The sequence below is a fragment of the Saimiri boliviensis genome, chromosome 2 (assembly GCF_048565385.1).
Source record: "Saimiri boliviensis isolate mSaiBol1 chromosome 2, mSaiBol1.pri, whole genome shotgun sequence".
Taxonomy (NCBI): domain Eukaryota; kingdom Metazoa; phylum Chordata; class Mammalia; order Primates; family Cebidae; genus Saimiri; species Saimiri boliviensis.
In genome coordinates this window covers 21220574-21292662 of record NC_133450.1, presented here as the reverse complement: position 1 = coordinate 21292662, position 72089 = coordinate 21220574, and the positions used below count along the sequence as shown (strand labels likewise).

Genomic DNA, 72089 nt, shown 5'->3' with positions numbered 1-72089 from the left:
TGCTTCATGCTCAGCACTCCCCACTGACATCTGGGGGAATCGAGTTGGCAGCACACATGCTAAATGTAGGCCAGAAGCCCACAGGGTGCGTAACTATCCTGCTGATGCTGTTTCCTCGACTCAGAATGGTTTTCATGCATTTTCATGTACTAGGTGTGTTGGAGAACATGCACCTTGTTCCCTTGTTTGATGGAAGTTTTAAAAGAATGTGCTATTGGATTGGTGGCTTCTCTACTATAATTCCTTAGGGAATTTTACATAGCTACAGTGACATTTTAATCCTACCCTTACAGTTCTATCTTAAGTGACATCTGGCATCTTTTTATTTCTCATTCTGTTTGCAATAATAATTCCAATGTTTAACAGCAGGTCTATTAATATAATTTCCAGGCTAGTAACTGATCTGTGCTTCTCTTTATTCCATGATCTTCTAGTACGGATTATTTTGGAGTTCATGGAAACAGATTATGTCCCAATGTCAGCACTTTTTCAAGATGTGACTTTGGGGAAATAATTAAATCCTGCTGTCTGTGAAATGGGTGTCAAGATTTCTTTCCAATACGCCTCTTGAGGAAATTGTGCAAATAAGTGAGACCATGTGAGATGTTTTATACTTCCTGAATAATATAATGCATACATGAAAATACAGAAATGCCATTTTGAAATTTATGCAAAGTTCTTTTTTCCTCTCAGTTTCTCCTTTACTTGTATATTCTAATGCATCTTGCTGTCTCTCTTGACCACTCCTATGATAAGTCATTTGCTGCTCTTATGCAAGGTGAGATCCCTGTTCTGCCACTTAGTGTTGCTTCCAATGTAGATCTTTTCAAATCTATTGACTTTGCTGTAATTGTACTGAAATTATCATAACTGGATGGGGCAGTGGCTCATGCCTGTAATCTCAACACTTTGGGAGGCCAAGGCAGGCAGATCACCTGAGGTCAGGAGTTCAAGACCAGCCTGGCCAACATGGTAAAACCCCCTCTCTACTAATAATACAAAAATAAGCTGGGCATGGTGGTACATGCCTGTAATCCCAGCTACTTAGTTGGCTGAGGCAGGAGGATTCCTTGAACCCAGGAGGCAGTGGTTGCAGTTACCTGAGATTAGACCATTGCACTCCAGCCTGGGAAACAAGAGAGAAACTCCATCTCAAAAAAAAGAAAGAAAGAAATTATCATAACTAAGTCTTGAAATGGTCTCCTCGGAATGAGACATGGGGTTTCTAACAACTCTCTGTCACCCTGCTCTAACCACCAACCCAATGAGATCTTTTGCAAGTCTCAAACAAACTAAGCTGTGTGTGATCTTTATTTCCCTCCTGCATTGGCTTCTGATACCATCTGCTTCACTGCTTCAGCAACTGAAACCTGGAATGGACTCTCTGACTTCTTGCCAGTGACATTCAAGAGGAAGAAAAAAATAACAAAAGAGATTGTAGAGCAAAATGGAACGAGCAGCACCTGGGGATAATGTTGATGTGCTTGCACAACCTTTCTTGTTTGTTGACAAGTTTAAATGGGAATTTCAAGCTGCTCTTCTGAATAAATGTTTGTGTTGTTGTTTTCCAGTCTTAACATCACCTGTTTGGTTTCTTTTGACTCTCACTACTTTGTGTATGACTTCTCTACCCCTTATTTTCTCAGCTTTTACTAAACATAGAAAAACAACCAGGGAGTGCAGTAGTTTGTTCCAATTTCAGCTTTATTTGGTTATAAAGATTCAATCCACTGGCCTTCTAACCCCACAACCTCAGTCTTCTTTCTAATTTTCAGTTGGATGTTCAAGCCATGAAGTGACTGCTTTCTTTTGGCCTCCTTGTATAAGAATTTTACTTCTCACATCTGCATAATTTATTAGGATGACCGCATTAGTCTGTTCTCGTGTTGCTACGAAGAGATACTTGAGACTGGGTGATTTGTAAAGAAAAGAAGTTTCATTCACTCACATCTTCATGGCTGGGAGGGTCTTAGGAAACTTACAATCATGGGGAAGGCACCTCTTCACAGGGCAGTAGGAGAGAGAATGAGTGCCAGTAGGGGAAATGCCAGGTGTTTAGAAAACCATCAGATCTCCTGAGACTCACTCACTATCACAAGAACAGCCTTGTGATGGAGAAATCTGCCTCCATGATTCAATTACATCACACCAACTCCTTCCCACAAAGCATGGGGATTATGGAGATTACAATTCAAGATGAGATTTGGGTGGGGACGTGACCCAACCATATCAGTGACCAATCATCCAGATCACTCAGGGACTTTCTTGGATTTGTTACTAGAAGCTTAACATTCTGGAAAAACCCCAGTCCTGGACAAGCCTAGAAGGTTGATCACCCTACTTCAGACTTGTCAACTGAGGAATATGAAATGAATATTATGTCATACTTTGCTTTATTCATTCTTCCAATTGAACTTAAGCTTGTGTTTCCTACCAGATGGATAAACAATAGCCCATCAATTATATTTAGCCTCAGACCTGTTTTAGTATGACCTATGGCCTAAGCAGTTTTTTTCAACATTAAGAGTTGACTTTAAATAAAATGAATATAAGACAGAGACCATGTGGCCTGCGAGGTGAAAAACATTCACTCTCTGGTCCATTACAGAAAAACTTTGCTAATCCATGGATTAAACTTCTTCCTATGTAATGCAGCAAGGTTTGGGATACTTAACCAAAGTCCTTTTACTAACGAGATGCAGGGAGAAAATAGTTATCTTTAAGATTATTGAAAGCAGGTTTTAGGGATGACTGTCACACCATTCCTTTAATTGTTAATATGTTGTTTATTATTTTGAAGAAAAAGGCAAGCAGTGTATTTGGAGCAGAAATGTCACAGAATTTTGTAAAGTTGCTTTCAATTAAAGTTAATAATAAGCAAAGCATAGCCTCTGCACATATGTGGTTAACAGTTTTCCAATACACATGGTGAATGATCTCCCAATATCTGTATGCTATATATGATTAGTTTGAACCAACAAACTTTTTATAGTGAAGAGAAAACATGTGTTCTAAATTCGCCCAATCAAACTGAAAGAAAGGCTTGCCATTCTGTGGGTATTAACAAAGATGTATGTGCACCTGGAGCATGCACCTGGAGATTGCACCTGTGCTTAAGTTTAAAAATTTGATAAATCAAGGGAGTTTCTATCTCTGTCTCTACGTTGTCTGTGAAATAGACTTTTCTTTTTTTTTCTTTTCTCTCTCTCTCTCTCTCTCTTTTTTCTTTTAGCTCAGACTATACAAATGAAATCTTAGAAACTGAAACCTGTTGAGAGAGTTGACTTTCTGTTGCAACTGTGGCCACATGAGAAGTTTGCTTAACATCAGAATAATTCTTATTGAATCAGAGCTTTTTATTATCTCTTTCTTTATGTTGTTTAAGTCTTTCATGCTTATAACAGAAAATTTCCCTGTGTAACTTTTACCTTGTTAGCCTAATAAAGGTATTTATAAGCTGTTAAAATAATTAGAAGTTATTCAGCTATGATAACTGTTTTATTTTTATTTTTTTAATATACAAATCCCTAAAGTTCCCAAATGCTTTATTCTGAGACTATGGAAATTCTTTCAATTCTAATGAGAGAGGTTTTAAGGAGTAGAATTGTGATGGTTGTTTTGTTATTGCTCTTTGAAATTTGAAGTAGAGATAGCCTATCTCCATTCTTTTTACAGTATCCTTTGCTGATGCTTGCATGTGGTTTTGTGTCTAACAATGACCTATAGCCAGGATACCCACAGGTAAGAAGGCTCTGTCTTACTACTTCTTTATATTCTCTAGCTAAAACTTTTTTTCAAAATTGCTGATGCCATAAGAACCTAGTCTAATACTGAGGTTGTTAACTAGTGGGTGTCCAGTTGATTCCTAGTGAGTTCCTAAACAGGCTTTAAGAAATATCTTGAAAATATATGCAATGAATATGTGCATTCTGGGGGTGGATTGTCCAGGCTTCAATAACATGCTCAGAGGGACCCTCAATGAATAAGGGTACAAAATGGTTTTAAAGAATTCATTCTACAGATGGATAAACGGGGGCATCAGTGACTCTGGGACTGATAATTATCACCTAACTATACTAATAAGAAGACCAAAATGAAAGATATCTGACTCCTAGTCAGAACGGGTTTAGGGGTTCTTGTTCTTATCACTAGAACACGTATGTGGGGAGGGGGGTGTGGGGAGTGAGTGAAATATTTCTTAGATATATATACTTCTGTCAATTCAATGTGAGTCTCAGTGGAGGGTAGGTTTTCCAGAAATGTAAATAATTTTTACATGTGGCTTGAGAAACTAGTCTTGTTCTTCCATATGTCCAAGCCTGGTGTATTATAGAATTGTGCTCATTGTTACAGTGAATACATTAACAGATGATGTCACAGCTTTAAATATTTAAACTGAAACCTACAAAATTTAAAATGTAGCTTAAAAATTAACTATTATTTAAGATGCCATCTGTAGATAGAGTTGAAACCAGTGCCAGTCTAATTAGCAATCAGGAATATGGTAATTGCTTTTGGCATATGAATGTGGAGAACTTCTCCAGAGTAAAATAATGCCAAGTTGTGCATTTCTGAGTCTTTCTCTTTCAAATTGACAGTGTTAATATTCTAATAATATATTATTTGGCATTCTGTTTGAGGCTTTAAAGAGAGTTTTTGTTTCCACTATTTAACAGAAGAATGTTATCTATCCATCAATTTATTATTATCTATCTCTCTTAATTGTAGAGCAAAGTTTATTAATTTGGGCTCTCTCAGCATTCTTGGAAAAAAAAATTCTTTGTTGTGGGGCTGTCCTATACAATGAAAAAGTATCCCTGACCAATACCTGCTAGATGCTAGAACCCTCCCATCCATAACTAAAACCTAAATTGTCTGTAGACATTGCTTTCAGATGAGAAAATAGGTGTAGTTGCATTTATTCTATAAATGGTAGCTTATTGAACATAATAAAGCATGTGATTAATGCTTCCAGGAAAATGGCTTCCCAAAGTTAACAGAAAAAAAAAAAAACCATGATAATATATTGTTCTGGGAAATAACATTATTCTTTTTTGGTATATATGTACAACATGTTTTCTGTTTGCAGGAACAATGATTATTGTTTATTAATTTACTAGCTTGTTTTACTATAAATGTTCAACTTTTGCATGGTTCATATTTTCCCTTTATGCATTTTCACAATTAAAATTTCTTTCACATAATATGATATGTGTGTGTGTGTGTATGTATGTATGTGTCTGTATACACAAACACACACACACACACATATATATATACTTTAGCAGAATAATGGTGATTATGAGCTATTTTATATTGCACAGGGTAAGTCTTCATTGAAGTAGCAGCTGTTTGTGGTTGGATGGATGCTCTCAACTGTCAGAATGACCGTATCTTTGGGATCATGTAGATGTTGACCTGGGTGTGGCCCCTGGCCTTTGCAAAGATCCTTCTCTCTATGCTAGGAACTACTAGAAAACAAAAAGGTAAAAAGGGCCATTAAGAGGAGTAAATAAGTATTTTGTACACTGCTAGGAAATCTTACAAAAAAGCCTCCATTTCTATCATCTATTTTCTTATAAAATTACATTTCTATTTAGCCTTTCAGATACTCTACTGTCAGATACGTTTTCAGGAACATACTTTGTAATAGAGAGCTGCTTTTATTTTCGTTATATTTATGATAAAAATTACTTGGCAGATGCAGATAGTTTTATTGATACATATTTGTTTATTTTTCCCATTATCCCTTTTTGTTCTGGCCAGGCCGTGGAGATGTCCCAAATTCTCTTCTAGATTCAGCCTTGATATTATGATCCTTAATCTGATAGTGACCTCTCAAGTAGTAAATCTCAGCTATTTGCTTATGAAAAAGCCCCCTCTTTGGAAACTAGTATCATCTTTCTTTGTGTCACCTTGTTGGAGGAGCAATGGAATCTAATTATCCTTTACAATGATTTGTGAAGTAGCAAATGGGTTTGACATCTGTTCAGCAATTCTGAAGACAGCCCATTTTTATTTTTCCCCCTATGGAGCTAAAGTCATCATAGATTGTGTCCTTTGGCCTTCCTTTGGTTCTTTGTTACAGCCTTGCGATAGTCTAAACAAAGTTGATTTTAAAAACTAAAAGGAGAACTAGGGATAAGATAGGGATTACTTTACATTATAATGAAAGAAGAGCAGTGTGTGGCCCTAAGCATTTCAATGAGAGATCAGAATAATTAAGCAACCAGTGTTGTCATAATAATATTTGTTATTAATTAAACTATATTTCTGAGCCCCTATTATGTGTCTGATATTTTCCTAGATGTGGAAGATGAGGTTATGAATCATACACACAGTTTCCTTGCTTGCACAGCTGGCTAAACAGTACATAATGACACCAAAATATAAGGTTGGTGCAAAAGTAATTGTGGTTTTTACCTTTGAAAGCAACAGCAAGCACCCCAATTACTTTTGCACCAACCTGATACAACTAAGACAGTTACCAATAGTGAAAATTCCTGTAAAAAGTGTGAGGGAGTCTACTATGGTGAAGAGGGGGACATGGGATGCTCCTTCAGAAGATCAAAAGACAACATTTACAATGAGTTTTGAATAGCGGGGAGTCAGACCTGAAAATGCTGGGATAGTTGAAGGGGATCAGAATATGCCATGCTAAAATATGCTGCTTTGGCATAAGGATTATTTTGTGTGAAGAGCAATTGAGAAAGAGCAGACACAAAATGCTTGGCCCTCTCACTTTTTGTCTAAAAAGGCACACATTTACCTGTATAAAGGTGAAAAATTTCCATTTGCAAACATATTCCCCTCTTCAGTGCTGTGAGAAGAATATTTTTAATCACTACAGAGGACTCTTATCACAGGATAAGACACCAAAATGAGTCTGCATAACAAACTTTATTAACCTTTTTCTATCATATATTTTATGATCATCTGACCACAATTTACCATCCCTGGAAACCCAGTCCATCATTCTTTGTCTAGTCGTTTGTCCACAATTTATACCCCTTTGTTAGAATGGTATATAAGCTCCCAGTCCAACTGCTTCCTTGGGTTTTACCTTCCGTTCTGTGTAACACTCATGTGTGTAAAATAAAAGCCGTTAGATGTGTATGACTTTTCTCTTGTTAATGTGTCTTCTGTTGATTTAATCCCCAGACTACAATTTCAAAACCTAAGATAGTAGAGAAATTTTTTTTTCTTTTCCCAAAGCAGGAAAACATTCCCCAAAAGAAATAAGTACATAGCTCCTGAGTGAGGAGCAAGCTTAGCATATATAAATAGAAAGAAGTAAAATAAGTGAGGTTTGAAAAGTAGATAAGGACTAGATCATGGATGGCTTTATAACTTATGGAATAATGATTGGATTTTTGAAAAACATGCTTATTTACTTATGTTGGTCTCAATGTGAGAAGAAAGTTGAAAAAGCTATGCAAGAAAATAACATAAACCTTATTTGATTTATTTGTTAAGACATCACACTGGCTGTTCTGAGAATAATGAAGGACAGGAGACAAACAATAAAAGGAAGGCAAAGATTCTGGGAGGATGATGTTGGGACTCAGAAAACAACATTGCACAATAAAAGCCTCAGAAGCAAAAGTTTTTCTCTGATCTTTTCCTGCACTCCTGTCTGTCAGATCAATTCTCCTCCAAGGCTAGCCACAGAAACTGAGTTCCTTTTCCCTGAAGCCAGTCACAAAACCTAAAAATATTACTCTAATTTTTCTCTCACCTTTCTGTGTAAACAACTGGCCATAAAGAAGTTATCTGACCTACCTTGTTTGATTGTTGGTCATAGTACCCCAATTCTAGAGAGGATTCTATCCCACACCCAAAAAGAAGAAATCTAGGCTCAGAGATGCTTAAAAAGCATCTACACAAATGGGCCTTTCTGGGTATCTCCAGTCAGTCTATTGACCTTAGATCAAACCCTTTTTGTTCAATTGTATTGCTACATGGCTGTCTATAGTTTGTTGAACCTAAATGTAAAAGTGGACAATTTCCCTTGTATATTTGGGTATTTATTCTGAAGAATCCCATGTCACATAAAACTATAAGCACACATTTGTGTACACTTTTTCTCCTGTTAATCTGCCTCTGTCAGTGATTTTCAGCGAACCTTCAGTGGGCAAATGAAAGTTGTCCCTTATCCTTGACAATGACAGCAGTCACAGAACTGGTTTTTCAGTCACTTAGAATTGCCTCACAAGAACCAACAGAGCAACTACAGATGTCAAAACAAAACAGAAAAAAAGCATGGACAATATTTAGAACAAAATATGGTGGTGAGTTACTTATGAGAAAAAAAAAATTTCAATGATATTTGCTAATGCATGGTAAGGCAGACTTAATTCAGAACCTCTGTAATAGTTCTAGGGACCACCACAAGTGATTTTTTGTTGTAGTGAAGACAGATTGGGTTCAGTTCCAAATACAGCACAGGCAAGTGAGAATTTATACTCAATTGATAAGTGGGAAACAGCAGATTAACAAAATTACTAAGACGAAACATCATGAGGAAGGAGGATTTTAGCTAAGCCTACCTAAGAGAATTTTTGCTGTTACAAGATAGGCCTGAGTGATCAGAATCATCTGGGGTTCGTGGAAACTGAGGAACCTGATGGGGTATCCAGGGTGGAGAGTTCTCACTAGGGGGATTCTGGCTAAATACACCTAACGGGATTCTTTAAAGCTAGATTCCACAAGGGAGTTCACAGATGCACCAAGGAACCTGATTCAAGTTTGGTAAAGCAAAGAATTTTTCTTAGCATCCCTGAGAATTCACACATATAAGAAAGTGGAATTGGGTCAGGTGCCCCATTTTCCTTTCCTCCCCACTTCCCTATAGTCATGGCTGCTCAGGAGACTGAGGGAGAAGGATGGCTTGAACCTTAGAGATCATCTGGGCTGTAGTGCACCCTGCAGATCAGGTGTCTCCACTAGGATTGCCATCAAACTGGTGACTTGCTGGAAGTGAGTATACCCCAGGTTTCCTGAAGAATGGGAAATTGGCCTATGTAGAAAACAGAGCAGGTCAGAACAACCATGCTGATCAGTGCAGGAACTACACCTGTGAATAATCAGTGCACTCCATCCTGGGCAACGTGGTGAGGTAGTGACTCTTAAAAATATAAGTAAATAGGAATTATAAAGGAAGAAAGTAGAGATAATTCACATGCATGCTAGTGGCATGTTTGGGCTAAGGGAGTAGAGGGAAGTAATGAGATGGAATTTTAGGACAGCAGCTCTAAAAAAAAGGGTTTGTCTTCTCCACTGCTGGGTGAGTGCAAGGGCATGCAGTAAGGACTGAAGAGGCTAGAATATTCTGTCTTTTTATTGCCTTTTCAGATATCCTTTCTAGGCCAGAGTCTCATACAGAGGATAAACTGCTCTAGGGGTGAAATAAAAATCAAACAGTATAGTTTCAATGAAAGACTAAGGAAGCTGAAGGTTTAGATCACAATAAGGGTGGGGAACAGATTCAGGACATCTCAGAAAGAAAAGCCACCCTATTTTTAAAAGCTATACACACACCACAGAAAAGGCTGAAGCTTGAGAAGGTTTCCTGAATCCTGTCTCTTTCTTAAAGTTCAGAAACAATAATTTCTGAAAAAAATCTAGAGTGATAGAGCCTCACTGTTAATGGGTAAGTGAATGTGAAAAAAATAGAGCAGCAGATGACACAGGTGAGTTAAAAAGTACAGTGGTTAAAGGAGTCTGTAGATCATCTTCCTGGGACTCGAAACATGATACTCCAAAGCATGGCACTTTGGCATTCTGAGTACTTTGAACTGAAGGAGATAGAAAGTCTCAGGAGCAAGGTCTCTCTGATCTCCCATTCTCCTGTCTTCCATCCCTCTTTTTCCTCTGAAACAATTCATAGAAATCAGAATTCCTCTTTCCCTAGTTGGGTCATAGAAACTAGAACCCCTCCCTCAAAGCAAGCCATAAAACCTAGAAAGATCTCTCTCTACCTTCTCCCTTGAAGACCCTCATTCTTGGACTCCTCATAGCAGAGTCTTGGCCCATACCCAGGAGGAAGGTATGCTACAGTTTAAGAAGAATCTTAACACACAGGCTTTGACTTACTGAGTTTCCCTCCTCTGTCTATTACTAACAGATTATACACCCCTTTATCTAATCACATTTTTTACCGCTGTCCATTTTTTACCAAATACAAGCATAAAAATGGACTCTTCCCTAAGTCTTTGGGTCTTTATCCCTGAAATATCCCATGTCATGTAAAACAAATAAATTTGTTATACTTTTCTCTCATTAACCAACATGCCTTTTGTTATAGTGAGAAAAAAAGAGTTCCCTGGCCCCCCTCACAGTGTGTGTGATGGGGGTATGGTTCCCTGTTAGATCTCTGTGAGCTCAAATGCCTTTCAGGAGAAAGAGCACACAGACAGGCAGGTGCAGGAGCCAGGGCAAGTGCTTTGCACTCCAGCCCCACAGTGTTTTCTAGGGGTGGATGCCTGTGACCTGCACATTACAATGCTCTCTTAGCCCTGCTTAAATATTGACCAGGTTAGTTTCCCCTCTGCCTTTCTGCAAGGACAGAGGGCCAGTGTGATAGATTTCTGTATCCTGAGCTCTTGTCCAGCGTTCCAGAAGAATTGAGTCATTCACAAACTTGAAGGATGAATGTGGGAGTTTTATTGAATAGTGGAGGTGGATCTCAGTGGGATGGAGTGGAAAGGTGATTTTCCCTGGGAGTTTGGCCATGCAGTGGCTAAACTCCTGTTTAGCCACCCCCAGCTGAACTCCTCGTGGCTTTCAGTTGCTCCTTCTCTTCTCCCTTTCTCTGCTGCATTACTCTGCAATTCATCTGCTCATCTGCTTCTGGATCCTGGGGTTTGGGGTTTATAGGGTACAGGATAGGGGGTGTGACAGGCCAAAAGAGAACTTTTGGGACAGAAAACAGGAAATCCTGTCCCCATTTAGGATCATGGGTCTCCAGACTTGAGGGTGGGACCTTTGCCAGGGAACCACCTCCTTCACCCAGTATTTCCTTGTCTCCTGTCCATGTCAATAGGAGTGTAGGCTGTCATCCTCATGATGGGTGAAGAAAGATATCATACCTTTATGCTTCTATATCCTATTTAGATGAACCAACTGCATTGAGAAAAATAATTGATTAATTGATTTATCCACAGTGATCACTATTAAATTGTGTTTAGGAGTAGCTGCCTAGGTGTTGCCTTTAAAACTAGAGCAGCTGTTTTATTTAGCTACCAATTCTGTTTTCAAAGAAAAGTTTGTGTGAAGGTTTCATAGCATTTGCATTTATCTTTCATTCAATTGTAGCAATTGCTTAGCCAACCAAGTCTGTATCCCAGGAATCCCTGGCAGTGCAAGCTGAGAGCCATGTTAGGCTATTTAATGTTCATTGTGTTGGGCTTTTGGGTTTTCATCAAAGCTGAAATGTTAAAGTTGGGTTATTTATCCCCAGTCTAAATGATCATTATTTGCATTTCTTTTCAGGTTATTTTTGTCCCTTTAAGTAGACCCAGCATAAACTGGCTAGTTGTGGTTTTCTTTTACATGCAGATTAACTCTTTAACAAAAGTTTACTGTTACAAAGCCTGTAACATGAATTTTCCACCAAAATATTCTACTACTAATTAAGTATTTTTCTAAGAAAAAAAAGTGGAATAGGCAACTTTAAGAGAGAAAAATAATTAGGAATATATTTTTAAAATGCTAGACATTCTCTTAATAGCACCTGATCTGTGAGCTTTCAATGAGCAAGCAACTGCTGCCATTTTCAGTGGCTTACACGGAAGGACCCAGCTGTCCTTCAGTGGAGTCTTTGGCATTACTACCAAGAGCCATAGAGAGCTACTGAAGTGATGTTGCTTGCCCAAGGAAGCCAGTGACTTTGGGCTTGGGTGCCAATATTTACTACATTGCTTTCCCTGCCAGGGGCCACAACCATCATTTCTGTCCTAGATACCAACCATTACCAAATTCTCCTTAGACTTGTTAGGAACCTCTGCCTCACTAACCAATCCTTCTATTTCATAACACATAGCCCCTACTGCTCCAGATCTCACTGATACAGTGCTATTACTTTTCTTCATATAGTGCATCACTTCATAACTCCTCTAAAGCTCCATTGTAAACAGAAACCATAGAATTTAAAATATTCTATTTATCATGCCATGGGGAATACCATGTATCCTGAGTGTTTTATTCAGGAACTCTGTTGACACCATTTCTAGAATCCTGTCAATATGGATGAAGAGAAAAACATATTCATATTCTATACTGGAAAGGTTGTAGCTTTTCTTGTTAGTGCTAAAAACAAGAGACAAGGATTTATGAGAGTTGTTCCTGACATCTCCTGTTGGAACCTGGGCTGTATTTTGCTACAGAAATCATAATTAAATTGTTTTTGGTTACATAGGATTATAGAGGCTCATATACACTCTAAAGAGTAAGCTAATGTCCCTTATACAATAATTTCTATGAGTAAATGTTTCAAATTTCAAGTAATAACTTATCTAATACCTTTTGCAATTTAGCCTAATAATTGACTGTAGACTGCTTACATTAATTTTATATATATATATATATATATATATATATATATATATATACCTGTGTCATGTATGTACACTAAAGTTAAACAGTTTGGAAGTTGAAAGGACATATTCTTGATTAAATATAACCAAATATAGTTTTGTAACCATAACAGAGATATATATGTGAACAAGAATTTGAGCTCTTCCCTCAGAGAGTTCCTTTGGCAGGGAAGAAATGCACATCAATACACAATAATAAAAGAATAGAAGGAAACTACCTCAATGAAGATGAATAAGTTTGTTATGCGAGGGATTATACTGAAAGAGGGATCAGTTCTTCCAGGTGGTGTTGAAGAAAGCTCAGTAGAGGAGGAGTCAGTTGTCAGGTATTCAAATATTAGTGGGAGTCTACCAGCAGGAAGACAGGGAAAGGATATCTGGGCACAAGCAAAGACTACAGATGGATCCTCTGTTTAAAATTCTTAGTACAATTCTGTTTCTAGTATTCATTGCCCATATTTTAACTTTTTATTTAGTCTAAGCTCTGCTTTTCTCTTTAATCACTTGTTAGACTGTTCTGGATCCTCTGCATGTTCCAAATAGCCAAAGACATCATCACATCACTTTCTCAAATGTTTGCTGTCCCTGACTTACCATGTTCTGGAGATAACATGAACATGAAAGAAGCTGGGATTTTGATCTGCTTCTCCTCACTGTTCTGTTCCTAGTCTTTCCAGGAATGTACTGAGATAGGGGCAGGAAAGGCTATTCTCACTGAATCTTTTTGTTCTACACACTACAAATTGTTCTCACACATGGGCATGCACCATGCTTTCTCTTCGCCAAGATTTTTCATACCCGGTGCCTTCTGCCTTGAGTATTTTCCATTACTACTTAGCCTAACATTTCGTCTTACTATTGAGGATAGACTTTTGATGTTATCTTCTTTGGGTAGCTTTTCCTGAATTTCCAGACCTTCCAGACTATTAAATATTAGGTGTCTCTGCTTTCTGCATTTATAAAACTTCATATTTCTCCTATCAAATAACTCTGTATTAAAATTGCTTATTTAACTGTCTCTACCCACCACTGGGCTGCAAATTTCTTGCAAGTAGATATCATGTCCATCTTATTTATTATTAAATACCTGGTCTCTTCCTTATACCCCTGTAAAATATCTATATAAAATACATGCTCATTAAACATAGGTTGAATAAATAAAGGAACATTTGGTAAAATAATATAAATAGTATTATCATCAATTTATTTACCATTTATTATGCTCATGTACTTTAAATATACCATCTCATTTTAATTTGATTTTAATGTAATCATTTGTAAGAGTTGTTATTATATATATTTTTAGGTATAGAAAATAGGACTTGGGCCAGGCGCGGTGGCTCAAGCTTGTAATCCCAGCACTTTGGGAGGCCGAGGCGGGTGGATCACGAGGTCAAGAGATCGAGACAATCCTGGTCAACATGGTGAAACCCCGTCTCTACTAAAAATACAAAAAATTAGCTGGGCATGGTGGCGCGTGCCTATAATCCCAGCTACTCAGGAGGCTGAGGCAGGAGAATTGCCTGAACCCAGGAGGCGGAGGTTGCGGTGAGCCGAGATCGTGCCATTGCACTCCAGCCTGGGTAACAAGAGCGAAACTCTGTCTCAAAAAAAAAAAAAAAAAAAAAAAAAAAAAAAGAAAATAGGACTTGGAGAGAAAGCTTGCCAGAAATTTCATTGTTTATCATGGGGCCACTTGGAAGTTCTCTAAAGGTTTTATTTATTTTCCCCAATATAATTCTCTTTATAAATCATTTAGCCTAAAAATCATTGCATAGCTGTGCTCTCTGTAAGAACTCTTTGTAAAATTCATCTTTTTTTAAGAAATAGGAAAGCACATTTGCCAAGAGTCAATAAACAGACATCTCAAGTGGTTCAAACTTGAAAGATATACATCAGAAGCTTTGAGAAACATTTAACCTTGACATTCTCCAATCTTAATTGACAAGTTTGGTGTTGGTTACTTGCTGAGATAAGAGATATTTCTAGTGTATAATATGCAGGTCATTGGCTTTAAGTTGGGTCCATTATAATTTATTGCAGTCCTGACAGTTCTAGGTGATATAAAAAAGAAAGATTGGCTTTATTAGCTGATTTCCCCTTCCTTTGTAGGGCTACTTTAATAGATAATAATGGTTAACAACTTGATGACATTTCCCTGATTTTATTTTAGCATTTGGAGGGTGATGAATTCTAGGACTCACTAATATTGGAATGAGCTCATAGACTAGAATAGTGAGTCTGGGAGCTGCAAAAAGTCAATTTTTTTCTAAACTTAAGCTCTGTGGCTTTAGCTCTGTGCCTTTCCAAGTACAACCTGACATTTGTGTCTGATTGGTTGAAAGCTCCTAGCAGCAATTAAGAATACACGTGGATACTTATCCAAATGTTCCAACTTAATATATTTCACCAGAAACAGAAAGTCCAAGTAGTTTGTCAAGTTTAGAAAGAAGATTTTTGATACTAGCTCATATTTAGAGCCAGCATTATATCTAAGCAGACTGGTGACGTTTAGGAGCACTTGAAAACATCCTGTCCTCCCAAAACTCCTCTGGTTTATTCCCAAATTTCAGAAATTCAACATGGAAATATTCTTCATGATTAGTGATTAGGTTGTAAATAACCCCAGACAAGTAGTGCCTTACCTTACATTTATGTTTGGACATATGTAATTGTAATATGTCTGTCCCTATAAACTGTGATACGGTCAGAGTGAAAGAACATTAGGACCCTGACTGTCTGATAGAAGAAAAGGGGAAAGCTGGTACACTAAAGACAAAACTGCTAGCATACACTTTTTTCTAAGAGCTACCCCATTCTCTCATCTGTCTCTCACTGTTCTTCTTCCCTTTGTTCTTTGATCATTGCATCATCTCTCCTCAAACTCTCTTTTACAGTGAGTAGAGTTTTGGAGTAGGACTTCAAAGTTGGGCTTGTTATTCACTCAAAAGAGATGGTGTGATGGGCAGAATTCTAAGAATGACCCCCCAGTGATGCTTCTATTTGAGTGTAGGTGAATCCTGCAAATAGGTTGACATACCATCCCCATGATTACATTACCTTATATGATAGAGGGGTAATTAACTGGGTGAGCCGAATCTAATCACAGGAGCCCTTTAGAAGCAGAGAGTTTTACCCAGCTTGTGGTAAAAAGTGAAGTAAGAGATTCAAAGTACAAGAGGAATCTAACATACCCTTGCTGATTTTGAAGATGGAGAGGGTCACATGATAAAAAAAATGCTGGCGTCCTTTTGAAACAGACAGTGGCTTAGAAATGCTACCAGCAAGGAAATGGGGTCCTCATTCCCATAACTACAAGAAACTGGATTCTGCCAACAACTTGAACTTGTAAAAAGATTCTTCCCCAAATTCTACAGATACAATTCCAGTCTAGTTAACCCTTTGGTTTTAGGCTGTAAGATCCTAAGCAGGGAATCCAGTTGAGCCTACCTGGACTCATGACCTACAGAACTGTGAGACAACAAATGGAATTTGGTTTTATGCTGCCAAATTTGTGATAATTTGTTATACTAATATACATAGCAATCTAATTCCCCCCTTACACATAGAAATGTTTACCAATTCATACTGCAATTCACAAAACCAGGTCCTTCGCTATTGAAAGATATTGCATCTTCTATAATTTTCTTGTTAATGTTTTGGAATTTGAGTGTGCTCTGTTTAGTTTTGATTACAAGTAACTTTTCTTTTTCAACTTATCCAGAAAACTTTTTTTTTAAAATAAAACAATTATTTTCTGCAAAGAGCAGGTCTGTAGATACGATGGACATTGAAAAGTGTGCTGGTGTTGAAATTATTATTAAATATCAGTGATATGGTTGGCTGTTTTCCCAACTGAAATCTCATCTTGAATTGTAGTTCCCAAAAGCCCCACATATTATGGGTGGGAGGGACCCAGTAGGAGAAAATTGAATCATGGTGGTAGTTACCCCCATGCTGTCATTCTCATGATAGTGAATGAGTTCTCATAAGATCTGATGGTTTTATAAACATGCTTCTTCCCCTTTTGCTTGTCATTTCTCTTTGATGCTGCCATGTGAAGAAGGACTTGTTTGTTTCCCTTTCTGCCATGACTGTAAGTTTCCTGAGACCACCCCAGCTATGCTGAACTGTGAGTCAATTAAATGTCTTTCCTTTACAAATTACCCAGTCTCAGGTATGTCTTTATTAGCAGTGTGATAGCAGGCTAATACAATCAACATACTCATCATTACTTTTGTTACTAGGTTTCCTCAGCCAAGCAATAGTTATATGATCCTAGAGATGAAGGGATATTAAAGACACAGGATTCAGGGTTTCTTAGCCTGGATGACTAGGAGAACAATCCTTAGAATGGAACATCTATACCTTGGGAAGAATTAATCGAGAGGAAATATTTGCATTTTAAATAACATTTTATAATTTATGTCCTCATTGGATAAACACTAAATAGTCAAAGCTCTTTGTTTTCCAGACATGAAAACAAATCCAGGAAGGCTAAGTAACCTGCACAGTGTTACACTGTAACAACAGGGGTAGAACAAATTTTAAGGGTGAGAGTTTCTTTCAAATTATGCTTTCATATCACTGGTCTTTCCCAAGCATCTCAGATGCTCTAGAGTCAGTGTGTCACATTTTGAATTCTGGAGCAATGGAGATTCCCTAGAATTGAATACATCTAAGACTTGCTTATAAAAGCCATTAGTGTCTGTGTCACTCCTTTTATCTTCCCAAAGTCAAGCAGTTTGAGATTATTTAGAATAGATACTTCTATGCCTTTAGAAACAGAGAACTCACTTTTGGTTTCCCACCTCCCAAGAGTAATAAAAGACTTCTAACGTAATGCACATTTGTCTTAGAATGAAAAACACATTTAAAGAACACAAGAGAAATAAATTATGATGTTATGTTTCTAATAATAGAAAAAAATTGTTAATGGAAAAACTGTAAGACCAGGCTTATTGAAATCTCTGGTTAATAATAAAAGTATAATCCAGTGTTTTCTTGCATCTTTCCAGTCCTAGGAATGAAAAACCAAGAATATGTTACATAGGTAGATCTTGAACCTTAGTGTACATCATCCTGACGTGGAAGGACTGTTAGGTTACAGCTTGCTGGGCTGCACAACTACAATTTTTGATTCAGTAGGCTTGGGGCAAGGCCAGAAATTTCTACTTCTAACAATTTTCCAAGAGATGCTGCTGTTACTGTTCTTGGAACCACACTTTGAGAACTACTTGGGTACTGAAAAGGCTCTAGATATTTCACAATGACTAGCATGACTCTAGTGGGATTTAGAGCCTTTCAGGGCATGCTAAGAGGTAAGGTTGTAAATACGGACATGCCTGGGGAAATGGTAGTGGCTTATTCATTTTCCAGTCATTTGCTAGAGACTTTATGTGGCCAATCTCTATGTCGGACATCATGGATATAAAATAACAAGTCATTATCCCAATCAGAGAAAAAGGAACACAAACAACAAAATATAATGTAAAATTATATTATGATTCACATATACAATATATGAATAAAATATTTGTAGATTGAAGTGAACACATTGTGGTCAACAAAGACGAAGTTTGAGTTACCAAAACTATCAAGGGAGGAATGGCCCATGAGTTGATTATTAACTTTCAGTAAAGCAGCTAATGCTTAGAGAAACCTGCGTTTAAATGCTATAGTCAGCACAATTAACTGCCTTATTTAAGTTAACATTGATATAGTTTGGTTCTGTGTCACCACCCAAATCTCATCTCAAATAGTAATTCCCAAGTGTTGAGGGAGGGATCTGTAATCCCCAAGTGTCTAGAAAGGGAGGTGATTATATCATGGCAGTGATTCTCCCATGCTGGTTTCATGATAGTAAGTGAGTTCTCACAAGATCTGATGGCTTTATAAGTGTTTGGAAGTTCCTCCTTCATGCTTCTCTCTCCTGCCTCCCTTGTGAAGAAGGCGCTTGCTTCCCCTTTGCCTTCTGCCATGATTGTAAGATTTCTGAGGTCTCCCAAGCAACACGAAACCATGAGTCAATTAAACCTCTTTCCTTTATAAATTACTGAGTCTTGGGTGTTTCTTTATAGCAGTGCGAAATGAACTAATACATGCATACATACACACAGACATCTTTAGAGTTAAATATCAACCTTTGATTGTTGTACTAGACTTTACCCCTGCTTACTCAAAGACATGGCTCAGAGCCTCTTTAGTCTTTGTTCTACTATCAGTTTTTTCTTTTTACTAATTAGATTACTTCCATCCACAGAGCTACATGCTCTCATTTCTCCCATCTGGGAAAAGAAATCTCTTTTTGAACAATCTCTAGTAACTGACTCAAGTCTCTATTTTGCTCTATAACAACTACTGAATCTATCTTGTTTGCCAATTCTTCTTTGGAACTTTTGCTAAATATTGAGGGCCACACACTCTACCTAAATTGTTCTTATCAGTCATCAATAATTTCTGTTGTACCACATTCAATGGTTAGCTTAAAGTCACTAACATTTGTCATAATAGGTGAATTCTGAAGATTCTGCCATCTACTCAATACCGTCTATCAGAACACTTGTCTCAGAGGTCATCAGGATGTGATTTTAATCCTACATCATTGACTAATTCCTCTAGGTCTTTCTTCTAATTCCTATTTTTTTAAGTAACTTTTAAAACTATAACTAATTTATTTACATATAATTTTTATGCACAAAACAATTATGTAATTGAATAAATTTCAACAAATGTATACTCTATATAACTTTCACCCAATAGAGACATGCCATTTCTTTCACCTTGGTTATTTCTCATATGCTACTGAAAAAAGCAACTATACTGATTTCTGTAAGTATACATAGTTTTGCCTGTTTTTCACCTTCATATAAAAATGATGTATTTTTATATGTCTGATTTCTTTTGCTCAACATAATGTATTTGTGATCTACCTACATTAGTGCATGTAGCAGGAGTCATGCTTTCATATTCTTTAATATTTCATTGAATGCTATATCTTCTTTATACACTGGCTTTTGAGTTGTTTTCTGCTTTTGACTCTGATAACTGCAGCAGCTGTAAGTATTATTGTGGAAGTTTTTATATGGTCATTTGTTTTCATTTTTCTTAGGTAAATATCTAGGGGTGGATTTGCTGGGCTATTGGATAGGTATATGTTTAACTTCATAAAAAGTTGCCAGGTTTTCAAAATGGTTGTACCATGTTAACTACAACAAGCAAATTTGAAAGATATTGTCCTTGTTATGAAGTCTGTTCTGTCTTATATTAACATAGTCATACAAACTTTCCTTTATTTTATCTTCCTATCAAACTCTCTGTGTCCTCACATTTAAAATTTGTTTCTTATAAACAGCATTTAATTTTTATCCCTTTGTTTTTATCAAGTCTGGTATTGTCTTTTAATTGGTGGACTTATTCAACTTACACTTAATGTAGTTTGTGATTCAGTTTGCTTTTTTAGGCAACCATTTTGTGTTTAAGTGTTCCATATGTTTGTTTGTTTATTTCTCCTTTTCTGTATATGTTTCAATCAGTTGAGTACTGTTTAGTATTGAATTTTATCTATTCTATTGTCTTTTTAGCTATGTGTCTTTGTATTATTTTTATTTTTGTGCTTGCTCTAAAATATAATATGCATTCTTAACTCACCACCTTCTACTCTGAACCAATGCAATAAAATCTGCCCAATAAAAATGAATCTTACCATAGTGTAATGTCATTTAACCCTAGTTTTGCCCCTTTTTCTATTGTTGTCATGTATTTTATTTATACCAAAGTTACAATTTCTTGTTTCTAAATGTTGGAGGGGCCTTGGATAAATCATTGCATCTTTTCACTTTTTGATCTATACTTGTTCTCTTAATGGTCACTTGTAACCTGACAGCTTTGAACATGCTGCTGACCCTCCAAATTATATATGCAGCCCTGACCTCTCCCATGAACTCTAGACTTGTGTGTTGGGCCTACTGCTTGATGTATTAATTAGGCTAATAGGAATCCAAATATATCCTCTTAAAAGTGCTGTTCTTTCAATTTTCTTTCTCTCACTTAATTGTCTTTCTTTATTGTCATTTATCGCAACCAAAGATGTTGTCTTAAACTCTTCTTTCTCATACACAAATCTACTTCTTAAATAAGTCTGGCCTTTTTGGCTTTCCATATCTAGCCTAAATTGACTGACCATTTTCTCTCACCTTCATTACTACACTCCTGGTCTATGTCACCATCACCACACTCCTGTTTAGTGCATTGTTATTATAAGTCATTGTCCTCCTTCCTCCCTTAGTTTCTTCAGTTTAGCAGTCATCAAGATCCTTTTAGATGTAAGTTGGATCAAAGCCTTCCAATACAATCTCACCTTACTCAAAGTAAAATTCAAGTCCTCATTGTGATGTTATAAGACTCTACATGAACTGACTCCCATTACCTTCTGTTCCTTTCCTGCCTTACTCATTCTGCTTCTACAACACTCATTTTCTCAGACTTGTTCATGTTCAAGCTAGAAATGTTCACTCCAATGTATTAGATGTGTATCTCAACCCCTAATCTTGTTCAGATTTTTATTCAAATGTAAAAGTAAAGATTTTTAAAATTCTCCTTCCTAATACTTTTAGCCATCTGCATTGAATTATTTTATTCTGAAGTGCTTATTCACTATCTGTCCTCTTTTTTGTATTTTTTTATTGCTAATTGTTTGTATCTTCCACTAACATGAAAACCTCATGAGGGCAGGGCTATTCATCTGTTTTGTTCACTGCTGTATAAACACAACAAATATTTTATATTCATTCAAAATTTAAGAGTGAATCTTTAGCTTAAATATGGGAAAACTAAGGCTTATGGAGGTTAAATAACTTTCTAATGGTCATAAAACCAGTAAGTGGTAAAATGGAATTGATATTCTATGTGAAGTTTAGGGCTAATGAGGGCATTTGCAGTAGTGGAAATAATGCTGAGAAAATTGGTCAGTGGGTTTATATGAGAGATTAGAAACAATTTGATGTTGATAAAGGATAGAGATAGAGAGAAAACCTTCTAAGGAGCTTGGGTTATCATATGACAGAGGGGTTTAAGGAGTGAGGCAAAATGGTCCTGATTGCACTTGAAGAAAGGAAAATGATGAGTTATGTTCTGTATATACTGAGTGAGATGCAAACTTTAGGAATCTAGGATTCTATTTAGCATTTTTTTCATGAGTAAAGAATTTGTGAAGGTGGTACATATAGATATTTAGATATCTTCTATGAAATTGCCTCTGTTCTTTAAAAATAGTTGTATAACAAAGTTATGATCATCTTGATTGCAGGAAACTCAGACTTTCCAAAATATTCTCATTCTTACCATGTCTGCATGCCAGTAGACATTACAAGTTTCCTCAGATAATAAAACCTGGGCTACTGTCATCTTGCTGAACCCAAAGTGCCTCTGGCTGTCGCCCAGCTCCAACACCATGAGTCTCCCTCACTCTGGTCACTGTCATTGCTGCTAAGGTTGAATCTCAGATGAGCTGTTTTTCACAAGAGCTAGATGAATATAGCAGGGGTTGGAGGTGAGGTCTTTTGCAAATTGATAGCTACATCTGTGCTTTGGGTTCTGTAGAATCCCCTTTCAAAATTGCTTCAGTATTGATCCAGGTATGAGATTGGTGAAAGATCAGAGGCTTCATCAAATCTGCTTAGTTGTGCTTTACCATTATTCTTGGTGTGGAATCTGATGTTCCTGCATCTCCTCAACCTAGAGCCGACAAGATAACTCTTTTGTTTATTTTTTATTATTGTCCCAGAGACTTAAAAGTACTAGCAATGTCTCCTCTCCCTCTTTCTCAAATCTCCACTACCTTATCATTATCATCTATGTTATCTATGAGCTGCCCCAAACTCTCCAGAATCTTCACACTTCCCTTCCTATTTAGGAACACCTTGACCCAAGTTTTCCAGTTGCTATTCATTCCAAGTTCAGTGGTCTAGATACATAGAAAACATTGTAGCATAATTTTAGCATTTTTTTAAACTGGCTATTTAGCATCATCCAGATACTCAAATATTTCTGTTCCCAACTCCCATACCTCAATTCTGATCTATGGATGTCATCTACAAATTTATTAATTGAGAAAGAATTGATTTCATAGTAGGTATTCTGCTTGACCTTTTTAAACCTTACCATTCTTCCTCTTCTTTTTTTTAAGAGATGGGGGTCTCACTATGTTGCCCAGGCTGGATTTGAACTTCCAGCCTCAAGCAATCCTCTGCTCCTACATGGCTGAAGCTATAGGTGCATACCACTACACCAAGCTTACTCTTTTTAATAAAATTGTTTCTGTTTACCAATAACATTTAAATACTGCTTTACAACATAAAAAGAGCTTTCACATTCATAATTATTTTATTATTTAACAAACAATTAAGTGAAGTTGATAAGGCATGATTATCTGATTATCACCATTTTACAGATCAAGAAACTGAACCTCAAGATTGGTAAAGGGACTCTGTCAAATGTCACTAAGCTAGGAAGCACAGAAGCTGAAACATGAACTGCATTTTCAAATCTGGAAAGAATGTACATTTTCTCATGTTGCTGTGTTTCAGTCTAGGGATATGTGGAAAGGAAATATTCAACAAAATTTCTCAGTAAAACTAAAAGTATTGTGTGGTAGGGTTAAACCTGATTTCTTGCAGGAGAGACACAACTGTATCCATAGAAATGTATCTAAGGGCTGGCAGACAGCACAACACATCTCATTGCTCCCTTTATTATCAATTTCTGGGTTTGTGGTTTGGATGGGATTTTTATGGCAATGTTTACTTCATCCCATATGCATAATGTTTTGTGCATGTCATTTACTTGAGCTTTGGGATTCAGCACTGCATATTACAGGTTATGCACCTCAACTCCCTTTAGCCATCCCAGAGAAGATTTTAACATGACAAAGACTCATATTAATCTCCAGCAAGTTCACCCCCAGATATAATGTCAGTGGATTGGAGCCTCATCAGAGGATGTTTCCTGTTGCTACCTCACATGGGAACCATTTATTTTCCAAGCAAGAGACATGAATCTTTGATAATATTCTATTATGATGTTATCTGAAATGAGGTAATTTGATTTGATGAATGCAAATCCAGAAGATTGGCAACTAGTATGTTTTCTCTCTTTTGAAAGTATTTGAATTTTTAAAGGAAATTCAGATTAGGTGAATAATGTCAGGTTTCCAATTCCTTTTGCAGGAACAGTATCATTACAACTTGCTTGTTATCCTGAATTCCAGGAGATAGTCTCAATCTCTCATTTATAGAAGTCTTCTAAAACCTGACTGTATATAAAAGCCTCCCCACCATCGATAAATTCATAACATAGAATGAGTAAAACTGAATGTATGGTATTATTTAGAATAAAAAAAAAAGTAACAATGTGTTCAGCTGTAGGTTTCATGGTGGCTTTAATAGCTAATATTAATATTATGATGAAAGAAACTTTTACTGTATATTACTACATCTTGTGTTTAATATACCACAATGGAAGATCTTAGCTTGGGAACTGGGATGGGGAATTGCTGACGATACAAAAATATTTATTGTTGTATCTCTGCCCTTTTCACAAAAGATAAATACATTGAATACCTTGACTGAGTGTTCAATGTATCTGATGCAATGAATTCTCCATCTTTTCAATGACTAAATAGTAAATTTATATTAATAACTTTAAAATCACAATTTACCACTTGATGGATAGAAGAGGACTTTGATCATTTTTCTTCTTCAAGACATTACATGATTTGTCCAAAGTCATAGGTTTTAGAGACTAAAGTAAGACTGAGATTCAAGTGTTCACTGTGCCAATTCGTATCATCTTGACACCACTGAGGTAGAAAATCTGCTATTTTAAAAATAATAAACAACATGTAATTCCCACATAATTTCTATAAATTCTTATAGTGGAACAAATGAGCTACGTCTTCTGAATTATCAGTTGTTCTTAGAATTTAAAGTTATTTAAGATTGTCCTCTGGCATCAACAAACAACAGAATCTTCACTTCTGGATGTATTACTAATGATAAACCACTGTGTAACTTATATTTTAAGGTACATGATATTTGAGAGAAAAAAGAGTTTATTTCATGGTTTCCATTTTTATCTTCCCACTCAATACCTGAAACTAAGTTTTGCTTTATTTTATTATTTAATTTTATTTTGTCTTTGGAGAAGTTCAATGTTATTTTTCACTGATAATAAATATGAGCACAATTCAATGCTATTTATTTTACTTTCTTAAATCAAATCCTAAAAGAATAAATTTCAACAATGAAGTTATTTGTTAGAAGTGGAAATACAGTGTAGTCAGCCATTCTTCAGAGTGTGATCTGGAAGAAGAAAAAGGATGGGCATTATGAATCCGAGTTAAAAGCATTAGTGAAGAAACATGTCCCATTTCCCCCCATACTAATGGCATAAATGTGCTCGTGATTGTGGTGACAGTCATTTCTCATGAGGATAATAGCTGCAATATGTGTCCAAAATGATTCACTGCCATTTCTACTCATGTGCCAAATTATTCCTTTTAAGTGTCAGTCTTAGATACTTCATTCCCCTTAAATGTATAAATTTAGTCAATTCTGTTTGGTACAAAATTAGGGGAAGTAAATATTACCCTCCAGTAAACTATAATCTTGGAGGCTGCAGAAATAACAGCCCTCTTCTTCATATATTTAAATAAAATCCTCCTCCACCCCGTTCATGACACCCAGAGGAGTTTGAAAATGTGAGAAGTCATGGAATCAGGTCTTAAAAGAAGACCTGCTTCTGGCTGATGTATTGAGCCAATTTCCCTTCCTGCTCAAGAACAATATGGTCACAAATGCCAGCGCATAAATTAGCCCTGAGTGTAGGAGGAAACACTCCCCTGCAAGCTGACAGAGTTATCACCCCAAAATATCTCTGATAGCTTATAAATAAGGAAGTCTGTTTCTCTGATCCAGTACAGGCAATAAAGTGCATCAGAAGGACAAGTACTTCAGAGGCTGAGAGTCTAAACTAGAGTTAAAATCCAGATTGGCTGTTTTTTATTTGTGTGATCTACCACAAATCAATTAACTTCTCTGAACTTCAGTTTTCCTCATCACAAGTCTTTAAACGTATATAAAATTATTTACCTTACAGTGTAGTTATAAAGAATAAATAATATAATGTTTGTAGATGTTAGTTGTTATCTAATACCAATTTTTCTCCTTTCTTGTGCCATATCGAGAATGTTTCTTGCAGTAGACAGAGTCTAGAATGGCAAATATCAGTATAGGGAAGTTTAAGAATTATTTCCAAAATAATGCTCTTATGACTACTATTTGCCAAGTGTTTATTTTATGCTGTTGGATAAGCAAACTTTCCGACATACATTTATTCCTTTCAAAAGCCTATGATCTAGTATTCTCATTTTACAGTAAAGAATGTGCAGGTTAGAGAGGATAGAGTCTGACTTATTGTCAATTAAGACATAATTTAAAGCTGATTCTATAGATATTTACTGAGCCTGGCATGTGCCAGGCAATATATGCTCAGGGCTAGGATACACTTGGGAAAATAAAATACAGAAAGTGTCAGAGCTGTACATTACTGTGGGAAAGACAGCACAAACGAGTCAACAACTTATGACACACAGCAACTGAAAGAAAGAGTTAGCCAGGGATAAAAATACTACTAATAATAATAGAATAAGGACCTTTGCAAGGTTAAAGGTCAGAAAGGCCCAGGCCTATCACAAAGATACATGAGGCAAGAGGGAAAGAGAAAAGATTTCAGATCAGAAGCTTCCCTTTTGGCTTTAATTGGACCAGTTTCATTGGAGAATGCCAGAAATCTCTAGGCCCCAACCTTTTAGGCATAGACAAAAATGTCTTTTCTATATTATGTGAAAGATATGGGCATCACAGGGACACACAGTCATGCGGACCTGATTCACTGCTCCTTTGCTGCTACTAAATTTCAAACGCTCAGCCTGCAATCAATGGTGCTCATTTTCCAGAGAGCATGGATTATAACTATTTCCATGCAAAGCACTTTTCACACAATAAATGGGACTTTTTCAGTCGGCTGTCCACATTCTAATCTTGGTAGCTGCCCTCTGTTCTTGGGCCTTTTCATTTGTCTTTTGTCTAGGTTACTGATTTTTTTTAAAGGCATTTTTCTTTCTTTTTTTTTTTTTCTTTTTCCTTTTGTGCAGACATGCTGATTAGCCAGCAGATGCTCCCCTCTTGCACAAAACTCAGCAGAGGTGTCCTGTAGCTTGAGCTATCATCAGTTCCCAGGTAAGCCAGCTGTGGAGGATGGCAAATGCAGTCATTGACACTCAAGGTTTTAAAGAGCAAAGTGCTGTCAGAAGAGTCTTTCAAATTCTCAGATATATTTTGACTCATATGGCACTCAATTGTTGAGAAATATTTAGAGTGAATCTTCTTGGTTTATTAGAGGGTCGCTGGAGAAACAGAGGATCCTCAGGCAGGAGGTTAACAGATGAAATATAAATGAAACACTACATGATTAGTCAGAAGAAAAACTCCACATGCACATACAGTCAAATGGTTCAGAACTCAGTTGCAGGAGGCAGAGAGATCTGATCCAGGTACCTGGCTTCTCCAGAGTTGAGCTGTTTGTAAATTTGGGCAAGTTACTTCACAGTGTTACAAGAATGAAATGAGACAATGCCAAAAATATTTAATTGCCTTTTGATTCGAATTAAATTTATCAAGACATAATGTGTCTAGCATTTATATCAGCTGGTATCAGAATCTTTCATTCTGTATTCCGTTCCCTCCCACCAAATTATTGCTCCAATGTGACCAGCAATAAGAAGCTCTGAAATGCATCACATAAAATTGCTAGCATAGTGACAGATCAATAATAATTGCTCAAAATTTTCAGTTTTCTAACATTGTCCTAAATATTATTCATGACTACTGCTATTAAAGTACCAACTGACAAGAAAAAATGATAGCTTGAGATCATGATGCAGTCTGTGAATTGTATATATGGAAAAATTTTTTAGTATGTTTGTAATTATCTAAATAAAGTACTAGAAATGATTCATAAAAATGTTTACTTACTATGCTATCAACTCTTATCTGACCTCTTAATCTCTCATTCAAACTTGGTTTGTCTTCATCACTATTAAGTTATTTTAGATTTTTAAATAAATTGTGGAGATATTAAGACCTGCATTCTGGCAATATGCTTCTTGCTAATTCTGAAGAAATTGAGAGCATGATTTGGAGTCTCATCTCACTGTGCCAGTTTTCAGCAGTGTGAGAAATTGGCCATTCCGTTTCTCAGTTTCTGAATATTTATTTTAGAAATAACAATCCCTGCCTACCCCTGAGATTTGGTATGAAGATGCAAAATAACAGTGTATCTGAAATTTTGATAGTTCAAAATTAGTTAGTTCTCTTATCAAAACAAAATAATGATTTACCTTACTCTCAGGAACAAAAATGAATAAAATATCTATTAAGATGGTAATCCCATTAGTAAATAACTGCATATAACAGGCAATCAAAATATTGTTTTGTAAATGTTTTCTTTTGCTTGGTGATAAGTTTCTTAAAAATTGGTGGTTTGATTTCTCCCAATGCCATTCTGGGCTCTACATTTTACTGCTGTTATATGGGCTAAAAGCACCATATGAGACTGGTGAGAGGTATGTTTTAAAAAGAGAAGATAGCTGCATGCAGCCCTGCAAATAAACCAAAATAAACAAATAAAATTTCTTTGAGAGAGAGAGAGAGAGAGAGAGAGAGAGAGTATAGAGAGAGTATATCTATAATTTTACCCTAAGAAATTAAAATAAAGGCTGGCTGTTTGGCAAGTAGGAAATTCCTTTTATAGAGGTAGTATTTTTAGATGATATCCATTTGTATATTAGTATCAGTGAATTTCAGATCCTTTTACAATAGCAGGTTCAGTTATGCATAGTTTGAGAAAAGAGAAGACGAAAAAGACTACAGACTTTAAAGCATGAGAGCAAACCTTTTAACTTTAGCTAATAGCAGGGAAATGCTTAGTAATAGGAAACATAAGTTCAAATCAATGGGAAAACACCAGTTAAAAGATGGTGAAGGCTAGTCAGCAGTAACAGAGGCTTTGAAGAAATAAATTATACAGTTTGGTACTATATACTTTGTCTACGTATGTCTTAAAACTAATGTTTGTAAAGAAAATAGCCTCATGAAATATAGCCTGTCCTAAAGGCATATTATTAAAATCAGTTTCAACTTGAAAATAATATTAATTTTAATCAAACTGATTTATATTTTAAACCAGTAAGTAAAAGTGCCAAATATATGTGATATGCACACTTACTCCCACACATACACTGTGATCTGAGGTGGAAAACCCAATGTGGGGGAAAAGCTAAAAGGAAGAGTATGTAAACCCATGGGATTTGTTTCCCCCTGAGTAAGATATAAATAAATCTCTATTCAAAGACCATTCAGGTTTCTGAAGGTCCCATCTCCAGTGTCTGTGGAGCAGTGATGGGCTGGGTGATTACAGCACTTCTAGCATCCCATGAATAATTATCTCTGTCCGGAGTGCTTGCCAGCATGACGCGTCTTCATTTCATTAAGGGAAAGAAGGACAGGCTGGAATTGGCAATGGCAGAATTCATTTATCAAATTTTAATGGAGAAGCCACTCAGGAAGGGCGGGCTTAATGAGATATTTCTGAAGAAATTAGCCAGTTTCTATTAAAGGGCCATCTCCTCTCTGTCCCTGGTAGTGATGGATAGCAGGGGCACTGGCACAGGGAAACCTCCCACCCTCCCCTTTGCTTAGCTTTTTTGAGATGCATGATCATTTTTGGATGATCCATCTCACAAATGCTTGAATGAATCAAGCATTATTGTAAAGTAAAATCAAATTTTAACATAGAGAAAAGATACTGATTTTATTTTCTGGATTTAATTTATGGAGAGAGACATACCAGCATATCTAGGCTAGCCTAACACCAGTGTCACTAAAACTGTTCATGCCCCAATTCTGCAAACAAGAAGTTCTCTCTCACTTTTGCTATTTTTCTTGTTGTTGTAAATATACTCTTAGTTTGGAGTAAATGCAAACAATTTATTGCAGAATCCCTTTTTCAAAAATTTCTAAAGGTGCCAAAAATATTTAATTGCCTTTTGATTCAAACTCATTTTATCAAGACAGAGTGTGTGTAGCATTTGTATCAGCTGGTATCATCATATTTCATTCTATATGCCATTCCCTCCACTGCATTATTGCTCCAATGTGACCAGCAATAAAAAGTTCTGAAATGCATCGAATAAATGTAAATAAATAATTGATTATGTGGCTGAAATATCACTATCGTTCTCCTATCGGAAAAGGAGATTTATGCTGGTGTTAAAAGAAAAACATTGACTATTTAAATTTAGCAGAGTTTATTTGAGCAAAGAATGTTTCACAAATTAGGCAGCAACCAAAACCAGGAGAGATTCAGCGAGCTCTCTGCTGCAATGCAGGCAGGAAGTATTTATAGTCAGAAAATGGAAGCCAACTACTAAAATACAGCAGTCCCCCCTTGTCTGCAGTTTTTTTCCCCACGGTATCCACAGTCAACTTTTGTAAATATTAGATAGACTATTACAAAAATAAATGACTCATAATTTTTAAATTGCCCATTGTTCTGGGTAGTGTGACAGACTCCTGTGCTATACTGCTCCATCTCACCTGAATGTGAATCATCCCTCTTTCCAGTGTATCCATGCTGTCAACATTATTTTCTCGTTAGTCACTAGTAGCCCTTTTGGTGTCAGATCTACTGTCACAATATTGCAATGCTTGGGTTCAAGTCATCCTTATTTTACTTTATATTGGCCCCAAAGTACAAGAGTGGGACAATTCAGATACACAAAAAAAGTGGTAAAGCACCTCCTTTAAGTGAAAAGATGAAAGTTCTTGACTTATACGGAAGGAAAAAAATTATATGCTGAAGTTACTAAGATCTACGATAAGAATGAATTTTCCATCCATGAAATTGTGAAGAAGGAGAAAGAAACCTGTACTAGTTTTGCTGTCACCTCAAAGTGTAAAAGTGAGAGCCTGGTATGTAAAAAGTGCTTAGGTGAAAGGAAAGGCATTAACTATGTGAGTGGAAGACATGAATAGAAACATGTTCCAAATGAGGGTTCAGTACTATGGGAAGTTTCAGGCATCTGCTGGGGATCTTAGGTTGCATCCCTTGAGACTAATGGAGTGGTCACTGTAGCTTGATTGGTTACAGCTCAGTATTTCCTTTCTTTAAACATGGTCTGATCAGTTGGAAGCCTGTGATTGGCTGAAGGTTGACTACTTGGGATTGGCTGAGCTGTTTGCTACACTGTTTGTTACATTTCTAGGTTAGGTTTTCAGTTTGTTTGCATATTAATTTACATTGCAATTCCTTAGGTAGGAACACAAAGTTAGGAGATAGTATCAGACCAATGACTTCCTGCTTATTTAATTTAACATTGGGATTCTTAGTAAATTATTTACATAAAGCTAGGAGTAAAAAGTTAAGCATAGGCATTATTTTCACAAAGAGACTTAGAAAGTGAAATTCATTGTGCTCTTTGCTAAAAAGCAAGAGGACACATATATTTTGTGATTTATTTATGCAATAAATATTTATTATTGAGCATTTAGTCTAAGACAGACACTGTGCTAGGCAATGGAAAGATAATAGTGAATAAAGATTTTTTTTTCCTAGATGAACTTACATTTTTATGAAGGATACACAGAACAAATACTTGAACAAATAAATAAACACAGGCTGTGTAATGTTGGCTAATGAACCCTCCAAACTTCACTGGGTTGTTTACTTAATAGATAAAAATTAAACATTTATACTGGTACAAAATATTGTCAGTATGGTCAATATTGAATCAAAGTTGTTGGCGTGAGGAAATTTTCTTGTGCAGGAACTTGAGAAGTAAATGTAGGAAGTAAATAAATTCAGTGACTATATTAAAGCCAAAAGGAGGCCAATATAGGACTGAATATTTTCAGTGGTAAAGAAAGACAGAAAGAGATAGAGAGAAAGAGACAGAGAGAGAGAGAGAAACACAGGGATAGAGACAGGGAGAGAGAGAGAAAGCGAGATACATAGATTTAAAATTGAGGGGGGGGAAAGATAAATAACACACTGGGGCAAGAAATTGAAGAGACTGACAAAATGCCAAAGGAGAGCAGTGATTTTGACAGAAGTCTGTTGGGTTGATTCAAACAAATGTGAGTAACATAGCTAGGAAACAGAAGGTTACAACAAGCAAGGCTGGAAATTGTTGGGTTTGAACTAAATGTTTGGCTTTCTGCCGTATCAGGTCTTCATCTATTGCCCCAGCTGCACATTCTCAATAATCTTTATGCCTTGACATCTTTTTCTAACAAAAATATGGGTTTTTTTTAGATACGATAGAGTTTGCAAGGACCATCTAATATGGTAGTCATTAGCCACATGTGATTTATGAGAACATTTTATATGCAAATGCAAAGAATTTCTCAGTCACAGGAATAGTATTTCATGTGCTCAATGGCCTCACATGGCTAGAAGGTGCTTAGTGGACAGTGTAGAAATTATAGACAATGTCTATCATTGCAGAAAGTTTATTTTTGGACAGTTCGGCTCTAGAGAGACAGGGAGCTGGTTTAACATGCTTTTCACAGAGTAGAGGTTCAGTAGATCCATGGAATAAGTGCTGAACAAATGTAATGAATACTGCTCAAATGTTATCTTCTTAGAGATCATATTGGAGCAGGTCCTATGTAACAAACTCTTACTGCCTGCTATTTTTCTCCTTCATATCATTCATAACAGTTGTGATTAGTCATTATTTCTATTATTATTATTTAATATTTGCCTCCTGCAAGTAATTGCATAGACTGTGACAGCAAGACACCATTTCTTTCTTCTTGGTACCATTTCCTACCTCTTAATATTTTGAACTGCAAGAGCGTATTGTTTTAATGAAAGAATTAAAAAAATGTTACAGGAAGGAATGGCATATTCTTATGGACTTGGATATCACTCCACACAATTTTGACTACCCACACAATTATGTGCCACAGAAATACTTAAGCAGATCAAGAACTAAAAGGACATGCATATGGGTAGGTTACCCCTCTTCTGTGGGCTAAAACCCCATCTGTATTAGCCACTCTAAGGCCTCACTGATGTATGGAGTGCCTCAGTGGGAGAAGTAAGTCCTGCTTAAAACTACTTTAGTGGCCTGAACTACAATGAAATCCAGCTAGCCAATGGGTAGAAGCAGAATACCTGCCTTGTAAGTGTTAGTCTTGGAGAGTCAAATCTGAGGCAAGACAGCATGCTCCCGATCCATGGAATTTCCATGGTGCTAGGGGCATGTGGTCTTCAAAATGACTAATTATTCAGGAATATATTGTGCCCCAACCCAGTATTATGCCAAACAGAAATGTTCTCAGCCACACCTGCCAGTGTTCTTTGGGTTTTGAGCTATTCTCTTTTCCGTAGTCACAGGGAGGGAGGTATGAAGGCCCTGGCTGGAGAAAGTCAGCACAATTGGGTTCTCAAGCACTGCTTTGAAGAAAGACGTAATGTTCTTGTCAGTCAGGATTGGATAGAAGCTGCAGATTAAGTGGAAGAGCTAGGTTTGGATCTCTGACATGATTCCCAACAAAAAATGGAAGTGGTCCCCAAGGTGGGCAGCAGAAGCATCACTGGAGAATCTGTTACAAATGCAAATTCTTATGATTCTGTGGGTGGAGTCTAGAAATGTGGGTTTGAGCAAGTCACTCATGGGATTCTGAGGCACATTAAAATTTGAGGATCACTGGCCTAGAGGAAAGGGAAATGATATCATATCCCTGCCTTCACTGGATCTTGGAATCAGATCCCAGTAATGGAGGCTGGGTCCTGCTCCTGCTTCTGCCATGCAGTAAGAGAATCATTTTAAAGTATATCCTTGAGTGGAGACCATTTCCTAGCACTGCACTTAGAATCATCAGCTACGCTAGGCCTTCTAAGACTGAGCTCAGCGAGGAAGATCTTCAGATGATGACATTTTCTGGTATTGAGGCACAGCCTTGCCAGGGCTCCAGCTGGTGCCAAGAGCTTTGGATCAGGATTTATTCCAGCACCTGACACACTGAGAATCAAAAAGCACCACCTACCCTGACTTCACAATGATCCTCTCCTCCTTCCCTCCCTCCCTCCTTCCGTCCCAGCCTTCCTTCCTTCCTTTGTTCCTTCCTGCCTGCCTTCTTTCCTTCTCTCTTTCCTTCCTTCTTTCTCTCTCACCTCTCTCTTTCTTTTCTTTCTCTCTTTCTTTCTTCTTTCTTTCTTTTTCTTTCTTTCTTTCTTTCTTTCTCTCTTTCTTTTTTCTTTCTTTCTTTCATCAGAATCTTTCTCTGTCATCCAGGCTGGAGTGCAGTGGCACCATGTCACTTACCTCCACCTCCTGGGTTCAAGCAATTCTCCTGTCTCAGCCTCCCAAGTAGCTGGGACTATGGCCCCCACCACTGTGCCCGGCTTGTTTTTATATTTTTAGTACAGACAGGGTTTCACCATATTTGTCAGGCTAGTCTTGAATTCCTGACCTCAGGTTATCCACCCGCCTTGGGCTCCCAAAATGTTGGGATTGCAGGTGTAAGCTACTGTGCCTTTCTAAAATAGCATAGCTTCTGTTTTTTAAGTTCATAAACTCAAATAACTTGTAATTTTGTACCTTCTATCTGTAAAGCTCCTCTTCAGAAGCTTTTAGGAATTTCACAATGGTATTTTGTCTCCGTTCATACTGTATTGTTAAGTAGCTGGTCCTTCTATAGAAAACTTAAAGAAAAACAAAAAATAATCTGAAGCAAAATTAAGTATTAACTTACTCTCTGATGTGGGAAAAGTTTCTAGTAGGAAAAACAAAAAGAATTCAAATGTTTGAACTTTAAAAATATATTTTCCTCTATCTTATTTTGGTGTATTTAAAAATCTGGCTGTCATTCCTCATGAATATATTCAGGAAATAAAATTACAGAGCTTGCCATCATTACACATCTCAGTCAGGAAGTTAATCCCATCCAACCTAAAGTCCTGATCCTAACGTTTTTCCTGTTTATTCTCAGAGTCAGTACTTCCAGGAGAAAGGAAACAGCTGGTCAGCATCTTACATGCCATTGGCTTTGGCACTCTGACTTCCTTTTGGCAACAAAACTGTTTCATTAGTAACTGTGCAGAAGGTTTCAGAAATGGGCAATACAGAAAATGATACCAAATTTCAATCAAATAAAACTTCCAGGGGAATTTTGATCAGTTTCCTGCTGGTGAGATGATTATAATTTTTTGAGAATGAAAATCAAATGGAAAGGTGATCATGACCACATTCTCACAGTGAGCTCCATCTGGACATAAGCAGCTCCCTTTGAGAAAAACAGGTCTGATAACCCCTACTGAGAGGGCCTTCCACATCAAGGCAAATTTCATGTGAGCCAACATAAACCATGATATCAAAGCACTCCAACTTCCAGAAGGTGGTACCCTCTTACTGTAATGCAAAGAACAGAACACAATGTTTCAGCTTCACTTTTGATATGGCTATGATATCATTACTGATCCTAGGTCTGGTCCAATAAATTGTTTGGGTTTTTTTTTAATTACTGTAAGATATAGGAAATTGTTTTTGTTTCAAAACCTTTTAAAACAGGATCCTTGTAACCGGAGGTCTTAAATCATCAGAATTTTCTTCCCTGTTATTCTATAACTGTTCAAAGAAAATTAATGTTCATGTGATGACCCCAGAGTTTATAAGATTTTTTAGTATCAAAGAAAGATTAAATTACCTTCATAGAACTGTGTCTGTAAAGGAAGAAAGAAGGGATTAGCAAAGCTTTCAGAGATTTTGCAGAAGAGGCAGAAATAAAAGTAGGTAACACAAGATAGTAGGATCATCAATGGAAGCTAAAACCTAGGTAAAATATTATGGAATATGATGGTCACATAATGTTAAAATGTAACTTGGTAGATTACTTGAAATTGCAAATGAAAAAAATATATATCTTTATGATGCAATACCTGGCAGTGATCACTTTAATAATAACAACTACTGTAAATTATTTTCACCAAAAAGGTTTAGTCCACATTTCTTCAAGCTTAAGACTGAATCCCTATCATTTAAGAAATATAAAACATAAAGGAACAAGTTAAATAACAAAGGTAAGTAAGTAATAGGCGAATCTAGAATGTAGGGCACTCTTTAAGGCAACTGGCCTGGTTTTCCCAAATAAACATTACACATTCTATGGTAGGCTCAGAATGGCTCACTAAGATGTCCATATCCCAATCCTTGGTACCACACACACACATATTCAACCACTGCCAGTGAATGTCACATTTTATGGCAAAACAGACTTTAAACAGGTGTTTAGGTTTGTTTGTATGTGTGCGTGTGTTTTGTTTTGTTTGTTTTTTTTTTTGAGACAGTCTTGCTCTGTCACACAGGCTGAAGTACATTGGCATGATCTCAGCTCACTGCAACCTCCACCTCCTGGGTTCAAGTGATTCTCCTGCCTCAGCCCCTTGAGCAGCTGGGCTTACAGATGCATACCACCATGCCTGGTTAATTTTTGTATTTTTGGTAGAGATGGGGTTTCACCATGGTGGCCAGGCTGGTCTTGAAGTCCTGACCTCAAGTCATCTGCCTGCCTTAGCTTCCCAAAGTGCTGGGATTGCAGGCATGAGTCACCTTGCCCAGTTTAGGGTTCTTAAGAAGGGGAGTTTATCCTGGTGTTTACATAGTAAGCCATCAGTGTAGTTACAAGTGTCCCTATGAGAGGAATACAGAGGGATACTTGGCTACAGCAGAAAAAAAGGTGATGTGCCTATAGAAGCAGAGCTTAGAGGAATGTGTCCAGGGGCCAAGAATTGCTGGAAATCTATAAGTGGAAGAGGAAAGGACCAGACTCTCATGGACTCTCTGAAGGACCCAGCTCTGATGACATTTTGAGTTTAGACTCTTGAGACTCTTTTTGGACTTCTAATTTTCAGAACTGTAAGAGAATATATTTGTATTGTTTTAATCCACCATATTTGTGGTAATTTGTTACAGTGGTAATAAGAAAGGAAAGCACACAGAAAAGAAGATAATAATGATGAACAAGTAGGAGAAAGCAGTGCTCTTTTGGTCTTAGAGATTAAAGAGATATAGTAACTAAAGGTAGAGCCTGAATTCTGACTCAGATTCCAAATTACAAGAAGCAGTTATAAAATGCAGTTATTGAAATCATTGAGAATTTGAGTGTGGACTAGATATTAGATGACAATAGAAAACCATTATTATTTTCTATCTTAGAAAATGCATTCTGAAGTATTATGGAGAAAAGTATGATGATTTCTGTAGCTTACTTTCTTCCTTTTTTTCTCTTTCTTTCTTTTTTTTTTTTTTTTAAACGAAGTCTCAGTTTATTTCTTGGGCTGGCGTGCAGCAGCACTACTGCAGCTCACTGCAACCTCTGCCTCCCAGATTCAAGCAATTCTCCTGTCTCAACCTTCCAAGTAGCTGGGATACAGGTGCCCACTGCCATGCCTACCTCATTTTTGTACTTTTAGTAGAGGTAGGGCTTTACCATGTTGATGAGGCTGGTCTTAAACTGTTCATTTCAAGTGATGAAATGCCTCAGCCTCCCAAAATGCTGGGAATACAAGTATGAGCCACCGTGCCTGGCTGTACCTTACTTTCAAATTAAGAGAAATAAAAATTAAAAAGCAATGCCCATATACGGAAAGAAAGATAAAGTCAATATAACAGAAAGTATATAATTGTTTAAAGTAGATGATGTATGTAGATTCATTGCACAAATCTTTTATTTTTAGCGTATGTTTATTCTTAATAAATAAGAATTTTTATTATAGAAATTATTCTATAACAGCAATGTATTCTGTAAAGTATTTAAAAGTTAGTTTAAAAATGTTCATTAACCAGAATATCATTGTACTGGTTGTATTGCTGTAACTCAAAAACGTTCGTTAATCAGAATATCATTGTACTGATTGTATTGCCATAACTCAAAACTCCTGCATTTTAATTGCTGAACCAAATGAAATTTCATACTCAATCATGGAACATTCCATGACCTTTTGATCTGAAAGGTCTCCTGGGCAGCTTACCTGCAAGTGATGTCACAGGGTCCTGCCCATCAGTTGGTGGCAGACGCAAAAGAGAGCAAAGATCACACAGGAAGTTTTCCATGGGCCTTGCTGGGAAGTGTGGCCTATCGCTTTCTCCCATATTTCATTAGATTATTTAGTCATATGGCTATATCTAATGGCACAAAAGTTCAATATTCTTATCCCCCTGTCCCTTAAAGAAGGCTCCTGTTAACATCTAGCAGTCACTGCCACATCCTTATCTTTTTGTATGATACTGTAGTGCCATGATTTCCTCTAGGGAAATCTGTTAGAGAAATCTAAGTAGTCTACAGCATTTGATTGACCATATGCCTAAAGTAAAACTATTAAAAGAAGTCATTAAAATAATCTCACTAGAAAGTCTTGTTAATGAGTTTTATCTCCTATTTATTTCCTGAGAATGTAAAAGTTATTGAATTAAGCTAACGGAATTATTGTATCATTTTATGTACACACATGCATGCGTGCGTGCGCGCGCACACACACACACACACACTCTTTCTCTCTCTCTCAACCATTGCCAACATAATGAAAATGCATTTTTAGATGTTACCATTTTTTTCTGGAAGTCATGTAAATGTAGTCACATCTGACTGGTGGCCTAGTTCAGTTGCTTCTGTCTTGTACTTGTTTCTTTGCCTTCTGTTTTGCCCCTTGCACTGTAACCTCAGGCATTCATTTCTTCATTCATTCTTTCAAATATTAGTTATGAAAATGCTTTTCAGCACCATGGGAGGAGCCTTGTAACAACAGGAATATTTTTATGTTCATCAAAAAAGTTATAGTGAATATGGACAATAAAATTAAAGAAATAAACATCTAACTTTGTAAAGTTACAGAAATAGACTGATAAACTAAACAGAAAATTGTGACAAAATAGGGAAGTACGTCCAAATTATTATGTTAAAAGAAAAGAAAATCTTGGTCTGCCCAATAATTATTGTTTTTAATAAAGATAAGACCTAAGAGGATAAACATTTAGCAAAATTACCTGACTTTTCTGAACTCCCAAAATATGTTGCACACACACACACACACACACACACACACACACACACACACACTCCACATTTTTAGCCACCCTGTGGTCCTGCTCTCAGAAATGTAGCATAATCCATTAAATAACAGTCAGGCTCAGGACTAAAATTCAAACTTCAGTCTGAGAATCACCAAGCTGTGCTAAAGATTTGCTATTGCTGCTTTTTTCAGTGTTTATAAGTTGGCATTTATTACATAAAACATCTTTTTAATAAGGAGGTTTTCTATTTTAATGAGGTTTATGGCAGCAGCTTTGCCTTTGACATTTTGGAAATTCTGGCCTTGCTGTGAAACTTGACCTAAAAGGGTAACATGGACCAAATGAGGGTAATGAGCCACAGGTAACGATTTTCATACTTGACTTCAGTCATTCTCATGTACATTGACGTCCATGAGGGATTGGCTTGGCTGAAATCCAGTCATTGTGCTCAATGAAACCTCTCTCCCCTGGTTTGTCTTTTTCTGCATCATTTGTGATCCTTGTAATATAACCTTTAGATTCAACTAATAGATGGGCTAAAAAAGTGAAGTCAACACAAACTATGTGCAGGGATGTCCTGACCATAGAAGAGAATTGAATAAATATGGTGAACCCTCACATTTATCTTTGCATAGTAACATCCACAAGGGCTGGTGGTTCAATTTCCAGTCAAGAATAATGAACAAGGGACGCTCCAAATTCCTGATATTTGATCTATGAATAGGGATAAAGTCAGTCACAGTTGCTGTGATAAAGATAGCTTTTAAAGATTAATGGGCTGTGGGTAGTGGCTCACACCTGTAATCCCAGCAGTTTGGGAGGCTCAGGTGGGAGGATCATTTCAGTTCAGGAGTTCAAGACCAGCCTGGGCAACATGGCAAAATCCTGTCTCTATGAAACATTAAAAAATTATCTGGATGTGGTGGTGGGTGCCTGTAGTTCCATCTACTTGGGAAGCTGAGTCTGGAGGATTCCTTGAGCGTGGGAGGTAAAGGCTGCAGTGAGCCAAGATTGTGCCACCACCCTCCAATTTGGGAGACAGAGAAAGACCCTGTCTCAAAAAATAAAAAATCAAGAATGAAAATATTATTAAATAACAAACAAATATATAACAAACAATATCTGAACACCTTTAAAAATTTTAACTTACACATATTTTTCAATATGTCATTATATGAAAATTTGGAACAAATTTATTTCTTCTGCAGATTTTCTTTTTTCTTCTAGGCATTTTAAAGCCATAGGAACTTACCCTGTAAGTTTTAAGAACTTACCCTGTAAGTCTTAAAACCAATTCTTCTTTGGCTCTTGGCATTTGATCAGAAAAATGTCAGTTAGGATATGATATAAATAAAAAGACTAACTTTAGACATCATAGAAATTACCATAAGTACAAAGTTGATTAAAGAAAAAGAACAAAATTATTATCAACGTTCTCAAAAGATAGTGTATAAGTAAAATGATAAAATGAAGAATCCTTAGAAACATCTACCAAGCATCAAAGCAATTGTTAATTAAAAGTGTACATTATATGTTTCTGTAAAATATAGTTAGAGAACATGTTCTACAGTTTAGCATACTTTGTTGATTGATAGCTAATGGTGAAACAAACTGTCATTCCTCTCTCCTGCTCAATCTGAAAATTCAATTTCAAACAAGGTTGTATTTTGTCATTTATTTGTGTTCCAAATAATTCATATCAGTGAGGAAGTAATCCCATGAAAAGGCAAAGAGAATCCATTGTCATCTGCTTTCAGGCTGTATTTATTTCAGTTTGAAAAAAAATGATTGATGCACTGTTTCATGAATAAGGAAGTTTATTTTTCTCTATAATTGTTGAGAATATTTTTCTTGGATTTATTTTTCAAGAGTTATATTTTTTCCCAAAGTTTTAAGTTCCTATGTATTATACCCTGGACTGGCAATACATTATTCTAAGACTCTTCAAGGGAAAATTTCATTATTCTATAATCTTAGCCATAGGGATTGTGATTTAAATTGAAAAAACAAAAATATTTATAGGATTAGGAAAAACATGGTAATGAAAATCTTACCAAAAATAATTCTTAATCTCGGAGACCATGGCCTAAAATAAATGCAATAAATCCTTGTTTTCAGCTATTTGAAAAATATACTGGGTGTTTGTTTAGTGATTATAAATAATGATACCTTACACATTTCCTGATTTAAAATTATATTAGAGAGGTATAGTAGTACATCAAACATTATGGTACTGGCATAAAAACAGACACATAGACCAGTGAAACAGTAGCCCATAAATAAATTCAAATATATGCAGTCAAATAATTTTTTAGAAAAGTACCAAGAGGTACTTTTGGTAAAAAGGGAAAGGATTGTCTCCTCAATAAATGGTGCTGGAAAAACTGGATTTTCACAAGCAACAGAATGAAATTATATGATTATTTTATACTGTACACAAAATCAACTCAAAATGGTTAAGGATCCTGTGGTGGTTCATAAGAATAGGGACTGGGTTTTCATACTCGTGTGAGATGTGCCTTCCTTAAACCTTAAGACATTGGCACATTACCTATGTGATGTAGAAAAAAAAAAGAGTAAGAAGTGACATTCTCAAAATAAGAGATACATGTAGCCAATAAACATGAAAAAAAAAAGTTCAACATCACTGATCATTAGAGAAATGCAAATAAACACCACAATGAGACTGCCATCTCATACTAGTCAGAATGGTGATTATTAAAAAGTCAAAAAACTACAGATGTTGGCAAGGTTGCAAAGAAAAATGAATATTTTTACACAGTTGATGAGAGTGTACATTAGTTCAACCATGTGGAAAACAATAGGATGATTCCTCAAAGACCTGGAAGCAGAACTACCATTTGACCCAGCAACCCCATTACTGGGTATATACCCAAAGGAATACAAATTATTCTATTCTGAAGACCCATGCACATGTATGCTCATTGCAGAACAACTCACAATAGTAAAGACATGGAATCAATCTAAATGCCCATCAGTGATAGACTTGACAAAGAAAATGTGGTATATTTCCCGTATACACCATGAAATACTATGCAGCCAAAAAAGGAAACAAGATCATATCTTTTGCAGGGACATGAATGGGGTTGTTTTCATCAGCAACAACACAGGAGCAGAAAACTAAACTAATGCTGGAAATTGTTATCATCAGCTAACACAGGAGCAGAAAACTAAACACCACATGTTCTCACTAATAAGTGGGAGTTGAATGATGAGTGGAACAACAACACACACTGGGGCCTGTCAAAGGGGGAGAGAGAGCATCAGAAAAATAGCTAATGGATGCTGGGCTTAATACGTAGGTGGTGGGATGATCTGTGTTGCAAACCACCATGGCACATGTTTACCTGTGTAACAAACCTGCACATCCTGCACATGTACCCTTGAACATAAAAGTTGGAAAAATATAAGTGAAATAAGCCAGATATGGAACGAAATATATTGCATAATCTCCCTCTCTCTCTCTTTTTTTTTTTACTTTAAATGCTGAGATACATATATCAAATGTGCATGTTTGTTACATAGGTATAATTGTGCCATGGTGGTTTCCTGCATCTATCAACCTGTCATCTAGATTTTAAGCCCCACATGCATTAGGTATTTGTCCTAATGCTCTCCCTCCCCTTGCCCTGTCCCCAACGGGCCCAAGTCTGTGATATTCCCCTCCCTGTAGCCATGTGTTCTCATTGTTCAACTCCCACTTACTAGTGAGAACATGCGGTGTTTGGTTTTCTGTTCCTGTGTTAGTTTGCTGAAAATGACGGCTTCCAGTTTCATCCTGTCCCTGTAAAGGACATGAACTCATTATTTTTATGGTCGCATAGTATTCCGTGGTGTATATGTGCCATATTTTCTTTATCTAGTCTATCACTGATGGGCATTTGAGTTGGTTCCAAGTCTTTGCTATTGTAAATAGTGCTGCAATAAATATATGTTTGCATGTGTCTTTATAGCAAAATGATTTATAATCCTTTGGGTAGTATGATCTTGCTTACATGTGGAAGCTAAAAAATATTCAAATATACAAATAGATCAAAACAGTGGTTAGCAAGGGTACGAGGAGGCAGTGAGGCGGAAATAGGGTCAGAGGATACAAAGTAGCAACTATATAGGATGAACAAGTCTAGAGATACTATAACATCAAGGCTATAGGTAACTAAATTATACTGCATTTTGGATTTATGCTAAATGAGTAGATTTTAGCTGCTCTTGCTACAGAAACAAAAAAAGGTAACTATGAGAGATGATGAATATTTTAACTTGTTTCACTATAGTCTTTTTGTATCCCATAACATCATATTGTATATCTTAAATACTCACAATAAAAAAGTTTATTAAAAAAAGAAATAGTGATACCTTAAAGTAACTTTTTCCAGGGACAAGAGTGTCTTTCCCCTTAAAAATTATTGATTTGGGCTGTTATGGATTTTCAACATCATCTCCACCAAATACGTATAGAATATATGTTAGCAGAAAATTATCAATAGTCTGTCCCACTTTTTTTAATATGAAAAAACAGTTCTATTATTCCACGTGATACTGTGGAAAAGTTGTTTCTTGTATCTAGAAAGAAAAAGAGTACAAATGAGAAGACATCTGTACTTTTAAGACATAGCCAAAACTAGAAACGATTTAAATATTCTATGTGCTCTGAAATAGAATGGGTAAACTAATTTTGTTCTATTCTGAAGGGTGAAAGAATATGTTCCCCAAATTTTGCCACTTTGGTATAAAGATTATTTTGATCTAAACAAACTCAAGAAACAACAGATGCAAGAAAAACATTTTAAACTCCCCTTTGCTTCTGAAAATTGGTGATAAAAACTCCCATGTGAAAGATATCCTCCCTGTACCAGGAAAAAAGAAACATTCTGCAGTGTGGAGTCATAGCTAAGAGAATTCTATACAAACACACCTTTTAAAAATGATTCTTACATTTCTTATGCTTTGTACATGATTTGTTATTTTTCCACAATGGCCTCTCTTTTGTCAACCTAATATAAAAGCATCAGGGTTTTGCCACTTCTTTGGGTTTCCAATTACTTAAGATGGCTCTGGTGTCATGTAAAACCTAAGCTGTGATTTTTTTTTTCTTGCTATTCTATCTTTTTTTAAATTTAATTCTCAAGACCAGCTAGAACCTTAAGAGAGTAGAGATAAAGTTTTGCCTCCCCTACAATTCTCACAGTAGATACTTTATAGCAATGAAAATAAACACTGAAACTATACTTAACAATACAGATGAATTCTCCCATATATAATATATTGGTCAAAAGAAGCTAGGTTTAAACGAAATAGAGTTCTGACTCCACTATCATAAAGCACAAGAACTAATCTATGCTTTTACAAGTTAGGATATTGGGCTGGGCATGGTGGCTCACACCTGTAATCTCAGCACTTTGGGAGGCTGAGGTGGGTGGATCATGAGGTTAGCAGTTTGAGACCAGCTTGGCCAGCATGGTGATACCCTGTCTGTACTAAAAATACAAAAATTAGCTGGGTGTGGTGGTGTGCACCTGTAATCCCAGCTACTCGGGAGGCTGAGACAGGAGAATTGCTTCAACCCAGGAGATGGAGGTTGCTGTGACACAAGAATGTGCCACTGCACTCCAGCCTGGGGGCAGCGTGAGACTCCATCTAAAAGAAAAATAATAATAATAAATAAATAAAAATAAAGTTAGGGTACTGGTTGGTTTTCAGGGAGTGGCTAATAACTGAAAAAAGAGAGAAAAAAGTGGAGCTACTAGAGAGCAGGTAGTGTTCTGTTTTTTTTAAATCTGAGTAGTGATAATTCAGGCACATCCAATGTGTAAAAATATGTCAATTTGTATATTCATGAAATATATACTATTTTGTTTGTATATTGTGTTAGATTAAAGGTGGACATAAATGCTTTGTTACTTCTCTCACTGAAGGGCAATGTTTATTTCTACCCCTCTTGATTTGGATTAGTGTTAGTGGAAATCAATAAAACTAAGAGCATGTGACAGTCTGGGACTTTTAAGGCTAAGTTGTGAAAAGCTTTGCAACATTTGCCTAGATCTATTGAAAACGATTCACTGGAGCCCTGAGCCACTCCATAAGTCTGATTATCTTGAGACTGCCACACTGTGAGGAATCCCAAGCCAGTAGAAGAAGCCTGAGTAGGCACTCTGGTTGACTATTTTCTAGTCATCATTAGTAAGGAAAAACAAACAAACAAACAAAAAAACCATGTAAATAAAGCTGTTTAAGATTTTTCAGACCAAACCATCTGTCAGATGATTATCACCAACTGACTCAGTTAAGGTCAAATTAAAAAAAAAAAAAAAATCATTCAGCTGACTCCTTTGCAAAATTCTATCCCTTAGAAATTATACTATATGATAAAATAGCTGCTGGTTAAGAAGGTTTGGGGTAGTTTTATGCACAGCAATAGATAACTAAAACATGTACTATACTTTCCATAGAAAATGCTTTTTTAAAAATCTCAAGACACCAATTTATATTTTAAATGTAGATTTCCATTTAACTGACAGAAGTCTGCTATTTTATAGGGTGTTAAGATACTTCTATCTGAAAGTACATGTAAATTATTGATATTTCTTTGGAGCTAAGGTTTAGGTCTAGTGATTGTGCTTTTCTACAATATCACATTGTCTCCATTTGCAGAAATATATGTTATTTGATCAATGTTTTTGGCAACAATTATAACAAAAGACTAGTTTAAATGCATTTCCAACAACATATGCTATCTAGAACTGATAATTAAATTACATATTAATGATGGTAATTTTATGCTATGATTTTAACTGTACTCTGGATGATTTAGCATCAATTAACATTGTTTTCCTGCTTTGTAACCTAAAAATGGTCTCAGTATCATCTTATTTAACCTTATAGATAAAAAAATTATTCTATCATTTTGAAAATGTTGTTACAACCAGAACTTTCTGTTTTCCAGACTTTCTTTTAGGCAAAAAACAGCACATCTCAGAATTACTTTTTATAGCAATACCTAAAAAAAAAAAAGACAACAACAACAAAAAAACCCAACTAGCTTTCTAAACAAAATGAATGCTTTTGTCTTATCTATTAGAAAAACAGTGGTCCCAGGAAACTGTAGTTCAAGAGTGGTTAGCTTAGAATAAAAAATCTGAAATTTAGCAAATCATTAAAAGAGAAAAAAGATAGTTTTATTATGAACTTTTGTGCATATGATAATAGAATATAAATGACTTTGAACGGTGATATAAATTCTTTCGTAGACTCATATACAGAATGAAAAGTGACCTTAAGGAAAATAAAATAACTGCTGTCCATTACCTTGCTATTTGTTCTACATATTCTATACTTTCAGAATTGGAATTGGTGCACTTGCTTCAACACTGCAACAGAATGAAACTCCAGATGCTCACAGATGGTAAGTCTACAAACTTAATTAAAACTCATGCTTTATTATCCCCAAACAGGAAAATTGAGAAAGCCTTGCCCAAAGAGAATGTTTATGTTTTTGCCTTCTCATCTCTAACCATCCAGAAAAGTTTAGGGGTCATGGTCATGGAATAGAAACCCCTTCTTGTTGCCAGGCCACAGAGTAAAATAGAGTTACAGACCATTAACCTAAATACTGCTTCAAATTCAAGTTCAACAATTATGAGTTGTGTACTATGTGTCTAGCACTATATTACTGATCTAATCAAGGTTTAATGAGAATATTATAATAAGAAATTAAATGTGCAAGCTTCTATCCATAAATATGTATTGAGTGCTTTTCTGGACGTATATATTTGACTGATTTTTTTTAGTTAATGAAGGCACAAGTTAACTGTATCTTCAAATATACTGAAATAAAATTAATTGAATATCCTGTATATGTTTGTGTACGTTTTAGGCTCTTAGCAGTTTTTCTTCTTGTTTTTTTTTTTGTTTTTGTTTTTGTTTTTTGTTTTTTTTGTTTTTTTTTTTTTGTGTGTGTGTGTGTGTGTGTGAATGTGTATTATGTTTTCACAATTACTCATACCTAGGTAGGCAATATTAAAGTTTAGAGACTGTGTTAATTAATAAATGCAGTTGCTAATCTCCCTGGATGGTCACTACTGGTGGAATGTACTATGGCTAAAAAACAGAAATATAGAAATAAAATCTGTCATAAGTCTTCTGTCTTTCTTTAGTTGTTCATATGGAAGAAGAAGTGATTTGATTTAAAATAATGTTACTTCTATTGAACAGAAATCCTATACTCTCCCTATAAGTTGCATTAATTCTCCCATAGAAATAGAAAAATATCTAAATTGTTTTCTTCTGGTTGATAAGGTATATATTATATGCTATCCTTGGAAAAATTGTTTTGTTTTGTTTTGTTTTTTGTAAAAACAATTATGTTTGTAGGCATCAAGAAGAAGGGCAAAATTCAAATTACATTACGCCAATTATATAATGACAACTTATAACACAGTTATTTACCTGAACGTCTGGATTCTATGTTGTAAATTCGATTAAGCTGTTTTTAGACAGGGTCTTACTCTGCTGCCCGAGCTGGAGGCTGGTGTGCACTGGCACAATCATGGCTCACTGTAGCTTCGACTTCCCCAGGCTCTGGTAATTCTCCCAGATCAGCCTCCTGAATAGCTAGGAGGTGTGCATCGCCACACCTAATTTTTCCATTTTTCTGTAGAGACAGGTTTTTGCCATGTTGCACAGGCTGCTTTCAGCCTCCTCAGCCTTCGAAAGTGCTGGGATTACAGACATGAGCCACTGTGCCTGACCCTTAAGTCTGTTGACTTTTTAAAACATTAAGTTTGAAGACTGCAATATTTGAACCATTTTATTTGTTTTATTCACTCATTTTGGTTGGTCTTTGGAAACATTTCCTGCTTTTTTAAAGTCAGATGCAATTTGGGTGTCTAGGATAGTTTTTATGTTTTCTAAGCAGGATGACTTACTTTAGGTTTTTGTTTATTCATTTAATGAATAAACTTCCATTTATTTGGTTCATTCATTATTTTGATGTTTTTGCTTTTTGTTCTTGTGGTTTCAGTTAGGGAATCTTATTCTTACTAGTGATAATCATTTTGTCTTCACTATTGCAATATTTCTATATTTAATTTGGTTTCTTTCCTAGTTATATTGACTAGCAGTTCCAGAAAAATAGAAAACAGTGGTACTTATAAATAGCTTTTTGGCTTTATCTTACTGCAGTGAGAATGCATGTACTGCTTCATATTTCAAAATGTTCATTGTTAGGCACATACTCCTCAAAATTGAATGCCTGATGGTTACAGATAGACTTGTGTGAGACTGTAAGTAGCAGATACATGCATGAGTCTCAAAGCAGAAATAACCAATTTATCTATCATGGATAGAATGGATAAATAAATTGTGATATGTTCACATAGTGAAAAAAAACACACATCAGAAAAAAATAATAGCAAAATACTGATATATGCAACTACATTGACAAATCTCAAAGTAAATTGTTATGTGACAAAAACTGACACAAAAGACATATTGTATGATCCAATTTATATGAAATTTAAAAACAGATAACATTGATCGATGGAGCTAGAGATTATGGTTAAAATAGCCATTCTCAGCATAATGGCGAATGGTCTCTAGGGGCCTTTTGTGATGTAAGCAATAATCAATATTTTAATAATTTGATCTGAGAGGTACAAGTATTTCCAGGTTAAATATTTTTACCTCCTCTAGCATCAAATACATGTACCTCCCAGGTCAAAATATTAAAATATTGATTATTGCTTGCATAAAAATGCATTTTATAAAGACCTTTTTCTCTGTACTTAGACTTTGCACAATTTACAGCATCTGTTTTACCTTACATGAGTAAAACAAATTACAATAGTAAAAGAATGATGAAGAAAGATTTTCATTTTACCCAAAATAGGGTGGCTTATGGTAGATAAATGATCTCACTGAGAAAATTAGATAGATCATATAATATTAGAGAAAACAATTTGTTTCAGGAAATCAGTGAGCTTACAAGGCAATTAGGACTTGAAGAGCCAAGACCTGTGCATTCTGTGAGCTATTTTTCTTAGTACTGATTGCAAATTCATGAAGCACAAGTGGTGAAGAAATCCAGGCAAAGGGCTTTGGCTAAAAGGTAAAGAAGCCAGAAGAGCTTTGAGAAATGGCTTAACTCTAAAAAAAAAACTAATGAGAAATTCAGTTCAGCGAGAGCAGCTAAGTGTTAGAAGGCCAAGATCAAGGAGGATCAATCCTAAACGACCCATAGTTTTCTCTTTAAGATATTTGCAAATTAAGTGATTCAAGGCAGAGAACTAAAGAGACAAACAGAAAGCTGTCCAAAAGCAGACCAAGAGTATCTGCAATCTCACATAACTGCAAAAATGCAACGAGTACTCAAACCACCAAATAATAGAAGCCCTGGTTATTGCTCAAGACGTTCAGGCAGTACTCACTGGAAAGCTGCTTCTTAGTAGTGCAAATGTACCAGAAGTAGGCAGAAAGAACCTTGCTTTGAAATTAATCCAATTATTGCTGGGTTTAATATAGTTTTCACTATATTGGAGGGTCAAATGAACATTCTCTGGATAAAAAACACATTTTCCAGAACTTCCAAAATTTTTTATAAATGATTGACATTATAAAAAAAACACACCAGCTATACAAAAAACAAAAACAAACAAAACAGAAAACAGCTACAGAAATCAACTTACAGATAACCCCATTGTTAAAGTTATTGGACAAGAATATTCATATAACTATGATTAATATTTGAGGAAAATAGATTACAAGGTGCATTTCACCAGGGTTCCAGAAAACATAAGAGAAAATATAATGAAATGATAAAAACTTAAAAATTGAATAGTTGACTTATTAATATTGGTTCATTAGTTCTGATAAAAGTACCATACGATGGTAATTAACAATAGGGAAGCTGAATGTAGGGCATACGAGAGCCTGTAGTCCTATCTTTGCAACACTTAGGTAAATCCCAAAGCCTTTTAAAATTAACACTTTATTTTAAAAATGAAATAATTTTAATTATGAGCTTAATAAATACGTTAAGAGCAGATTTGAAAGAGAAAAAGAATTAATTAAAACCATAAGTAATAAAAAATTGAAGCATATAAACATTAAGTATATATATATGTTATATATATATATATATTAGAATAGAACATTATTCATCTTTTAAGAAGAGGAGCCTACATTATTGACAGCATGAATGACATTAGACATTATGCTAAATGAAATAAGCCAGTTGCAGAAAGAATACTGCATGATCTCTCTTATATGCGGAAGCTAAAACAAACAAAATGAACTGAATAAATAGCAACAGAAAATAAAATGATGATTACCACTGGTGAGGGGTGGGGATGGGAATGGGGTGAGATGTAGATCAAGGGTTACAACGTTGCAGTTATGTCAGATGAATAAATCAAGAAATAGGAAAACAGTATGAGTAATATAGTTAATGATACTCTATAGTACACTAGAAATTTTCTGAGGAGATTTGAGGTGGTACTATCACAAAAAGAAAAATATAATTCTATGAGATGGTGAATATGTTAAATTCTTACCTATTGTAACTATTTCACTGTGTATATCAAAATATCATATTGTACACCTTACACTTACAAAATAAAAAGAATGACAAGTCAGTAGAAAAGACCCAGAATAAAGTATGGGTCATGGGGGCAAATTCCTCATGGATAGATTAATGCCCTCCGTTGGTGAAAGGTGGAGGGTGAATGAGTTCTAACTCTTATTATTTCCCAAAGGAGCTGGTTATTAAAAAGAGCCTGGCACAAAACATACAGTCAGATAAATGGTGTAAGTTCTAATGTTTGATAGCAGAAAAAGGTCACTATAGTTAGCACTAATTTTGTTAAGTCTCATTCCTCCCCTTCTTGGTTTCTCTCTGATCATGTGATCCCTGCACAGCCTTCCCTTTCCCTTCTGCCATGAGTGAAAGCAGCCTTAGCCCCTCACCAGGTGCCCAATCTTTTAGCCAACAGAACTATGAGGTAAGTAAATCCTTTTCTTTATAAATTAACCAGTCTCAGGTATTTCTTTGCAGCAACACCAAATAGACTAAGACAGATATCAAGCCACAGAATTTAAAAACTGCAAACAAATCAGGATAAATATAAAGAACATCACCTCTGGATACATTGATGTATCGCTGTTGAAAATCAAACAAGAAAAATCTTGAAAGCCTCCAGGAAATTAATAAAACTGATAGCTAACTTCTCAGCAAAAATGAATGACAGGAAACAATAAAATAACTTCTTTAAAGTGCTAAAAATAAGCTATTCTAGAATTTCATACTCACTGAAAATATCTTTCAAAAACTTATGAGATCTTCACTGGCAAATTTCCCTAAAAGCATTTTGTAGACAGTTCTTCAGACAGGGAGAAAATCATACTAGATAAAAAAATGGAAATGAAAAAACACTGGAAAAAGTTCATATATGAATATTGGTGGTAAAATTATAATAATAAATATTGTTACAAAGTACCAATTCATGATGTTCAAGATATTGCACAGATATGATCTGCCTTTGCTTGAATTCAGTTCAAGACTCCGTCAAAATCAATATCCTGCAAAACCTTCAGGGTGACCAGACGACTTTTTTAAGTCTGTTTACTTGGATGAAGGCAGATTCTCTCTGCTAGGCCTAATATAGGGTTTCAATACAAACACATACATACATACATACCTATATCTATATCTATATCTCTCTATCATCTATCTATGTACCTATCTATCTCATATAATGCAATAATATAAAGATTGGTATTAGGATTAGGGATAAATAAAGTTAAAATATCCTAAGATCCATGACTTGTCCACTGAGTTGAAATGAGTTTGAAATATCCTACAGTAAATTTAGGATAAATGAAATGAAATAGACTAGATTTGTAGATTACCTGCTATTACCCACAGGTATATACACAAGGAATCTGGGCATGAACCAGAATACACTATTTGTTCATCCTAAAAGTGTAGAGAAATATCACATACAATTAAGCAAATATGTGCAATATAATACTGGCAAAGGTTGCTGTAATGATCATGTACAGGTTGCTAATAAAAGCAATGAGGATTTCTAGTCCAAATTTGGCAGATTGAAGTAAACTTCCTAAAAGAGCAAATCTGATTATAAATTCCCTATAGGAAAACATGGAGGAATGCAAGTGTTACTGAGGCAGAGAACATAAAAGGACTTAGAAATTATAATGTGTTCACCGGAATTAAAATCTGAAGTGCCAGTGGAAAGAGAAGTGTCTTGCCTATTTTAAATATTTAAGTATAAGCAATGTGCGATACATATATGTTTGATTTCTAATCATTGAGTTAGTGCAGGAGGGTAGTCAGCGTTTGAAGTAGCCTAATCAGGAACACACATATGAAAATTTTTAATCAGAAGCCACATTTCAAAGGCAGTTATTATATGTGTTAGAGTTTTATTTTTCATCAGTACTAACAAGCCTGTTAATTAGCATAACAAATAATAGAAATAAATTTTCATTGGTGAAATTTGTGATGTTCAAGATATTGTGCAGATACATCTGCCTTTGTTTGACTCCATCAAGATCAATAGCCTGCAGGTACTTTCAGAGTGACCAGGAGACTCTTTTAAGTCTGTGTACTTGAATGAAGGCAGATTCTCTCTGCTGAGCCTAATAAAATGTTATCTGAAGCTTGCTACTTGTTGCATCTGCCTCAAATCTTTCATGCAAGGTTCTTAGGGAACAGGTAATTCATCTAAGCTTTCAGAATGAGCTTAAAATCTTTTTTTGTTCCTGTTCCTTAATAAAGGTGTGTTGACGTGACAGAATTCGTTCTGAGACTGGCTTTCATTATAACACGGAGTTTGACAGTGAGATTACTGGGGGAAAAGCCTATGTAGATATTGCTCATTTCTAAATATTGAAATCTATCAAAACCTGCTATCAATAGTAGCTACAAATGATCAAGTTGACTTAGACGGACTTGAACAAGTGAGCGTGCTGCATAAAACCTAGAGTACCTTGAAACAACAGACAGTGGTTTTAAATGTCATCCAGGGTAAAAATGTATATGGGAGCACAAAATAATTTTATTCAGGATAACTAGATGACCAGACTGATATTTTAGAAAACCAATGGTCAGTAAGTTTTAAAAGATTTAAAGAGAGGGAGGATTTCAAGAGTGGGGGGAAATGTGGAACAAATCAGAAGATGGAAAAATGCCTGTTGCCGCTTAAGTGAGAGAAATCTGTAGGCTGAACTAGGGTAGTGGTAGTAAAAATGGGGTGACTGACTTAAGACTCTAATTATAATGACAGGATAGAATTACCAAAATTTAGTCACTGATGGAAGATGAACAAGAAACAAGAACAGTTTGCTTAGGATGATGAGGATGTCAAGTATCTGACTAGAAGTAGCTTAATTTATACTTATGTGCATTTTGACAACTTACCTGTCTAGGATATGAGCATTTTCATAAAAAAAATTTTACATAATGTCAAATCAATTTATTATTTTGTAATTTTTAACTGTTTTTGAATCTGATAAGAATTTTGTCCTCACTTTGACATTGCACAGCAGCGTCTACTGGCTGATTTTCAAATCAGTAAATGTTTATTTTTATTTCAATTTCATTTATGTTTTTAATAAATTGATTCTTGCCTTTTAACTGTGATTTTACTTAAATTTACTTAATCACAGTTTTCTAAGGTTTTATATGGGTACTTAATTCTTAATTTTCAGTCTTTCTTAAAGTTTGGAAACATAACTTTTGTCTTTGATTCATTCTGGACATATTCTATACTTCTTGTTATCTTTTTTTAAAAAAATGCTATGATTACAGTGTTAGATTTCTTCTTGAGTGACTGAAAACTGATTTATTTTTAATTCTAATAGTTTGATTGTTCTTTAGAGTTGATATTAATTTCTAGCTATATTGTAAATATAAAATGGATATTGTTTATTTAATTGTGATTTATATCTTTCCTACTTCATTCTCCCTGTGTGAAATTATATGTCCATTTCTAGATGTGTCCTCTGTGTTTGTTGTGTACATAGTTTATTATTTTCAATTGAGATATAATTAACATTCACCAAAGTATACACTAAATGTACAAATTGATCAACTTTTTTATATGCATATACTTGATTATGACAATTCAAATTAGATACATAATATCATTATGCTAGAAGTTTCCCTCTTACTACTTTATGAGCTATATCCTCCATATAAAATATTATCTTGAATACAATATTATAGTCCTCATTTATGTTAGGTTTCTTTTGCTTAAAACAGTATGTTTTTGCAATTTATCTATGTTATTAAGTGCAGCAATAGATCAATTTTTAAAATTTTTATTACTATTAAGATACAAATATGTGTCTTTTTTGTTGATGGGATATTTGAGTTGTTTCAAGTTTTTTAATGAAGAGAAATTTATCCAGATGTTTGCACGTCTTTTATGGAGGTGTGCACTTAATTTTCTTGGTTATAAATCTAGAAAAGGAAAGCATGGAGTAAATATATATATGGCTGTAATAAAAGCCACCAAGTACATGTCCAAAAGGACGCCCAGTTTATACTCCATCAGGAATTATATGAGACTTCCAGTTGATACATATTTTTGCAAATGTTTGCTAATTTTACTTTATAAAAACATTTATTTTGTGTTTGTTTTATTAATGTTTTACTCACTCCAGTGGTTGTGAAGTTGGAATGTTTTCTTCATAAGTAATGATGTTAAACACTTTTTCATATGCTATGGGCCATTTGGATACTCTCTTTTGTGAAGGGCTGGTGTGAATCTTTTTTCTCATTTTTCAGTTGGACTGTTAGGGCTACTTCTCTAAGAATTCTTTTGTATTGGGTCGGGTACAGTGACTCACGCCTGTAATCCCAGCACTTTGGGAGGCTGTGGCTGGTGGATCACAAGGTCAGGAGATTGAGACCATCCTGGCCAACATGCTGAAACTCCGACTCTACTAAAAATACAAAAACATTAGCTGGGCGTGGTGGCCGGCGCCTGTAGTCCCAACTACTTGGGAAGCTGTGCAGGAGAATTGCTTGAACCCAGGAGGCAGAGATTGCAGTGAGCCAAGTTCATGCCACGGCACTACAGCCTGGGTGACAGTGCGAGACTCTGTCTCAATAACATAAAATAAAAATAATTCTTTTGTATTATATGAACATTTCTCAAGCCTTCCTTCTAATTTATAGATGCAGGTTTTGCCATCCAAAAGTATTTTTCAGTCTTAAATATATTTTTTTTCACATTTTTCTTTTGGAAGTCACCTTTCTGGAAACCTCAGATTATTTTTGTTAATACATATAAGGTCGTTAATGATTATTTCTAGAATACAAATTACATTTTAAAAGCGATTTTGGCTGGGCATCGTGGCTCATGCCTGTAATCCCAACACTTTGAGAGGCCGAGGTGGGCGGATCACCAGGTCAGGAGATCAAGAGCATCCTGGCCAACATGGTGAAACCGCATCTCTACTAAAAATACGAAAAAAAAAAAAAAAAAAAAAAAGCTGGGTGTGGTGGCACTTGCCTGTAGACACAGCTACTCAGTAGTCTGAGGCAGGAGAACCGTTTGCATTCGGGAGGCAGAGGTTGTAGTGAGCTGAGATCGTGCCACTGCATGCTGAGATTGCATCACTGCACTCCAGCCTGGGTGACAGCTCCATCTCAAACAAAACAAAAAACATTTTTATATTCGGTTATTCTCATTTAGGAAAATTTATTGTGATTTCTTAGATTGCCTCTCATTGACTCCATTTTCAGGCTAGTTATGTCTACGTACATATAATAGAAATATGGCTGCCAAGGGTGTTGCACTGTCATTATCAGAGTTTAACTGCTTTTTATAAAGGGAAGTTTCTCTTTGCAACTATTTCTTAAAAGTCAAGGCCTGGTATTTATGGGCACAAAGATGATCAGGGCTATCAATATGTTCTAAGAAATGGACATATCAGTTAGCTTAGTCTTGAGTTATATGCGAACCTCCAGAGTAATTAATTGCTATGATCTATCTCATCCAGACAATGAAACAAAGGGTGGAGGTAGCATAGTTCCACCAAAGGTAAAGCACAATACCTTTATTAGGACAAAGGCGAATGAATGCAAGGCAGGCAAGCTCTCCAAATGCACAATGTATGTATCCTTAAGGAGTAGGTCTACACACTTGTTCAATATTTGGAATGGGCATTTGTTTTTTTCTCTCAGAGACTGTACTGGTCTTTTATGAATTATTTTAATTCTAGAACAAAAATAAAGGAGACAATATATATTATTTAGAGCTTTAATTTTCCTTCATATTACTGGTTCAGGTAAGCAGAAAATATGTGTTCAATAATTGCAATAACGCTGTAGAAACTACGTTTCTGAGCTGAGAGGTGGGTTCTACATTTATTCTGTATCCTGAAGTTACCAAGGGACACATATTAATTGATTTCCAACTTACAGAACTCAGAAGTATCACTCAGCAGTATCCCTCTCATTTTCCATACAATGGTAGGTTAGGACTGAACATTTTGACAGCATGCATGTTAATACCCACTACTCCTAAGTTTCACACTCAAAAGTCATAGTACCTGATTAAACTTCTAGGAGCCAGAATGAGGTAGAAAAGCTGCTACTATGAGAGAACCTTGTGCATCATGCTGAAATAATTATTAAAAATGTTCAGTTTATGGCTTATGACTGGTAGTTTTCTTTGGTTTTCATCATTAATACAATTGCTATTATTTTTGTTCCCTTTCTCTTAGTCATTTTAACTGTGACCTGGGAGAGATATCCCATCACACATTGTAAATCTGATTACATTTTATTTTTAAATAGTTTCCTAAAAAATCACATCCATCAAGGCATAAAGGGCAAACTGAAATGTTCCAATTCACACACTCAGTGTGGATGTATTTCTTATTCTCAGCAATCAAATCCAGAACACAGACTTACTCATACTTGGGTTGACGCCCACCATGCTACCCTTACTGATTTCACAGTGGTGACAAGGGGTGACATTCTTTCTTGTAGACTTTAATTGACAATGCAGATTTAGTCATTGCCTTTATTTAGAGTTCTTAAAAGAGTTATCAGAAAAGGAGATAACTTGATCGACATTAATCGATGGTCTGTCCAAAGATAATTTAACAGAGAGACAACTTTCTTTACCCAATCTAAATTAAGTAACTTATTACACCTTTCCTTTTAATGAGAAGTTTTGTCAATACTTTGAGGCCTAACAGGATGACCTTTAGGAAAGTGTTAGTTTTTGCCAGTTGGTTTTATGAAGATGAAGAAATAAAATTTTCTTTAATAGTATACATAGTCCCAAAATATTACTGTGTTGTGGTTCTCTCTCTCTCTCTCTCTCTCTCTCTGCCTCCCCCCTTCATTGATATTTTCTCTTTTTAATTTGGGTTATTTATAGATCTACTATTTGGGTTGGCATGGATTGTAGATGGAGCCACTGGAATATTTGTCAAGAATTTTGTTCTGTTCATAGTAGTCAATAAATGTTTATTGAAGTGACATTGATATGATTACTTATTGCTGCTGACGCCATATCTCTTCTACCAGCTAAATAAAAAATTCAAGTCTTTGCCTATAATTTAGCACTATTAAAATGCATTACTTTGATTTGAAAGAACAAAAATGGACCAATAAAAAGCAAGCTATATAAAATGTAGTAACTCTGAATTTAAATGGAATCAAAATAACATCATGCCAAGCAGGTATTTTTTGCCCCACAGCTTAATTAATAACAGGCATTTTTGTTCATTTTTGAATATTTTTGCTGACTGGAATATTTGAAGGTTGCAGTAAGGTTGTGATCATGTGAAAATCTGAAAGGATATATAAAACAAAAGTAACAAGGTGGCAGTGACAGGGAAAAGGAACACCACAATTCTGTGAGAGTAGAATGATAAATTATCTGAGTGGATGGTTCTAGGGGGCCCAATTTTATAGATACCTGTTTCCCCTCTAGCACAGAGCTCTCATTGCCTTACAAGGGAACTCTGATCTTGAAGAGAAAATTGTAGTCAGGAGGATTGAGTCTATTCTTATGCCCTGTCTTTGCAATAATTTTAAAGGACATGTCTTTCAAATAATGCTCTTGGATTTGATGGTGGCAACAAGAGGTCAGTACATATATTAATGATAGAAGGAAGAGACAGAAATATATGAAGGTGAAAATCTCAAATCACAACAATAAACTCCTTTTCTCAGGAAGCTAGATATAAAAGAAATACCATCAGAGAAGCTTAAATCAGACACCCTTGGAAATGTGCAAAGTTGCGGTTTGTGTAGTTTTTTTGCTGTTTTTTTTTTTTTAATTTAGAGGTAGAATCTTTGATAGCTTATAAGAAAATATTTATCAATTTAGAGTTTCCAACTATAGTCCAGTCCAATTGAAGGAGGGATTTGTAGAGGCATGTTTATCTTGTGCTTTTGGCCTTCCATATCCCTGGGGTGACTCAGGACTTCTGAGAATCAAAGAAATTTTATTGACTCTGTATACCACTTGCTTCCCCCACTGGCTTACCCAGCACCTTATGCATAATGGGGCCATGTACTGACTATGCTTATTTGAATTGATCTGCTTAAAGATCAGTCATTCCACTGCTTTGTGAATTTCTTAAGGGTAAAGACCATTTCTTATTTAGCTCTGTATCCTCAGCATGTAGCAGAGTACTGGCTCCAAGTGGAGCTCAATAATGTTTTCTAAATAAATAAGTGATTTTAAATAGTTGAAATCTTAAGTTAAGGGTGGAATGTGGTATGTTGTCTCATTTCTTTTAATTAGTCATGGAATATCTCTGGTTAATTTTCAATATAAATTTTTAGAAACATGTTTAATTGGGAGACAAGATGAAGAAAACAAGGAGATGAGACTGAGAGTGAAATATACAAGGCAGTGTTGGAAGGAAAAGAGATGCTTTCAGGTTAGCATCTATTCATTCAGACATTTATTCCTGATTAATATGTTGTACTGGACCAAGCATAGAAAGTCAACACCAGACTAAAGTATGCCAAATTGCAGGGTTTTTATTGCCAGCAGCCACGGAGGACTTGCGTCTCTCCAACCCATGGCGTCGAAAGGAGGGTGCCAATACTTTTTATACCCGAAAAGCCACCTTGGGAGTGGGGGTGAGGAGCAGGGATGGGACGAAGGGCTTCAGACATTCCGAGGGCTTGTAGATTCTGTAAATCACCTCCTGGGTGAAGACAAGGGCTCCGGACATTCTGAGGGCCAGGGGACTTTGGTCATTCCGATTGTTACTAAAGTGATTTACAGAAATCAAGATAAACATTAGTTTACAGACCTTAGTTACTTATTACAAGTCGTAGGAGTCAAGATGGAATTAGCTTGAGCTGCTTGTCCTGGTCATTACCGGTAAGCAAAGGCTAGCAATTCTGGCAGTTACTGATAAGAGAAGGTGAGCAGCTTTTGTGGGCATTTTGCAGAGCAAACTAGCAGTTTTATTTACAGAAGCCAAGGCCAGCAGTTATTGTGAAGAGAATGGGCAGCCATTACAACTTATTTTAAAAACAGTTTTGTCTTTTATAAAATGGCATTGCTCAGGTTCTAACTTTAGGCTAGCTATGTTACAAATATGCACCACCAACTATTTTGGATTTGAAAATTTCTTAGTGAAGGACATTTAAGCAGTAGCAATAGAGTATTGAGCAAGTCAATCATCAAAGAATTGTTTTTTGAGAGTGGAAGATAAATTGTTAACTTCTTGCCAGTCCCTAAATAAGAAAGGAAATTAGATACTGATAATTGCTATGAAGAGGATAAGAGTGGGTGAAGAGGAGTAGAGGCTAATGTGCCTGAGAAGTGCTCTCCCAAAAGGTGGCATTTAATTTGAAGACTGAAAAATGAGAAGGTAGCAGTCATAGGAAGATAGGGAGAAGGAGTTTTGGAAAGAAGAGAAAGCAAATGAAAATGTCTAACATGAGAAGAAGTTTCATACATTCAAAAGGCAGGGAAAAAATGCCACTGTGGATGAATTTGTCAAACAAGGCATAGAGTGGGTGATCAATTGAAAAGGAAGAAAGAAAATAGATCTTAGGAAATTTCAGAGGTCGAATATTTACTGGCATGTATTTAGGGTTGCTAGTTGTTACAACATTGAAATATTCCTATACTGCTTGATAATAAGCATTAAACAAAACCTTCCAAATGCCTACTTTTGTAACTCCAGTCCATACTCCCAAAACCCCACAATCCTCCCTGTGATTCAACAACTAAGGGGCAGGTGAGATCCACAACAGGTAGTCTCCTCACCTGTATGGGGTCTGACTGGTTAATGTTCATACTGTCCCAGTGATAAATACATTGAATACCACTTTTGATTTCGTGCAATCAAGACGTATATATGTAGATTTTATTCAAGGAGCAATGAAAAGCTATTGGAGGTTTTCAAATAAGGAGGAAGAATTACCTAATTTAAACTTTAAAAAGATTAATCTGGCTGCTATGTGGAGGGTGTAAAGCCAGTGGGAAGAACTGGTGATGAGAGTCCAGGCCAGAGTAAGCTGTTTACAAGTTAGAAGTGATGGTGACTTAGATTAGAGTTGAAGCAATACAGGCAACAAATGGTCAGATTTAGAATATAACTTAGCAGTAGAACTGTTTATTTTTTAGAAATTAATGTTTCGAATATGGGATTGAAAAGACAGGAATCAAGAACGATTTTTCATTTATTAATCAGATCAAGTGGGCATATAGTAATATATTTTAATGAGGTGGAAATGAAATAAATGACTTGAAATATAAAAATCAAAATAACCAAATATTTCAAATATGAGATTATCTTGAATTTCAGAGTTTACTATTTTCTCCAGTGTTCATCCTTTAATAGTGCTATCCTCACATAGCATTCATGGGGAGCATGACCACCAGCTAGAGACCACATTTTGCAGTCAGTTTTCTGTCTAAGTGAAGCCATGTGACTAAGTCCTGGCCAGTGATATGTAACTGGAATGTGCAATGTTAGGGTTAAATATTTTAGGAAAGAGGTGCTTGTTCTTTGCACTCTTTGTCTTCCTTCTCCATTTCTCAGTTTTTTTGCTGAGAAATGGAAACAACTGGCTCAGCTAACTTGAACCCAGAGGTGGAATATTTATGTTGTGGAGGACTGTGCCAATTACTGGCCCAGGACTGCCAACTTATGGACTGTTGTACATAATAAAAATATAAATTTCTGCTGTGTTTTAGTGTCTGCAGTTTGGAGTTTATTTGCTATGGCAGTTAACCTATATACTAACTAATTTAACAGGTGAGGTTGTTTTTTTGGTGTCTCAGTCCATTTGTGTTTCTTACCAAAATACCTGAGACTGGGTAATTGATGAAGAATAAAATTTATTTCTTGACAGTTCTGGAGGCTGGGAAGTTCAAGATCAAGGTACAAGCAGTTTCAGTGAGGGCATTCTTGCTGCATGCTCACATGGCATGAGGGATCAGAAGTGACTGCTGTGTCCTTACATTGCAGAAGCCGAAAGGTCAGGAAGGGCTTAAGCTAGTTGTATCTATCCCTTTGTGAGGCACTAACCCATTTCTGAGGGCTTCATTCTCATGACTTAATCACCTCCCCAAAAGGCCTAACTTCTTAATATCACTATGACGGGGATAAAGTTTCAAAATGAATTTTGTAAAGGACACCATCATTCAAACCATACAGTTAATATCCTATAAGACCATTTTTAGGAAACTCCTCTCTGAAAGTAGCTCTTCATTGCACAAGTATTTACTGACCATGGATGATGTTTTAGAAATCCTTCTAAAAGAGATTAAAATAGACAAAACCTAGGTCTTCAGTAAACTCAAATTGTAAATGGGGTTTTATATCTGAGGTTATCCCTTGCAGCCTACTTTTATCAACCTTTCTTCATTATCTCTTCTAGCCTACTCCCCTCAACCTTTTCCATTATCTCTTCTAGCCTACTCCTCTCAAGCTTTTCCATTCTCCATTTGCATGGGTTGCTGCTTCTTGCTGACCATGCAGAGGTCCAAGCTACTTTCTCCTATTCCTTACAGACACTAATGAACAAAAATACGCTCTGTGAAGCAAATCTTTCTTGAATTCCATTCAACAAGTTAAGCCTTGCAACAACTGAGTGTTAATAATGCTATCTATTTACAGTATATATTTTTATTAATTTTTATACTATAATTATATTTTATATACCTATACCTGTGTAAACTACTAGATTGTATACTTAGGGTACAGACTTTATTATTTGTATTCCATGTTCACATGTTACATATTTAGTAAACATTGATTGAATACATGATACAAATTACATTATTAAATATTTGATTAATTTATCATTTACGCACTTACTCGCACTTATTCATCAAACAGTTTTTGTGACCACTATGAATGTACCTTGGGTCTGGTACATAAAAGTTCACTTATTCAGAGGAAACATGAAGAAAGGTAAGAAAGAAAAGTGCCTTAGTTTGTTTTGTGCTGCTGTAACAGAATACCTTAGAATGAATAATTTATAAAAAACGGAAATTTGTTTTTCATGATTTTAGAGATTGTGAAGTCCCATATCAAGATGCTAGCATCTAGTGTCTAGTGAGGGCCTTCTTGTTGCATTTCTACATGGCAGAAATTGGAAGGACAAAGAGGTACAAAATGCCTCCATGGATCACCATTATAAGGACACCTAATCCCATTTATGAAGGAGAAGTGCTAATGGCCTAAGCACCTCTTAAAGGTCCCGCCTCTAATGCTATCACACTGGCAATATCTGAATTTTGGAAGGTGCATGTTATCCTTCTGTATATTCAAACAATGGCAGAAGAATAAAAGCCAATTTTAAATCCTCATTCACTATGGAAATCTATCATTGTTTTAATACCATTTCTTTTACTACTTTAAGTGGCACATAGAGAATATTGGCGTTTCTGAATGCTTAACCTGACAGCAAAAGAGATCAGCACTGAGCCCATAATATAACACCATTCCACTTAAAAACAAATTGAGTATCTGTTAATCTGGTTTATTTATATGAAATACTACTTATTTCCTAAGGAAATCATTTCAACGAGTCTGGACAAAATTCCAGGAGTGATCAGACCCTTAACCAGCATGACATTCAATGGCTTATGTCATTTTGATCTGTGGACATGGCATTCTTCATAATGTCGTAAGACACTAAGGGACTTACTTTATAGCAAAAACGGTATGTAAAAAGGACTCATAGTCAGGGTGTCAACTGATCATATAGATACGCACTGGAATATAGTCTACTGAAGGCAGAAGCAAAACTCCAGATTAGAGGGAATGCTTTATAGGAATAGAATGTCATCCTCTAGAAGACAATGTACATCTTGAATCAAAGAACTTTATATACTGATTTTTCTCCAGTAGGAAGACTGTATAGGTTCAACAATCTCCAATGCTCTCAGTCACCATCAGGTCTAATGGCCTACTTGGGAAATATGTGGTTCCTGTTCTCACAACACCAGATTGAGCAGGGTTTGAGATCCTGATCTCTAACGGTGAACATCTTAGATAGAGGATATGGCAACTGTCTCGTTGAATGGTAACCTTGACTTCTTCCTGGGCATTTTGGGGTCCCTGTGTTTAATAACTACCAGATAAGGAAAACATGTCACCTACTTGGAGGGATTAATAAATATTGATCATCGAAAATAAGAGAGTACTGCTATTACATAGTGCAGACAGAGAGGAATATGTTAAATATTTAAATGATCCCACTGCATAGCACTTTTTGCTGCCTTACCTAAATTGTCATGGTCTATAGTCACATTCAGCAATCACAGACTTTGAAGGGTATAGTGACCATGAGTCCAGAGAGGGTCTGGGTAACAACAACAGCTAAGCCATTAAGCAAAGCAGATTTGTCCACTGAGCATAAGAAGAATCTAATGAATAATGAAGGAGGACAGCGATGAGTATCCATGTGACTATCAGACTAGATGTGACTGTGGGGACTATGGCTTGTTTTAGTAATCTTTCTCCTATCAATTTCTCCTAGCAGAAAGGATCAACAGAAAATGTAAAGAGTTAATTCCAGGACGTCTATGAGACACTGGATTTCAGCACCACAAGGAATGAACTATGGTAGGCATAGAGAGACAGTACTCGGTTTATGTTGCCTAGCTGCTGAGACTGTGGCCAGCAAAACAGTCTTCAGTTTGCAGCTCCTTCAGGGATGACATGGGCTGCAGAGGACTTCCAATATCCCTGGGCACAGCTTTCTGTGGCAGCTCATATTTTATATCTGCTGGGGGAAGAATTATAAATGCCTGGCCAATTTGGTTCACTGTGGAACATCTCCAAAGAGCCATTCCAGTTTTCTACCTTATTGTGGTTTCAAATGAAGCCCTTGGGTTAGTATCAAGGCTACACTTCTCTCTGTACCCAATTTTGCTTCCTTACCTCCCTTAGTGATGATCTTAAGGTCATTTCCTAATAATCTTTATGAACAATAAACTCTCCCAGAGTCTGTTTTCTGGTAAAACCAAAGTGCAGCATGCATTAGTGGCATCAATGATAACAATTGTTGTTTCGTCCGGACGCTGAAATTATTTCCTTAGGAAATAACTAGCACATCATATAAATAAACCAGATTAAATATTTTTTCTAAAAAAATCAGAATAAAGAATGTTTTAAGAATTTTATTTTAATATTATTCCTATTTGATGAATATAGAGAAAAATTCATGTAAATTGAAAACTTTATTCCAAGGCAAGACCATTTCTGACATAATTAAATTTGTGAGTTTTAAGGTATCTACTATGAAATATATAGAACTTAACTCATTTCACTTCTCACTCAAACTATTATTTTAATATTTTATATACAAAGAAAGGTAAAATGATATTAAACAATAGAGAAAGTGAGCCAAATTCTTATATAAATTCAAAAATAACATTCAGTTTATGTTTTGGGCCAAATATCACATTCATTTCTTCAGTTCAAATCTTTACTAAATTGCATCTTAATAGCTGTAGCAAAACAGCCCATATGGTAGTAACTGCAAAATATATTTATGAAGTGGCAATTTTCCACTCACAGGATGTGTCAATTTCCTAAGAACAGAGAAGTTTCTTAATTACTGTGGTTGTTCCTTATCGCTACTTTAGACATTTCCTCCTCAATTCAAATCTACTGGGACATAGTTTATCCATGCAAGACAGCTACTCTGAGTTTCAACACATATTTGCATATGTAAAGTGGAACTCATGTTTGCATAATGCTTTTTACATTTAGCCTAGCAGTCTCATGGAAATCCATTCATAAAGCAAATTTTTCAAGTATATGTACAGAAATTGCAGGTACATGGACAGCCTTTTTCTGCAACAGAGTTATTGTGTTTTTAAAATATTAATTTTAAATAAAGTATATGCCAAGGCTTTATTATGCTTTAATGTTTAAACAGAATTGTCCCTCTTAGAATTTTATATGTATGTATGTGTTCTTTCTTTTCTTCCTCCTTCCTCTCTTCCTTCCTTCCTATTCCTTTCTCTCTTCTTTCCTTTTTCTTTCTTTCTTTCTTTTTTCCTTCTTTCTTTCTCTTTTTCTTTCCTCCCTCCCTCCCCCCTCCTTCCTTCCTTCTTTCCTTCCTTACTTCTCTCGTTCTTTTCTTATCTTCTTTGTCTTTCTTTCTTTCCTTCCTTCCTTCTATCCTTCCTTCCTTCCCTTCCTTCCTTTCTTTCCTTCCTTCCTTTTTTCCTTCCTTCCTTCCTTCTTTCTTTCTTTCTTTCTTTCTTTCTTTCTTTCTTTCTTTCTTTCTCACAGGGTTCTGCTCTCTCACTGGAGTGCAGTGGTGTGATCTTGGCTCACTGCAACCTCTGCCTCCAGGGTTCAAGCAATTGTCCTGCCTCAGCCTCTCAAGTAGCTGGAACTACATGCGTGCACCACCACACCTGGCTACTTCTTGTATTTTTAGTAGAGATGAGGTATCAGCATGTTGGAAAGTTGGTCTCGAACTCCTGGCTTCAAGCAATTGAAGTGAACCACCATGCCTGATCATATAGATATATGGGTGTATATATATATATATATATATATATATATATATATATATACACCTACACACACACATATTTCTTTTATGACTTATATAATATATATTTCTTTTATAACTAGGGAATAACTTGTCAGAGTTTGTGCTTGCTCAAATGGATCATGTAGACTCTATGTTCTGAACCATTTTTTCTGGTTTCAAATTTAGAAGTATAATGTCAATGAAAGAAAAGGGGTCAGGATATTAATAATCTGAATACAGACAGACAAAAAAGAAGATATGGAATATGTGAGCACTAAGAGTGTAAAAAGATTATCTAGTCTAGATTCCTGCAAACCAAATACCTCTAGACTTCAGTTAGCTTACTGTCCAGGTGTTGGGAAGTAGTAATGGGCATACTAAAGAGAGCCAGTCCTTTCCAAAGGCAGTGAAAAGAAGCATTAAAAAACAAAAAAGCACTTCTGCAAGTCTTAGTTAGGGGGCCACCACTGAGGACCCCTGCTCATCTATCCAACCTTTTATTTTTCACATATGATCCTGGAGTGCAGTGGTTAGCAAGCTTGCTAAGTATTTTCATAGTGAGTCTGCTGGAAAGGAGCTAGAGATGGAGCTGAAATCTCCTGTCAACTAGGATAGAGCTCTTTCTCTCACAAGTTGATACACTGGGGATAGTGTAAAGATTTCTCTTTTCAACTGAAAACTCCCAAATTCCATCAAATCTTTAAAGATTATTTTCAGATGCAACTAACAGGTACTAGATTCACTATCATTTAATCCCCTTTGAATTACTGTTTCCTAAATTACCGAAAGACTGTGAGGCAACTCTAATACACAATGTCAGAAAAAAATTCCACCTATTTATTTCACTAGTGGCAAATAATTTCTGTTGGAGCAATTCTGTTAATTTCCCCATGTGTTGGTATTTTTAGTTTCTAAGTCAGGCATGCCGATGCATAAGCAGAGAAAGCAATTTGCAACTCTGTAAAGAAATACAGCCTCTTCCACTTCATTTGTGTTTCATCTTGATTATCAACACATTTGTCATCCCCCTGTAATTTATTCATTACTTTTACCAGAGGAATATGAAGGGAAAAAAGAAGATAAGTGCACTTGTCAAAATGTGAAACAGATGCTCTAACAATGATTGGAGACAATTAATGTTCGCTGGAAGAAGCAACAGGCTGGGATTGTGTTTAGTTTCACATTTTTACAGCAAGCAGACTTGGGGAAAATGCAAATGTGAAATAATGTTTTTATTTTCCAAGCAAAGAAAAAAAAACTATTCTCTAATTACAGTGTTGTGCATTTCTGTTATGATTTGACAGTTTAGATCTTTTCAGCTAAATTATTAAGAACAATGGGAGCACAATATAAATTAGGCAATTTTGAAGTGTGATTCAATAACTCTTCCTTCTGAGTCACCAAAGTGAAATTGTTCTAGGATGTTGAATGGCTGTAAGTTAGTAGACTGCCAAGCAGAATGAAGATAAATGTTTATGTCCAATCACACCTTAATTCCAATTTGGCTCAAAAAAAGTAAGAGTGCCTCCACTCACTTCTGCAATATATGTTTACTCTTTTTTAATTGAAGAGAAGATCTTTCAGATTCATCACCTTCTGGACCCCTACAATCTGTTCCTCCTTCTTACCTAGCTACCTACCCCTAAGATTCTACTCTAGACCTTGAATCACTAAAATCTCATTCCCTGACCATCAACTCCTATTTTTATAGGTCAGATATGGGTTGGCTATGTCACCACCCAAATCTCATCATGAATTGTAGTTCTGATAATCCTATGTGTTTTCCAGGGAGACGGTGGGAGGTAATTTAATCATGGGTGCGCTTATCCTCATGCTGTTCTCCTGATAGTGATTCATTCTCATGAGATCTTATGGTTTTATAAGGGGCTTTCCCCCTTTTGCTTGGTACTTCTTGCCATCACCATTTGAAAAAGGATGTGTTTATTTCTCCATCTGCCATGATTGTACATTTCCTGAGGCCTTCACAACCATGCAAAACTGAGGGTCAATTAAACCTCTTTCCTTGATTATCCAGTCGTGGGTGTATATCTTTATTAGCAGCATGAAATAGACTAATACAGCTCCCTTACTTATCCTAGCTACTCACTCCAGCACTCCCAGTCTAACAATTTTCCAACCACATTGAATTCATTTTTTCCATAACAAATATTCCATTCTCTCCTGCCTTCAGATTCTTATGAGGATCATGCCACCCGATACCCAGTGTTAGACTCACTTCAGAGTTATGACCGCAAATACCAAATGTGCCCTCAACAACCTATATGAGACTTAAGAGTAGATTAGGCTGTCAGAAAATTAAATGTCAAGCACAAAATGGTTTGACTGATGTTTACCCTCATTGATATAACAGGCTAAAGAGGATGTGCTGGTCAGGTCATGAGACGACTCTCCTCAACTGGTGATCCAGGGGCAGAATCTTCCTTCATCGTCTGTCTTTGGCATCACCAGGGGCTTAATCATTGTCTGTACCCAGCTGGAAGAAAGAAAATAAGGGGGCATAAAGAGGGCTCCTCTGTTTCTCATATGTTTTGTTTGAAAATAACACATTCCCTCTGCTCACTTGCCATAAGATAGAGAACAGTTCATGGCCACCATCTTTTGAAAGGCAATCTAGAAAATGATGCCTAGTTCTGAAGCCAGGAAAAAGAGGTGTGCAAAGTATGGTTAAAGTTTACACAAATTTGTTGCTAGCAATATTGGAGAAAGTCAACTAACTAGGAAACAAAAATACACTCCAGGTGATTTGAATTTGAAGTGAGGGTCTTGCCATAATAAATTCAATTTTTTTCAAAAGATCTTCTTTTGAAAAAAAGTCATTTATTTATTTATTTATTCATGAATAAATACAATGTTTGAAACATAAACATGCCCTTATTTTATTTTCAGACTAAATTTCTAGAGAACTGGCAAAATGCTCAATTGCGATTATTCAAGACTGCAGAGATAAGGTGAAAAAAAGCTTCTGTAAATCTATATTGGCTTAAGGCCGCATCTTGGAAGTAATTTGAAGCATTTATTTAAAAGATTCCCTCATATAATCTTCTTTTTCTTTCTCTTACTCTTTAATGCAGTAGTTTAATTTTATGGAAGTCTACTTGCATTTTTCTTTATAAGGAAAAAAGGCATTTGTTATAATGTTGACTATAAAAGTAAGACATATCTATAATAGAAAACATGAAAAATATAAAAGAGCATAAAAAATGAATCAATTTAACCTCTCCACCTAGGCATGAGTTTTAAACAGTTTTATTTCCTACTATTATAAGCTGAAATATATTATTTCTTGTGTGTCCCCAGTTTTATCTTGTTGACTATTAGGTCTTCAACACTAGCACAGTTCCAGGTACATAGTAGAAACTCAAAAATATATTTTGAATTTTAAAAATAGAATTCCTTTCCCTGTTTCCTTCTGCACAGTTTTTAGATAGTTGAAATTGTTCTGTATTAGGCCGGGCGTGGTGGCTCAAGCCTGTAATCCCAGCTTTTTGGGAGGCCGAGGCGGGTGGATCACGAGGTCCAGAGATCGAGACCATCCTGGTCAACATGGTGAAACCCCATCTCTACTAAAAATACAAAAAATTAGCTGGGCATGGTGGTGCATGCCTGTAATCCCAGCTACTCAGGAGGCTGAGGCAGGAGAATTGCTTGAACCCAGGAGGCGGAGGTTGCGGTGAGCCGAGATCGCGCCATTGCACTCCAGCCTGGGTAACAACAGCGAAACTCCGTCTCAAAAAAAAAAAAAAAGAAAAGAAATTGTTCTGTATTAATGAAATAATGCCTACCCAATATCTTTTGCTTAAGTATTTCATATATGATAAAAAGTTTTTGTAAACACCACGTTCAATATCTGCACATAATACTCTCATATGGATATATCGAATATTATCCAGTTGTGCCCTATTTTTAATCATTTAGATGGATTCTAAAAGTTTGTTCACAGTTTTGCTTAAAGTCTTAATCATTTGTTTTATATTTTACATGGAGTCTGTTGTTTACCTGCCTAAATCCATTGACACGGCTGCACAAATTCTCCCTACACACCCCTCTTTATTTCTTTGTAATGGAGTTGTAATTGATTGATAAGTCAGTGACTATGATTTCCAGCCTGTCCTTCCAGCTAGATGTGCCCAGATGACTAGGTTCCTGCCAACAAATTTTAAGTGAAGGTCTCACATACTTCTTTTAATACAAACCTCATATTCACAAGATGTAAGTACCCTGGGCCCCTAAATCTTGAAATGGAATGAACACTCACCTCTGATGATGACATGAGAGAGAATTCCTTGTTTCTGAACCAACACTACCGGTGATTTTCCTGTAACAATAGCTCAGTATTTTACTACTAACTCGTAAAGCCACATACTCTATCACTGAAAATGTTTTCAGCCCGCGCTAGAGACTGAATCATCTGTTGTGATCATGATCCACAAGTGTTCTTGTCTAAAGCACAGAACTATGTTTTAAGAGACAGTTTTCCTGTGGGCTTTCAAGTCAGTTTACAAATTAATGAATAATAGATTGGAGGTTGATGTCCACTTGAAAATCTATAGAGTGAAAGTGGGCCTGACCACCTGCTTTGTTGGATTCAGGCATACTCTTGAAACGTGATTGTTAAATTTTGATGTGCAGCAGAATCACCAGGAGGGCTCGCTGAATCACAGATTGTTGAGTCCAGCCCAAGAGTTTGTGGTTCGGTAGATGTGGGGTAGGGTAAAATGCATGCATTAAAAACAACAACAACAAGAACAACAACAACAACAACAAAGAACATGTCGAAGAGTGGTTTAAGGTTTATAGCAAAATTCAGGAGAAGGTACGCATTTTCCATATACTGCCTGCCCCAACAATAACATGTGTCAGTATTCTCCCAGACAATGCCAATAGTGCTGGTCTTGACATTGCACTTTGAGAACCACTATTATTGAGGCAGCAGAGCTCAATTCTTCTGGAATGGCAAAAGGAGGGGGGCAATAAATTTTTAACAATAACTTTTCAAGTTCATCTCTTTGAGTAAGTTTCAAAGTAACTGTATAAAAGTCAGCATTTTTCTCCGTGCAACAATAATTATGCAAACTGTTTTGTCTTCCTTGTCTTCCTAACTCTAAACAGATGTAAATACTTTGAACATGTAGTCTGACTGCTGCCCTTTTTTTCTCTACTTTGAGGCAGCTCTAGTGAATATGTGAAGGAACTAACACTCCGGAAACCAAGTGATCTGCTTATCTATTGGATCATTGGTCTGTGACAGAGAATGCTTTTTTCCCCTCACTAGCTCATTCTAATCATCGATGGTTAGCTTATCTCTGATGCTTAATACTTTCAATGATTCACTTGTTATGTAGGGCTATTCCTCTTCATGGTTTAACAGAGACTTATAGACATCAACAATTGGGACAGAAATCTGACCGCTGAAAACCCACAGCACGACACTTTTCACTCCTCATTTTGACCATTTCATTGACTTAACAGAGCTGCCTGCTTCGGTGTGTGGGAAGGTAATGTTTAAAGATACCTATCTCTGGCCTACAAAGCATTCACCTAAAAGAGCTGATGCCTAACAGGTAAGACACAAGGAAAGATCTTTGATGAGTTTATTATAAGGCTTCTTAGAAACGCTTTTCAATCATGTTACTTACCCTTATGTTTCTTCCTAGCAAACATGTAAAATAAATGCTATTATTTCAGTTTTACCAATGGGAAACTGAATCACAGAGAGGTTAAGTAACTTGTCCAAGATCACACAGCTAGTCATTGCTAAGGCCAAAGACAAATCAAAACAATTTGACTACCATGTCACCCACCCTCTTCTCTGGATGAAAGTACTATATTTCTATTGTTATTCTGCAAAGTCAGGATTTGGTGCTAAAGAGGGTATCTTTACCATCAATCATTCCAGCTGCCTCTACAATGACTTATAGTATCCATAACATGTTTTAATGCTATGAAACAAATAGTAGTGCTAATTTTCAGTTCAATTTTTATTCTTTGCAGAAAGTATACCATACATAAATGATTATTGGTATATAGTAATACATGCTCCAGAATATACAGAGATAGATGCTTGTAAAAGTGAACTAAAAATCTTTGCACTTTCTGACCAAAGCCCACATCTTTTAGGTTGTAACCTTGCCAAGAAAATTATTGTCCTTTACAATATTCTGTATAGTTATATGCATTATAGTTTTGGAAATCTGATGCGTGACACAGAACACATAGTGTTGGTAACTGA

The 72089-nt window shown here is 36.0% G+C and overlaps 1 non-coding gene across 1 annotated transcript; it reads left to right on the top strand.

Moving 5' to 3' along the window:
• The first annotated feature begins 41252 nt into the window (after nt 1-41252).
• LOC120364200 (small nucleolar RNA U13) lies at nt 41253-41351 on the top strand. The gene has a single exon (XR_005579540.1). It is a non-coding gene; the product is annotated as a small nucleolar RNA U13 (small nucleolar RNA).
• The last annotated feature ends 30738 nt before the right edge of the window (nt 41352-72089 follow it).